This window comes from Stegostoma tigrinum, chromosome 39 (genome assembly GCF_030684315.1).
Source record: "Stegostoma tigrinum isolate sSteTig4 chromosome 39, sSteTig4.hap1, whole genome shotgun sequence".
Classification (NCBI taxonomy): Eukaryota; Metazoa; Chordata; class Chondrichthyes; order Orectolobiformes; family Stegostomatidae; genus Stegostoma; species Stegostoma tigrinum.
In genome coordinates this window covers 11,931,636-11,992,583 of record NC_081392.1, presented here as the reverse complement: position 1 = coordinate 11,992,583, position 60,948 = coordinate 11,931,636, and the positions used below count along the sequence as shown (strand labels likewise).

Genomic DNA, 60,948 nt, shown 5'->3' with positions numbered 1-60,948 from the left:
GAGGAGTGAGCGGTCAAAAACACCCAAAATTCCCCAAACCTTTAGTTGGGAGAAATAAGTAAGAATGAAAATCAAAGGCTGAGATGTGCTACAGGCAAATCTATACCAGGCCAACAGCCGTGGTTAACTGTCACCTTCTTTGTGGCAAATTAGAGCGGGGCATTGAATGGTGCCCTTGCCAGTCATGCTGACACCCTGTGAAAAGAATTCACCTCATGAGCCAAGATAACATCACCCCGATGAAGGGTCTAGGCCCGAAATGTCAGCTTTTGTGCTCCTGAGATGCTGCTTGGCCTGCTGTGTTCATCCAGCCTCACACTTTGTTATAAGATAACGAAATGTGAGGGTGGATGAACACAGCAGGCCCAGCAGCATCTCAGGAGCACAAAAGCTGGCGTTTCGGGCCTAGACCCTTCATCTTGGATTCTCCAGCATCTGCAGTTCCCATTATCACTGATCACCTTATGAGCCATGTTGTCAATATTTAAACTCCAGATAGTTCTTACCAAGCTTAGTTAGCAGGCCAACCCTCCCCTATACCCAATTAACAACTAAGAACTGCAGATGCTGGAAATCAGAGAGATACAATCAGAAATTACTGGAAAAGCTCAGCAGGTCTGGCAACATCAGAGTTGATGTTTCAGGTGCAGACATTTGCCCCAGAATTCCGAGGAAGGGTCACTGGACCCGAAACGTTAACTTTGATTTCTCTTGATGGATACTGTCTGCTGAGCTTTTCCAGCAATTTCTGTTTTTTGTTCCCAATCAACAACTGTAGGATTTCAGAACTCCAGTTCACTTTATAATTCTCAGCACTTGGTTTTGAATCAAATTCTCTGCTCCAGTTCTTTCAAACAATAGCCAGGTGATAATATTTTGACTGTTGCTAATTATACCTCATCTGGACTCAACATATTTGCTTATCCTTTTATCACCCTTATTACAGCTTGCTCTACCATTCCTCATCATTCAAACATCCCTGAATTCTACACCTTCCCTTCCCCTGCACTGACTGGATTCCAGTTAAAGGCTCCAATCTCTGTCAGAAGATCACTAAAACGTATCAACTTCGGCTCTCTTTCTACAGATTCTGATGAGCATCTCCAAAATTGTGTATTTTTCTAACAAGGTGTCAAGAGCTGAGGAAGGAGAAGACAGGGACATGTCACTGGGCTGATAGTCCAGGAGGTCCAAGATACTGCTCTGGGACACATTTTCAAATCACACCATGGAGTTTAAAATCCTATTAGTAAATCTGGAATTGAAACCTCTAGTCATGATGAATGTGAAATCATCACCAATTGTCATATCTTTTGGGCTTCTGCAAAAACACTGCTGATGCGAGAAATCTGAAATAAAAACCGAGATGGCTGGAGAAACTCAGCAAAGCTGGCAGCATTTTTGCAGTCAGAAACAGAGTTAACATTTCAAGTCCAGTCCTACTCATCTTCCAAACCGTTCCGAAGTGCCACCGGACTCAAAACGTTTAACTGTTTTTCTCTCTCCACAGATGCTGCTAGACCTGCTGAGTTTGTCCAGCAATTTCTGGTTCTGTTGTCAAAACCCACCTGGTTTAGGAACATTTTGTTAGGAAAGAAGCCTGTTAACCTTAACCCGGTCTGGCCTGCACATGACTTTACAGCTACTTAAACAAAGCCATTTGCTTCCCCCCGAAATGGCCAAGCAAGACACTCAGTTCAAGGGCAGCTGGAAATGGGCAACAGGTACCGACCTTACCATTGGCACCCACAACCTATGAGAAATAAATGATAAAAACGCACAGTCTTTAAGCACCTTGTGCGTTCAATGACAAGCATTACGTTGTGAAACTTGGAACAATTTTCATTGTAAAGCGATGTCCGGGTGGACAACAGAGTTGCTGGACTTCTGAGAAACTGTTGCTACACAGTGATCCCACGAGCTTAATTGCTCTTAATTATACAGGGTATCAGTGGTAGCTATTTATTGCCTATCTCTCATTGCCCTTGAGGAGGCAGTGGTGAGCATCTTGTTGAATACAACTTAGTGGCTTGTTGGGTTGAGAGCAGCTGACTGCAATGGATCTGGAGTCATATATTGGCCAGACCAGGCAAGGACATCAAACCTCCTTTTCTCAAGGCCATGAGTGGTGTTCTTTATACCACTCCAGTCCTTTTAGGGTCGCCTTACCTACCCATCAATTCCCAGTTTTATCGAATAAGTTAAAACTCCATAGCCTACATGGTGGAATTTAAACACATATCTCGATCACATCCTGTAACAAATCACAGTCCTACTGTACCCCTTAAAATAAGTTCTTCAAAAGCTTCTTGTAGACTGCAGGTAAGGGATACCAGGGAAAGAGTCCTACTCCACACACTGAAGCTTAAGCAGTGGCTTGTGAAACCCACACAATTTTGCATTTCCCTTGCATCACTGTCAGTGATGGTGAGGAACCGTATGGCTGCGATTGAGAGCACACCTCCAGCGTAAAAGACCTATTATTCATTTTTAGTGCCATTATTAGTAGCATTGTGCCCCAGTGTTACAGTAACAATTCTATATCCCAGTGTTATGGTGAGACCTCTGTCCACCAATAACTGTCCCACGTCAAACAATGACAGATCTATAGCTAACTATACTATACCCTAGTGTTATACAGTGACAGACCTGTCCCCACCAGTACTGTACCCCAGTGTTATACAGTGACAGACCTGTCCCCCACCAGTACTGTACCCCAGTGTTACACAGTGACAGACCTGTCCCCATCAGTTCTGTACCCCAGTGTTACACAGTGACAGACCTGTCCCCCCCCAGTACTGTACCCCAGTGTTATACAGTGACAGACCTGACCCTGCCAGTACTGTACCCCAGTGTTATACAGTGACAGACCTGTCCCCGTGAGTACTGTACCCCAGTGTTATGCAGTGACAGACCTGTCCCCCCCGGTACTGTACCCCAGTGTAATACAATGACAGACCTGACCCTGCCAGTACTGTACCCCAGTGTTATACAGTCACAGACCTGTCCCCCCAGTACTGTACCACAGTGTTATACAGTGACAGACATGTCCCCATCAGTACTGTACCCCAGTGTAATACAGTGACAGCCCTGTCCCCGCCAGTACTGTATCCCAGTGTTATACAGTGACAGACATGTCCCCATCAGTACTGTACCCCAGTGTTATACAGTGACAGACCTGACCCTGCCAGTACTGTACCCCAGTGTTATACAGTGACAGACCTGTCTCCACGGATCGTGCCCCCCAGTGTTTTAGTGACAGTCCTGACTCCACCAGTACTGTACCCCAGTGTTATACAGTGACAGACATGTCCCCACCAGTACTGTGCCCCAGTGTTATACAGTGACAGATCTGACCCTGTCAGTACTGTACCCTAGTGTTATACAGTGACAGACCTGTCCCCCCCCAGTACTGTACCCCAGTGTTATACAGTGACAGACCTGTCCCCGCCAGTACTGTACCCCAGTGTTATACAGTGACAGACCTGTCCCCCACCGGTACTGTACCCCAGTGTTATGCAGTGACAGACCTGTCCCCCCCCCCAGTACTGTACCCCAGTGTAATACAGTGACAGACCTGACCCTGCCAGTACTGTACCCCAGTGTTATACAGTGACAGACCTGTCTCCACGGATCGTGCCCCCCAGTGTTTTAGTGACAGTCCTGACTCCACCAGTACTGTACCCCAGTGTTATACAGTGACAGACCTGTCCCCCCAGTACTGTACCCCAGTGTTATACAGTGACAGACCTGACCCTGCTAGTACTGTACCCCAGTGTTATACAGTGACAGACCTGTCCCCATCAGTACTGTACCCCAGTGTTATACAGTGACAGACCTGTCCCCACCTGTACTGTACCCCAGTGTAATACAGTGACAGACCTGTCCCCCACCAGTACTGTACCCCAGTGTTATACAGTGACAGACCTGTCCCCATCAGTACTGTACCCCAGTGTTATACAGTGACAGACCTGTCCCCCCCCCAGTACTGTACCCCAGTGTAATACAGTGACAGACCTGTCCCCACCAGTACTGTACCCCAGTGTTATACAGTGACAGACCTGTCCCCACCAGTACTGTACCCCAGTGTTATACAGTGACAGACCTGTCCCCATCAGTACTGTACCCCAGTGTTATACAGTGACAGACCTGTCCCCCCCAGTACTGTACCCCAGTGTTATACAGTGACAGGCCTGTCCCCGCCCAGTACTGTACCCCAGTGTTATACAGTGACAGGCCTGTCCCCGCCCAGTACTGTACCCCAGTGTTACACAGTGACAGGCCTGTCCCCGCCAAGTACTGTACCCCAGTGTTATGCAGTGACAGGCCTGACCCCACCCAGTACTGTACCCCAGTGTTACACAGTGACAGGCCTGTCCCCGCCAAGTACTGTACCTCAGTGTTATACAGTGACAGACCTGTCCCCACCAGTACTGTACCCCAGTGTTATACAGTGACAGACCTGTCCCCGCCAGTACTGTACCCCAGTGTTGTACAGTGACAGGCCTGTCCCCGCCCAGTACTGTACCTCAGTGTTATACAGTGACAGACCTGTCCCCACCAGGACTGTACCCCAGTGTAATTCAGTGACAGACCTGTCCCCGCCCAGTACTGTACCCCAGTGTTATACAGTGACAGACCTGACCCTGCCAGTACTGTACCCCAGTGTAATACAGTGACAGACCTGTCCCCACCAGTACTGTACCCCAGTGTTATACAGTGACAGACCTGTCCCCGCCCAGTACTGTACCCCAGTGTTATACAGTGACAGACCTGTCCCCCACCGGTACTGTACCCCAGTGTTATACACTGACAGGCCTGTCCCCGCCCAGTACTGTACCCCAGTGTTATACAGTGACAGACCTGTCCCCATCAGTACTGTACCCCAGTGTTACACAGTGACAGGCCTGTCCCCGCCAAGTACTGTACCCCAGTGTTATGCAGTGACAGGCCTGACCCCACCCAGTACTGTACCCCAGTGTTACACAGTGACAGGCCTGTCCCCGCCAAGTACTGTACCTCAGTGTTATACAGTGACAGACCTGTCCCCACCAGTACTGTACCCCAGTGTTATACAGTGACAGACCTGTCCCCACCAGTACTGTGCCCCAGTGTTATACAGTGACAGACCTGTCCCCCACCGGTACTGTGCCCCAGTGTTATACAGTGACAGACCTGTCCCCACCAGTACTGTACCCCAGTGTTATACAGTGACAGACCTGTCCCCACCAGTACTGTACCCCAGTGTTATACAGTGACAGACCTGTCCCCCACCGGTACTGTACCCCAGTGTTATACACTGACAGGCCTGTCCCCGCCCAGTACTGTACCCCAGTGTTATACAGTGACAGACCTGTCCCCCACCGGTACTGTACCCCAGTGTTATACAGTGACAGACCTGTCCCCACCAGTACTGTACCCCAGTGTTATACAGTGACAGACCTGTCCCCCACCGGTACTGTACCCCAGTGTTATACAGTGACAGACCTGTCCCCACCAGTGCTGTATAACACTGTATCCCAGTGTTATTTAGGGACAGACCCGCCCAGACCAATCCTGTACCTGCTGCATCTGTACACATTTTCTCAGGAGGTATGACATTGCAATGCAGCGACATCATTGATACGTAGTGCTGCAGATTTGAAATAAAGATATGTCATTTTGCATATGCGCAATTTAAACATCATGCTTATTCATCTATAAAAAGCAAAAATACTTTTGATGCTATAATCCAAAATAAGAACTGAAAATGCTGAACAGGTGGGGCAACATCTGGTGGAGTGAGAAATTGAATCCCTATTTCATGCCTGTGACCTTGCAACTACTTCATCCGTTCTTACTAAAACAGTTGCAGATCTGAAATGCTATCTGTTTACCACTCTCTACAGATGCTATCAGTCTGTTAAATTCAAGCTGACTTCCTACAATGGCTAGTACAGGCTTAGAACAATGCATAGTAGGTGTGGTCTAACCATGGTTTGGTACAGCTGATGCTTAATGTCTCCCCTCCTTTATTGTAGAAAAAGATCAGCATTCCTTTGGCCTTTATGATTTTTGAACAGTCTAATAATGATTGCTCCGATAATGTAGCCAAAACTGCAAATCAATAGCCTTGACCTGATTTTTTTTGCCTCAAATCATGTAATTTGCAGCTTACATAAATTTCTAATATATATACACACCACTAATCTGCCCATTCCAGAGACAACTTGCACACGTATTCATGTTCTACAACATGAGGTGTATTCCTTTAAGCAAAATAGTTATCTTTCTGCTGTGCCAGTTCAATTTAGAACCCACTTAAAACATTTGACGATTCTCCCCCAGTTTCCTAAAAGCCGGTGGGGAAATTCCCAGGATCGTGGGAACGCTGTAAAACCAAAGGAAACTCCCAGTGAAAAGCAGACTGGCATCTGGAAGAGGCACCGAGGACCAGAGACTGAGTAACCCAAAGAGACACTCCTTGCCTTTCAGATACTTACTGAATCAGGCTCAGTCTCTAGTTAGTGGGTCCTTTCCCCCATCCCTGGACCCCTGCATCTCCCCCCAACCCAATGTGCAGCTTGCAGGTCCAAATTCATGAGTGTCATTTTGCACTCAGAAGTGAGTCCAAGTACATATAAGGAATTATTCCCCTTTATCACAAACTCATCTCAGCTAAAGCCTTTGGCCAAGGCTATGCCCTGAATCCCCTGTTGCCAACTTCCTGGAGATCTTGTCACGTGATCTTGCCCCAAAAATCCTCTTTCTCCCTCTCACTCCCACCACCACCATCTCAGATTTCTTAAATGTCTGGCAAACGAGGAAGTGACAGCCTAGTGGTATTATCGCTAGACTATTAATCCAGAGACCCAGGTAGTGTCCAGGAGACTAGAGTTTAAATCCTGCCAAGGCAGATGGTGGAATTTGAATATAAATCTGGAATTAAGAGTCTAACGATGCCTGTGAATCCATTGTTGAAAAAACCCACCTGGTTCATTAATGTCCTTTAGGGAAGGAAGCTGCCATCCCGACCTGGTCTGACCTACATATGACTCCAGACCCACAGCAATGTGGTTGGACTCTTAAACTGCCCTCTGTGGGCAATTAGGGATGGGCAATAAATGGTGTCCTGGCCAGAGATGCCCTTACCCCATAAAGGAAACAAAAGTAAAGAAAAAAGAAATAGATAAAATGAATCTATTGTTATTTTTAAACATGCCTCACCATGACTTTTCCCACTTGGTTCTGTCTCCAGCAGTGCCTAGAAGATTAAGGTCAATACTCAGGAGATTCGAGGGCAGTTGGCAGCCTGACCTAAACGCCAAAGGAGCTCCTGAGACAAAATAATTCATGACATTTCCTCTAAAAGTGCAAATGCACAAGATTAGGAGAGACCTCTTATCGCCAGTTCACTCTGTTCACGTCACCGTGAATGTCCATATATTAAGATTTAATTTTTACTTTTTGAAACAAAAGAAAACTTTCAGAAACATACCATTACCAGACAGCCACAATCTATTCAACAACTTGTCTTCAAGTTTTACATTGCCCCCCTCCAGCCTGTATCTCTTGGTTAATGTTGTGTGCTGCACACCTTTTGTTGTCACTATAACTGTGATCGAGTTTTCAAGGAGAGGGATTGCTCTGGACTAGACTCCAAATGGACATGATGTTCTAGGATCAGCCTTCATCCCTCTCCAGCCCAGAGCGAAATAAAAAAAAGAGGGAAGAACGGAAACCCAGGAAAAGAAAGAACTTGCATTTATATAGCACTTCTCACATCCTCAGGTTGTCCCATTGAGTGTTGCATGGGCAATGAAGGGCTTTTTGAGTATCATTCCCTGTTGTAAAATCCAGCAGCCAAGTTATGCAAACTCCAACAACTGTCAGGACGGTAAATGACCAAATCACTAGTTTTTGAAGATTTTGTCGCAAGAATAACCCTGTCCTTCTGCACCATGGCCTTTCTTTGAAGTCTTGACTTGGAACCTTTCGTCTAACTTGGTTGGACAGTGGAGTTTAAACACTGACATGTGGGAAAGAAAGTGACACCTCAAGCAGCTTGGCACTCCCCAAAGTCCTGGCACTGGAGTGTTAGCCTGTATGCTGGGCCCAAGGGCGGGGGGGTCTTGAACCTACACCCTCCCAACTCATGACGTTCAGCTGTACAATTGGTAAAGACGTTGGCGCACACAAACCCACCCACACGACAGAGAGAGACTTTAGAAGATGCTGATACTAAGATGTTGTATAAACGCAAGTATGTTTCTCATTCACTCGCCCCCGCCCCTCCCCTCCACATGCAAAACAAAAAAGACCCCTGCCAGAGGAAGATGGGGCATGTACCCTTCACCCCACACCCATGCCCGACTTGCCCTACTAACTAGAAGGGGGGCACAGGCATGTAACATGCAGATAATGCTAACCCACAGCACAGCTGCAGCATTGCAAACAAGAGAGGAACAGCTGGAAGGGGTGTAAAATTTAGACCAGAAATGGCACTCCTGCCAAAGGCAGTGTCAATATTCAGTGGGCCCACATGCCACTCTTAATACACTGTTGGTTTCTCGATTTTTTTTGCTTTGGAGACGAAGGTCAAAACCAGTCCAAAGATGTCAACAAGGAGGAGGCTTTTCTCAGAATCACTAGCAGCTGATTGGTGAAACTTTGGAACCCATAAATCACCAGCCTCAGGCTTGTATAATTTCTAGACCCTGAGGATGGGTAGGCAGCATTGACAGGTGGTCAAGGAGAAAATAATGCCTCGTGTGGTCATCGGCTTCTCAAAAGCAAAAGAAAACCTCATTTCACCCCAATCACACTCTTCACAATTTCCTCATAGTTTGACGGGGGAGGGAGAGGGGTTACAGGTTGTAGAGTTTCTTAATTTTCTGAACAGATGTGGAGGAGGTTCCAAGGTATTTGTCCAGGTGGATGCTCCGATCCACGGAGCTAGGCCTCACATCACCGATTCCTTCTCCAAAGAGCTGCTCTCCTTTCTCAAGGGCTCCCTTGCGTCTTTCTTCATGAGGGGCAATCCTTCTTCTTCGGATTTTTCCTGGATCGCCTCTTCTATTTTTACCTCAGTGAGCTCCTCCACTTGCTGGCCAGATTTCTGCCTGTCAGAGAAAGACTGGAGGAGCCCAGCTCCAAAAGCATCACCTTCCACATTGAGGACGGTGCAGGTGCGATCTCTAGAACAAAATAGAAACGTAATCATTAGATCTTCCACAGACTCCTCTCTCTCACTCATTGGCCTCGGCTTCACTCCCACCCCACCCCCTCTCACTGGCATTGAGGTGTAGAAACATAGGAACAGTAGCAGGAGTAGGCCATTCAGCCCTTCGAGCCTGCTTTGCCATTCAATATAATCATGGCTGACCCTGGTGTCTTAACACCATATTCCCATACCCCTCGATGCCTTTAAAACCGCGCTCTCAAATAATTTCAGTCACCTGGCCTCTGCAGCCGTTTGAGGTTGAGAATTTGAAAGGTTCACCATCCTTTGAATAAAGAAAAATTTCCAAATCTCAGACCAAGATGATCTATCCTACAACCCAAGTGTAACCCCTTGGTTCCAGACCTAGGGGAAAACATCCTCCCTCCACTTAGTCTGTCTAGCTCTGTTGCAAGTTTACATATTTCGATCAGATCCCTCTCTCATCCTTCTAAACTTTCTGAACACAGGGCCGGTCAAACCAATCTCTTCTTAAAGACAGTCCTGGCATCCCAGTATCAACTTAGAGAACCTCTTCTGCACTCCATCTAATGACACGAATACCTTTTCTTTGCTGGGGAGACCAAATCCACACACATTGCTCTAGCTATGGTCTTACCAGGGCCCTGTGTGACTGCAGTAAACCATCCCTACTTCCAAACTCAAATCCTCTTGCAATGAAAGTCAACATTGGTCTTCCCAACTGCTTGCTGCCCGTCTACTTCTATTATGTCAAAAGTCACGAGACACCAGGTTATAGTCCAACATGGTAATCTGAAATCACAAAGCTTTCAGCGCTCTAAAGACTTGTGATTACAGATAAACCCATTGGACTATAACCTGGTGTCTTGTGACTTCTGACTTTGTCCATCCCAGTCCAACCTTCACGTCATGTTTTCATTAACTGGGTTATAGAAGGGCATCCACACCCTTTTGCACGTCCACACTTACCAACGTACTACCATTTCAATACTACTCTTCCTTCCTGTTTATCACACCAAGAAGTGTAGAACTTCACATCAAGCCCCAGTTTTCAATGGGGACCAGCAACCCTCAGGAGAAGTAGGTGGGCGTTGGCCAGCTATTTGACTCTAGCGGGCATCATAGCTAAGCCTGAATATTTGCTTAATATGCACTTTGGAGCTTAGAGAGTGCTGGGTTACTGAATAACGTCCAACAGTGGGAAAACAGGTTGATGTCTTCCTCCTACCAATCTTGTTACTGCCTCATCTGTGTGCATACAAGGCCTGAAAGCAGAGATAGAGAGAGAAGCAAGAGTTCTCAGTGCTTCTCTATACCAGGTGACTCTTTCCAGATTGTGAAGCATTAGGGTTTATAATTTGGTATGAAAATAGCATTCAAGCACATAACTAATACACCACTTTCCTAGCCTGACTGGCAGTACAGCTGCAGGAATACCGCGGCTACACGAGCAGGTCAGCAGCTGGGAATCCTGCAGCGAGTAGCTCACCTTGTGATTCCCCAAAGTCTATCTAAAAGCCAGGATTGTGATAGAATCGACTATACTTATCTGGAGGAGTGCAGCTGCAACGCTTGAGAAGCTCGACAACACCTAGTACAAAGCAGACAGCTTGACTGGAACCCATTTCACTACCTTCAACATCCACTCCCTCCACCACCGACAAGATGTACTGCAGACTTTTGTCAAGGCTCCTTAAGACAACACCTTCCAAACCCATGACCTCCATCATCCTGAAGGATAAGGGCAGTAGGTACATGGGAACACCACCCCTTGCGAGTTCCCTTCCAAGCCACTCACCATCCTGACTTGAAACTATATCATTGTTCCTTCAGTGTCGCTGAGTCAAATTCCTGGGACTCCATCCTTAACAACATCTTAGGAGGCCCTACACCACAGAGGCTCAAGGTGGCAGCTCACCACCACCTTGTTAAGGGCAGCAAACACTGAGCGTGCCACCCTGTGCCAGGTTTGAGAACAAAAAGGCTACTTACACCAGCCAATCAACAGCTAGCACTAGTGATATTTCTTTTGTGGGCAGCCCCACAGCTTCCAAGATGATGGCAAGCGTCAGGATACCTCCTGCAGGGATGCCAGCAGCGCCAACACTCGAGGCAGTGGCTGTCACTCTGGAAAAGAAGGACCAGCTCAGTTAGGACGAGGATATGGCGAGACTGGAGAACAAGTGACCTTCAGTCCCAAACCAGATCCCCAATCTGGGTAGCACAGAGGCAGAAATTGTTGATCCACCTTCTTTAATGTATACAAGTGGCCATTTCAAAGTGCAGTTAAGTGCCTGAAGTCATCTTGGAGTCAAATATAGGCCCAGTTTGTACAAGGATAGCAGATTTCCATCTAGGTGTCACTGGTGAGCCAGTTTTGGGGTAGTACAATAACAATTCAGCCAATCTTTTCTGGCAGTTAACTGTCAATCAGGTGCATTCTCCCTGGTCATACCTCTGTCAAAGTTACTTGCCAAACAATCAGTACTCTGTTCTCAATCTGTGTGTATGTGGTTTTCCCCTAGAATTGGTCTTCTTGCAAATTGTCCTGATGAGCATAAAAATGATAAAAACTTGATAAAACGTGCCATTTTTTTTCAGCAGTAACTGAATTTCTTTTGCAATCCCCAACCCTGCCCGAGTTCAGCAGAGATTGAGGCCAACTTTAGAGGACTGGAGGACCTCGGTTACTAGTCTGTGTCGGCTGGTCTTTTGCTGCACCCCAACAATTCTATCAAGAGGGCCGGAGAGAACACGTGCACAATGTACAGGATGGTATGAAGCTGTGGTGTGATGCACATCACAGGTGAACAGCCTGCCAGCCCTCAACTTCTCATTTGATGGCAGAGGGAGTCTGGCATCTCCAGAACAGTGTTTTCAAAAGGCATCATCATCTTCAACCACCAGTGGTTAATGGTCAATGAGCCTGGCCCATTTCTATCCAGTTCCTGTATCTGGGTGGGAGTAGGGCAGCAACAGAAGTTGTATAAAGAGTAGGGAGCTGGTTAGTTCAGTTGGCTGGACATCTTGCTTGCAATGCACAGTGTGATACCAACAATGTTTGTCTAATTCCAGCACCGGCTGAGGTTACTATGAAGGACTCTCGTTCTCAACCTCTCCCCCCGTCTGGGATGTGGTGACCTCAGGTTAAACCACCACCAGTCACCTCGCTCTGTCTAACGCGGGGGCAGCCCTACGGTCTGATAGGACTATTCATCTTTACACAGAGTACTCCTGGGAAAGCCTTGTACAGACAGGACGGGAGACACTCATCCCAGGAGATCTGCTGAAAGTGTTGATAAGTTTACAAAATCTACAAATGAAATAATGACATGAGGCGTGTACATTGACATCAAGGCCTGACTGACCTCTATAAGTGGTTATTGATCACTAAATAAATAATTATTGTTGCCGATTTGATAAATTTGGATTTAGCATTTTGCTATAAGCTTTTTCAGCTTTCTTTCTCAGATCCTTCACTTCAAAAATATATAATTGTCAATCAAGTGCTTTTGGGTATCTAAGGTAGTGAATGGTGCTATAGGAATGCAAGTTTTTCATTCCACTTACTGTCTTCTGGTGTCCCTTAAACAATTGCACGTGCACCTCTTAAGACCATAAGACCATAAGACACAGGAGTGGAAGTAAGGCCATTTGGCCCATCGTGTCCACTCCGCCACTTAAATCATGGCTGATGGGCATTTCAACTCCACTTCCCTGCACTCTCCTCGTTGCCCTTAATTCCTTGAAAGATGAAGAAATTATCAATATCTGCCTTGAAGACATTTAACGTCCCGGCCTCCACCGCGCCCCATGGCAATGAATTCCACAGGCCCACCACTCTCCGGCTGAAGAAATGTCTCCTCATTTCCATTTTAAATTGACCCCCTCTAATTCTAAGGCTGTGCCCACAGGTCCTAGTCACCCACCTAACAGTAACAACCTCCCAGCATCCACCCTTTCTAAGCCATGCACTATCTTGTAAGTTTGCCTCAACAAAAGCTTGCATTTATATAGCACCTTTAATGAGGAGTTAACATACCTCACAGGAACATGAACAGAAGTTCAGTCAGTCAGTGAGGTAGTTTTTAAGAAGGGTTCTCTAAGGGGGGGGATAGGGGAGGTGAAATTCCAGTGTTTTGGACTCAGGCAAATCAAGGCACAGCTGCCAATGGGTAAGCAATTAAAATAGCAGATGCACCAGAGCCTAAAATTGGAGATGGGAAAAGGCACCTGGATGGCTGTGAGCAGTTTTGCTCCCCTTCTCTCAGGAAAGATATACTGACATTGGAAGATGTGCAGAGCAGGTTCACTGGACTGTCTCACGAGGAGAGGGTGAATGGTTTGGGCTTGTACTCATTGACAATGAGAATGAGAGGCGACCTTATGGAGACACACAGGATTCTGAGGGGGACTTGACAAGATAGACATGGAGACGTCGTTTCCCCCTGTGGGAGGGTCCAGGACCAGAGGGCATAATCTCAGAATAAGGGGTTGTGTATTTAAGACAGAAATAAAGAGGAATTTCTTTTCTCAGAGGTTAGTGAGGCTGTAGAATTCTTTACCCAGAAGGTCGTTGAGGCTGGGTTATTAAGTAAGATCAAAGCCGAGATAGATTTTTAATCAGCAAGGGAATCAAGGTTATAGGGCAGAGGCTGGAAAGTGGCGTTGAAGATCCTGAGATCAGCTACAATCTCATTGGATGGTGGAGCATATTCAACGGGCTGAATGGCCTGCTTCTGCTCCTACACGTTATGGACCTTGGTAATGACCTCTGAGAGAGTGCCTTCAATTAAACCCCGCACCATTGCACATTCCTCAAATTCTGCCTTTCCAATATTTTACACAAGTCCCTTTTGAATGAATCGGCCCTTTCAGGCAGTTTGCTGCTTTGTGTTGTAGTTCAGTGACTGAGGCTGGTACTCACAATATGGCGATGACCTGGACAAAGTTGAGCGAGACATTGTTGAGCTGGGCAATGAACACAGCAGCAACACACTGGAAGAGGGCAGCACCGTCCATGTTCACTGTGGCACCGATGGGCAGAATAAAGCGACTGATTTGCTTACTGACACCGTTATTCTCCTCCACACATTTCATCATGAGGGGCAGTGTGGCAGAACTGTGGGGGAGGGTGGGTTAGGGTTAGGGGTAGAGAGAGAGAATGAAAAACAATGAGTGAACAGATCAAAAAGACAACATTGCATGAAAAATGCAGTTAAGAGGGCAAATCCAATCTCAAGCCAACATTATACCTATCATAGTGTCGTAGAGATAGACAGCATGGAAACAGACCTTTTGGTCCAACTTATCCATGATACCATAAGACATAGGAGTGGAAGTAAGGCCATTCGGCCCATCGAGCCCACTCCGCCATTTAATCATGGCTGATGGGCATTTCAACTCCACTTCCCCGCACTCTCCCCGTAGCCCTTGATTCCTTGCGAGATCAAGAATTTATCGATCTCTGCCTTGAAGGCATTTAACGGCCCAGCCTCCACTGCACTCTGCGGCAATGAATTCCACAGGCCCACCACTCTCTGGCTGAAGAAATGTCGTCTCATTTCAGTTTTAAATTTACCCCCTCTAATTTTAAGGCTGTGCCCACGGGTCCTAGTCTCCCTGCCTAACGGAAACAACTTCCCAGCGTCCACCCCTTCTAAGCCATACATTATCTTGTAAGTTTCTATTAGATCTCCCCTCAACCTTCTAAACTCTAATGAATACAATCCCAGGATCCTTAGCCATTCATCATATGTTAAACCTACCATTCCAGGGATCATCCGTGTGAATCTCTGCTGGACACGCTCATTGATAACCAGGTCATTGATAAGCTGGTATCCTAACTTAATCTAGTTCCATTTGTCAGCATTTGGCTCATATCCCTCTAAACCCTTCCTATCCATGCATCCATCCAAATGCCCTTTAAATGTTGTAACTGTACCAGCCTCACCACTTCCTCTGGCAGCTCATTCCATACACGCACCACCCTCTGTGTGAAAAAGTTGCCCCTCAGGTCCCTTTTAAATCTTTCCCCTCTCACTGTTGCCCTATGTCCTCTAGTCACCCTCTGTAAGGTCACCTCTCAGCCTCAGATGCTCCAGGGAAAATAGCCCCAGCCTTTTCAGCCTGTCCCTATAGTTTAAACCCTCCAAACCTGGCACATCCTTGTAAATCATACCGTGGCTATGTTTTTTTTTGAAAAAAAAAACCCTCATTTGTGGGCAATGAACTAATTATCCGAAGGCCAGTTAAGAGTCAACCACATTGCTGTGGGTCTGGAGCCACATGCAGGCCAAACTGGGTAAGGATGGCAGATTCCCTAAAAGGGCATTAGTGAACCAGATTGCTTTTTCCTGACAATTGACAAATAGATTCATGGTCATCATTAGACTTTCATTTCCAGGTTTACTTTATTCTGTCATCTGCCAAGGCAGGATTCAAACCTGAGTCCCCGGGCTAACAGTCCAGTAAAAATATGCTAGGCCATCGCCTCCCCATGTTGGATGATACTTGTAAATCAAAAGCTGGTGTGTTCAAGCCCACTCCAGAGACCTGAGAATAAGATTTAGGGTTACACATCCCCAGAGCAGCCCCTCAAGAAAAGACAAAAGATCCTCCGACAGCATTCAAAAACAGAGCTGGGCCCAATATGTATTCTTCAACAAACACGATTAACAAACACAGATTTTCTAGCTGTTACTGAAATAACTCCCACCAAGGCCAGTATCCCATCACCCTTTATGGGCACATGGAGAGTCCTTGACACTGATCGAGCTCCCTCAGAGCCAGCTCTCAGAGTGAGCAGAACCCCTGACACTCCTGTTTATATCTGTCAGCCAGGGCTCCCCGATTGGACCAGATTAACAGCCCCACCCAGGGAAGTGATATTCTATAAGGCCCACCTGGCTGAGCTCGTTACAATCACTACAATCATCACATTTTGCTTGTGTATCTACTCTACTTCATGCTTCACAACATAGATACATGCTAAATAACAAACAAAAATAAATTGCTGGAAAATCTCTGCAGGTCTGGCAGCACCCGTGGAGAGAAAGCAGAGTTAACGTTTCCGGGTCCGTGACTCTTCTGTGTGCTAAGTAACTACAGCTCGCCAAAAAAACGCACTTTAAGCACAAAAAGGCATCCCTAGACCCTGACAAACACAGGCGAAGTCTCAAGCAATGGCTCCGCACAATTCCCGGGCCTACCTGGATGAAGTTCCAAACGCTGTGGCCAGAGCTGTGAAGATGCCCCATAGGAAGCTGTAAGGATTTTTACGAGTGAAGGCAAAGTAGATGATGGGCAGCACGACCAAGCCATGAATGAAGTGCCCCACTATGCAGCAGCAGATATATTTCCCGAGGCTGGTAAAAAGCATGAGGACATCTTCCATCTCCACGATTTTGCCAGCAACCAGGAACATGATACCAAAAGGAGCGTACCTGGTAGGAGAACAACATTCGCTAATAAAATAGCATCTGAATCACAGAATCCCTACAGTGTGGAAGCAGGCCATTCAGCCCATCGACTCCACATTGACCATCCAAAGTGCACCCCACCCAGACCCACCTTCCTACTCTATCCCTGTAAGTCTGCAGTGCAGGCAATCCACCTAACCTCTACATCTTTAGACTATGGGAGGAAACCGGGAGCAACCCACGCAGACACAGGGAGAATGTGCAAACTCCACACAGACAGTCACCCGAGGATGGAATTGAACCTGGGTCCCTGGTGCTGTGAGGCACCATTGCTCACCACTGAACTACCATGCCACCCATGGGGTGCGGGAGTGCATTCAGATGTGTTTGTACACAAGACTGCCTTCCAACCTGGTCATTGGCAGTGCCATAGTGGTGAGGTCATTGAATCAGTAATCCAAAGACCTAGCCTAATGTTCTAGGGACGTGGTTTCAAATCCCGACACTGAAGATGGTGGAATTTAAATCCAATTAATAACTAAATTCAAGAAAATTCATGAAACTATAGTCGATAGTTGCAAAAGCCCATCTAGTTCACTGACACCCTTGAGGGAAGGGAATCTGCCATCCTTACCCAGCCTGGCCTAGATGAAATCCATTCCACTTTACATTGTAGTCAACTCTTATCTGCCTCTTAATGTGGCTCAGCAAGTCACTTAGATCACAGGGCAATTAGGGATGGGCAACAAATACTAGCTTTATCAGCAACATATACATCTTATGAAAGAGGAGAGACCTAAAAAGTTTCAACATTGTACAAAACTGTTACAGGGCAGGAGGAGGCCATTTGGCCCATTGTGTTTTCACTGGCCCTAATCATTCGCGTAAAGAAACGCAAGCGGATAGATAATATATCCCTTAATTAACTCTTGTTTCAAAGCATTAACCTTAAAACTGACCAAAGAGGTTAGGTTAAAACACAACTAAAATAACAGGCAACTAACAATTGTGGAAATTGGCCTGTCTACCCGTTGCAATGCCTTAACTTATCATTACTTAGTTATTTCTGTCTAAAGATATTGGCCTAAACAGGATAGTCATAGATAAATACAAATTGAGAGCATTTTCTTTGTACAGACAGCAATGGAAATGGGGACCCTACCATCACACAGGGTCAGAAGTCACACGACACCAGATTGTGGACCAACAGGTTTCTTTGAAATCACAAGCTTTCAGAGCACTGTTCCTTTGTCAAGTGAAATGATTTCACCCGATGAAGGAGCAGCGTTCCAAAAGCTTGTGATTTCAAAGAAACCTCTTGGTCCACAATCTGGTGTCGTGTGACTTCTGACTTTATCCAGCCCAGTCCAAAACCGGCTCCTCCACATCATGACATTGCGTGGTTGAGGCAAACAGAATAGATGCATTTCAGTGAGGTATATAGGGTAGAAACAAAAGGAAGGTTGATAGAATGAGATGAACAAAGCGTAGCAGCAGACTCATGTGGAACTGAAATATTGGCACAGGCTTCTGTGATCAGAATGACTTGTTCCAGTGTTGCAAATTTCGTAAAAGATTATTTACAAAACAGTGCAACTCCTTATTTAAATGTTTCAGTGAACAGACATCCTTAACCAGCGCTCTATCTCATTCTTGCTCAGCTTACATGTTCTCTGTTGAATTCTTATTGCGAAGTAAGCAATGTGTTTCTGTTCACAGCTGCGTTGTTTTGAACTTCTCTCAGCCGCATTTTCTTTCCCAGTCATAAAGATAAGGTCTGAGAGCACTTTATTAAAACCATTCTCTGTTTAGGTATAACTTGTTGCTGAAATTAAGCATGCAGGTGCAGCAGGCAGTGAAGAATGCAAATTATACATTAATAGTGAAAGGATTTGAGTACATGAGCTGGGACATCTTGCTACAATTGTATGGAAGCCTTAGTGAGACCACATTTGGAATATTGTGAACAATTTTGGTCTTTGTGTCTGATGGAAGAAGTGCAACAAAGATTTCCCAGATTGATTCCTGGGAATAAAAACCAAAAGAACTGTGGATGCTGTAAATCTGGAACAAAAACAGAAGTCGCTGGAAAAGTTCAGCGAGTCTGGCAGTGAAGAAAAAAAATCAGGGTTAAGGTATCAGATCTGGTGACGCTTCCTCAGAACTGTTCCTGATTCCTGGGAATGGCAGGTCTGACATAAGAGGAAAGACTGGATTGGTTCAGGTCATATTCACAGAAATTTAAAAGAATTGGGTGAGGGAGGAGATCTTACAGAAACCTATAAAATTCTAACAGGATCAGACAAGGGAAATGTAGGGAAGGATCTTCCTGTGACTAGGGGTCCAGAACCAGGCTGTACAGACTAAGGATAGGGGATAGGTTTGAGTTGAGGAGAAATGTCTTCACCCAGAGAGTGGAGAGCCAGTGGAACTCTCTGCCACAAAAAGTTTTCAAGAAGTAAGACATAGTTCTTAGGGCTAAAAAGATCAACAAGTGTGGAGCAAAAATGGGAACAGGGGATTGAGATGAATGATCAACCATGATCATATTGAATTAACCCGGTCTGCCCACTATAGGAAGGATGTTGTGAGACTAGAAAGGGTTCAGAAAGGATTTACAAGGATGTTGCCAGGTTTGGAGGGTTTGAGCTACAGGGAGAGGCTGAATAGGCTGGGGCTATTTTCCCTGGAGCGTCAGAGGCTGAGGGGTGACCTTATAGAGATTTATAAACTCATGAGGAACATGGATAGGGGAGATAGCCAAGGTCTTTGCCCCAGGGTAGGGGAGTCCAAAAGTAAATGGTGTAGGTTTAAGTTGACAATGGGCAAGGTCTTTTTTCCAGGGGAGAGGGGAGTCCAAAACTAGAAGGGCATAGCTTTAGGGTGAGAGGGGAAAGATGCAGAAGGGACTTAAGGGGTGATTTTTTTCACACAGAGGGTGGTGCGTGTATGGAATGAGCTGCCAGAGGAAGTGGTGGAGGCTGGTACAGTTACAGCATTTAAAAGGCATCTGGGTGGGTACATGAATAGGACGGGTTGAGAGGAATATGGGACAAATGAGACTACATTAATTTAGGATATCCGGTCGGCATGGACGAGTTGGACCGAAGGGTCTGTTTCCATGCTGTACAGCTCTGTGGCTCTATGAATGGTAGAGCACGATGACAGGGCCGATTTGCCTAATCCAGCTCCTAGCTTTGATGTTTCCAATAGTTGAGCAATTCTTACATTCAGATTGTTCTGCCTTCAAACAGAGTTTTTTCACAGTGAAAGGGCAAGGAACAGCGTAGGCTTTCACTCCATGCTGGCAACCCAGAGTTTGCTATTACTGCTACGGCAGGCTGCCAGGCAACTTGCAAAAACCTAAAAATCTGACAGACACCAGAAAATATTGACGTTAAAACTGGTTGACTGTCGTTCTTCAGAAGAATTTAGAACAACAAGGTTTAGAACCCGTCGTTGGGGTTTGACAGGGTAGATGCAGAAAGGTTACTCCCCCTTGTAGGACCAGATGGCTTCAGCTCAGAGTCGGGGGGTCACTCAATTAACACAGGGATAAGGAGGAACGCTGTCTGCCAGAGAGCTGGGAATCTGTGGAATTCTCTACCGCACAGGCTGGATCTTTAAGGCTGTGATTGGGTGAGGGTTTAAGGCTGAGATACACACATTTTTAATCAGTAAGGGGAATCAAGGGATATGGGGAAAACAGGCAGGAAAGCCGTGGTTGACGATTATCAGATCAGCTATGATCTCATCGACTAGCAGAGCAGACGTGATGGGCTGAATGGCTTACTTCCACTCCCTGATCTTTTGGCTACTCTTCTCCAGTCTACATTTGACTCCAGTCCATATGAAGTGATGGATTTGACAACTGTTTTAACAAGGCAGTAACTGCTCTGAGAATATACACAATTATATTCCTGGACAAAGCCATAAATATCAGAAACACCTACTGGTTATATTTTAAACTAAAACTTGGCCCATGATATCAGGGAAAAGACAGCAATTTTTATTTTGCCAAGAAACGAAAACAAGAAACAGCTGATTTACCAAAAAATATTATACAAAGTCCTTGCCTTCTGGTCAAACTTTCATCAAACCTTGATACTACTTAACTTGGATGGCACACAAGTATTTGAAAGTCCAAGGTCTGTCAAAGATGAGAAATGTGAATGTGATGGAAGACTGAGCATCATGTTGTAGGGGTGGACTGCTCACATAGAAATCGGATTGGTTGGCACTGAGCTGGGAGTGCAACCCCATTTCTTAAGAAGATCGTAAGTGTTGCTAATTTATAATATTTCAGTGAATATTTCCATTCTACCTGAACAGCACACAGTATGAGACCTAATCAAAAATGAAAGACCTGCAGTTATGTAAGTATTTCATGTCCATAAGGTGTCCAAAATTGTTTTTACAACTAATGAGGTACTCTTGAAGAGTAGACACTGTTATAAAATATTAAACATGATGGTCATAAAGTGTCGCAAACACGCTGAGAAATTAACTAGGAAATCAGTTAATTGAAGAAAGAATATTGACCAGAACTGCTGCTCTGTTATAGTACCATTTACATCCACCCAAGGGGGCAGAAATTGGCTGCAGAAATTCTGTTTGTATTTGAATTGTAACTTTTTCACTCAAAGACTAGAGTGTTGCAGAATTACTCACACACACACACACACACACACACACACACACACACACACACACACACGTGTTATGGGTGAAGGGGTGAAAAAAACCAGGGGCAGCATTTCAATTGCCCCAGTCCACACAGGGTTCACCAAGAAGATCCTTTCGCTTGCTGGGATTTCCTGCTCTTATAACTCTCTTTTCCAGGGTCTTTACACTTCTTCCCAGGAGACACAGGGTGATTGGAACATTAAGTGCACAGTCTCAAAGATACTGGTGCAAAGGCCTCGGCTCACAGGTGAGGGAAAATAAACTGGCTTTCTTTAGGCTTTCAATGAAAAGGACGACACCCCAGCAAAACTGGAATCAATGGGAGCCAGTGGACAAAATGTCTGCTGCTGGTTGGAGTCGTACCTGACACATCGGAAGATGGTTGTGGCTATTGGATGTTAGTCATCTCAGCTCCAGGACATCTTTTTCTCAGGGGAGTGTCCTAGCCCCAACCATCTTCAGCTGATTCATCAATGGCTAGGTGGATTGACCGTGTTTAATTGTCCATAGTGTCCAGGGATGTGTAAGTTAGGTGGAATAACCATGAGAAATGCAAGGTTACAGCAGGCTGGTGGGTTTGGGTGGAACACTATTCGGATGGTTGGTGTGACTCGGTGGGCCGAATGGCCTGCTTCCACACTGTAGGGATTCTATGGTCTATGACCTCCCCTCCATCATCAGGTCAGAAGTGGGGATGTTCACCAATTACTGAACAAGGTTCAGCACCATTCGTGACTCCTAAGATACTGAAGCAGTCCATGTTCACATGCAACAAGATCTGGACAATATCCAGACTTGGGCCAACAAGTGGCAAATAACATTCGTGCCACACAAATGCCAGGCTATGACCTGCTCTTCTAGCTACTGAGCTAACGTGGCCAGTCCAGGTGAGTTTTCACCAATAAGAGACAATCTAACCACTGCCACTTGACATTCAATAGTGTTATCATTACTGAAGCCCCCACTATCAACATCCTGGGGGTTATCATTGGCCAGAAACTCACCTGGACTGGCCACATTAGCTCAATAGCTAGAAGAGCAGGTCAGACGCTAGGAATATTGTGGCAAGTAATCCACCTTTTGGCTCCTCAAGCCTGTCCACAAGGCACAGGTCAGGAGTGCGATGGAATACTCCCCACTTGCCCTGGATGGAGGCAGCTCCAACAACACTCAAGGAGTTCAACACCATCCAGGGCAAAGCAGCCCCATTTGGTTGGCACCACATCCACAAACATCTCACTCCATCCACCACTGACGGTCTGTAGCAGCAGTGTGCACCATCTCCAAGATGCACTGTAGAAATTGTCCCCACAAAGTTACAACTGGCCATGATAACAGCGCCATTTGAGGGAGTTGCAGTACAAATGTTAGTCTCAAAGCGCTGCAGCATGTGGGTACGTGATGAAACTGAGACCGGTGACCCACTTACCACATGATCCACGAGACCAGGACCATAGTGGCCTCATTAAAGGAGTTGAAGAAATGGATAAGGTTCTCCCCCTCTGGTCCCAGTTTCCGCAGAGCAATCCCAAAGACGATGGCGAAGACAACCAGCCCCAGGATGTTCATAGCATCTGCACTGCTTCCTTTGGGAATCTGGAGGGGAACAGAAACAGTGAAAACAGGGAAAAGGAAGATTTGACCTTATATTGTAGGACTTGCTAAAGCACTTTACAACCAATTGAAGTATTTTTATGTCATTGTCAACAGGTAATTCACACATAGCAAGATCCCACAAACAGCAATGTGCTGAAACAAAACAGAAACTGCTGGAGGATCTCAGCAGATCTTGCAGCATCTGTCAACAGATAAACAGAGTTATTGTTTTGAGTCAAATGATCCTTCCTCAGAATGTTCTGACTCAAAATGTTAACTTTTGTTTACTCTCCACAAATGCTGCAAGACCTGCTGAACTTGTCCAGGAATTCTGTTTCTGTTTCAGATTTCCAGGATTCACAGTTCCTTGTTTTATTTTAGCCAAGTGCCAAAGGCCAGTTTCTTTCTGTCTTAATTTGTCCTCTCTTTTCCACTTACTTTTAACAGTTTCGTCACGTTGTCTGTGACATTTCCAAACTCATCAGTGCCATTCTCAGAGATTGTGATGTAAGTTGTAGCATACTGTGGAGAAAATACCATTCATACATGAGTCACTCATACACAAATAAAGCTACACAAACTAAATAACAGTCTCCTTCAGAAGGACAAACTCCTATTCAGAAAGAAAAGACTCTACCCAATGATGCTGTGGATTGATTCAGTTCAGACAGTTGAGAACTGCCTTTGTAATCACCCCCAAATGCATCCAATGTCCAACTCATTCACTCACTACTTATCCAATCAAAACCCAACTCTCCTTTTCCCCAAATTCCAACTAGATCCACCTCTCTCTCTATGCCCAAAATTCCACCCAAATCCATCTCTCTCTTTCTCTATGCCTGAAATTCCATGCAAATCCATCCCTCTCTATGTTTCAAATTCCACCCAAATCCATCTCTCTCTCTCTCTGCCCCACATTCCACCCAAATCCATCTCTCTCTATGCCCCAAGTTCCACCCAAATCCCTCTCTCGCTCTTGCTCAAACCTCCACCCAAATCCATCTTTACCTCTCCTTCTGTCTCTGTTCCCCATTCTCTACCCCTTCCTTCAATCTCCACCCAAATCCAACTTTCTCCCTCTCTGCCTGAGCCTCTCACTGGGTCCATCTCTCTCTCTCTGTCTTGCGCTACAATCTCCACAGGAGCCCATCTCCCAAAGGACAACTACCCTTCGTGCACTCCAGCTGTCTCTCAATGCCGTACTCACATATGTAGAATTTGACAGGTTGGACATGGAGCAATGGATAGACCATGGTGGCGGGGGTGGGCGGGGGGGCGTTGTGTGGTGAATGTGGAATGTGGGCACTGCCTCAGAAAAAGGTGCCAATCACTTTTGCGTGAGAAGAGGAGGAGACAAAACCTCTAGACTCAAAGGTATGTGATTTTTCGTGGTTCTGTTTCCGAGAGGGTGTGGATGCTCCATTGTTGATTATATTTAGAGCTGGGGCAGGCTGATATTGGTGTGGCACAGTGTCTCAGGGGTTAGCACTGCTGTCTCACAGCACCGGGGACTCAGGTTAGATTCCAACCTCAGGTGACTGTGTGGAGTTTGCACACTTTCCCCATGTCTGTGCGGGTTTCCACCGGGTGCTCCGGTTTCCTCCCACAGTCTAAAGATGTGCGGGCTAGGTGGATTGGCCGTGCTAAATTTCCCTAGCGTTCAGGGGTGTATAGATTAGGTGAGTTATAGGGGGATAGATCTGGGTGCGACGCTCTGAGGGTCAGTGTGGACTTGTTGTATCGTGACGATCAGTGAAAATGCTCCTTCCTCTTCAGTGGTTATTTCAAAATTACATTTATCCATTACCATACTAAAAGACATTTCAAATAAACTACCACCAATTAATCAGTACAACCTCACGATTTCCCCACAAGGAGTAGAAAATTAACTTACCGATTCAAAAGCTGCTGAGACAAGGTTCGAGGGGAAGATGTTTCTGTCAAAAAGGGAAAGAAAATGGAGAATTAATAAAGACTTGCTTCAGGAGTTCTGCAGCTTTTCCAACCTCCTCTGGTCTGGATCACACCAGCCCTGACAGCACTAGTCAGCCCAGAGTTAGAAAAATAATTGACGCTGACACACCCAGTGCAGGGCAGAGACAGTGCTACATTGTCAGGGATACCATTGTGTGGGAGGAAATGCTAAACTGAGACGCCATATTGTATCCCATTCCTGACTGGAGCCTGAGGGTAACGTGGCAGCCATCGTTATTCAGCCTCTCATTTATTTCTCAAAATGGAACATTTCAAGAATACAGCTTCTAACTCAACCATAACTGAGCTTCAAGACGGATCTATTTATGGAGATTTTCTCACAACCCATTAAGACACTCCTTCTCGAGCAGGTGGTACTTGGACCCATGCCTCCTCCCTCAGAAGTGAGGAGACTACCAATGCACCAGTCAAGAGTTTCAATTAGCCCTTTTGAGAACCAAGTTTAAATGCAACCAATCATAAAGATAGCTCCCCTAAAAAGGGCACCACTGCACAAACAAAAGGTTCAAATGAAGCATAAATAAAAATGTTTAACGTGAAATGGCGCTAAGGCAAGATAACGTAGTCCAGTCTCTCTCTTCCCTTCCACCCAAACACAACCCCCACCCCCCAGGACAAAGACCCCTCAAACCTACCAGTGGGCACCATATGTTTCCAGCCCAACAACACCGAGCTGGGAATGTAACCATGGTTACACAACCTTGGTGTAGGGGCAGGTTGTTGGTTATAACAACCTCCTCCGCAACCCACCAACTGGACCTATTGACAGAAGAGTCTCCCAATCTGCTCAGATGAAGCCTCAACTAACGTCCCTCGCTGCATTTTATTAGGCCCAACGAATGTACTAAGAACATCTGAGATGACATGCTAGTCGCTTACAAGATTCAGTGGGAGCTCAAAACCAATTTAAAAGCAAAATAAAAGCAATTGTGATTGTTCCTCTGACCTAGCCAAACATTAATAAGAATGTAAGAAATAAGAGCAGCAGCAGGCCATCTGTTGCCTTCGAGCCTGCTCTGCCATTCAGTAACCTATGTTGGATCTCTTTGTGGACTCAGCTCCAACTACCCGCCTGCTGACCATTACCCTTAGTTCCTTTACTGTTCAAAAATTTATCTTAAAAACATTCAGCAGGGTAGCCTCAACTGCTTCCCTGGGCAGGGAATTCCACAGGTTCACAACCCTTTGGGTGAAGAAGTTCCTCCTCAGCTCGGTCCTAAACCTGCTCCCCATTATTTTGAGGCTATGCTCCCTATTTCTAGTTTCACCTGCCAATGGGAACATGCTCCCTGCTTCTATTATACCTATTCCCTTCATAATTTTATGTTTCTATAAGACCTACCCCCTCATTCTTCTAAATTCCAATGACTACAGTCACAGTCTACTCAATCTCTCCTCATAACAAACCCTCTCAACTCTGGAATCAACTTAGTGAACCTCCTGTGCACCCCCTCCAGTCCCAGTACATCCTTTCGCTAGTAAGGAGACCAGCAATCTCTTTCAAACACAGGTCATTATCACATTTTTGGGATCATGCTGTGTACAAGTGGTCTGCCTTAATTTCCATGTTACAAAGGTGGCAGCACTTCAAAAAGAGTTTCATTGCCATGTAAATGAAAGATTTCCCATGCAAATTCTATTTGAAAAGGCTTAAAATTTAAGCACAGCCTGGTAGATTGCCAGAGATAGTAGGAACTGCTGATGCTGGAGAACCTGAGATACCAAGGTGTGGAGCTGGATGAACACAGCAGGCCAAGCAGCATCAGAGGAGCAGGAAAGCTAACGTTTCAGGTCTGGACCCTTCTTCAGAAAATAAAAACAGGTTTCCAGAAACAGATAGAATGGACAAGCAGCTAAAAAGCAAGCTATGAAATATTGCCAAATATACAAATGGAAATCTTTGCACGTGAGCCTGCCTACCATTTGGAATCTTTTGATGGAAAGTCAGGAAGCCAACCCCTTCAAAGTTGCTTTATTTCCTAAGCCTTGGAAGGATGAAACATTTACAAACATCTATGGGAAAGTAATTACGCTCTAACTGAAGCTGCTTGTCTGTTTGCCCTAGAGGGGAGTCAAAAACGCTCCTTTGATCATTTTCCCACAACTCTCTCATATTGCTGCAAAGACAGGCCTGTTGCCAAAGCTTTTCATCTTATATCCATCGACATCCACAGGAATTTCAAACTGCTCATTGGGAAGTGGGGTCATAACCTCAGAATTAGGGGTAGCCCCCTTCAGACCGCAATGAGGAATTTCTTCTCTCAGAGGCAGGAACACCTTTCAAATTTTCTGACCCAGAGCTGGCTCAGGAGAGAAATTGGTAAATTTCTGGAGACCAAAGGCTTGGGAGAGATGTCAGAAGTCTCACCAGGTTATGGTGCAACTGAGCTATTTGAAATCACAAGCTTCCCTGGTGACTTCACCTGGTGAAGGAGCAGCTCTCCGAGAGCTTAGATTTCAAATAAACCTGTTGGACTACAATGTGATGTCATGTGACTTCTGACCTCATCCATCCCAGCCCAACACCGGCATCTCCACATTTTGAGAGATGCGGGCTTAATGGAGGGAACAAACATTGATCAGCCACAGGCTAGGAAGGTGCTGCAGATTCAGTGGGCTGGACGGTCTACTCCAGTTCCTATGTTCCCAGTCAAATAGCCAGTAGTTTTCCCCAGATGTGGTCCCTGGAGATCATCACCTAAGCAGAAAGCACATTTTTTAAATCAGGGGAGATGGGTGGAAGTGCACTATCAATAATAACTTGGATTGACATGGCATCTTTAACCATGTGTAAGACATCCTGAGGCACTGGACAGGACTGTGCATAAAGCAGAATTTGACAGTGACCCATATGAGGGTATTGGAGCAGGTACCAAAGATTTGGTCAAAGAAGATTTTAACAGGACGAGCAAAAGATAGAGAGATTTAGGGAGACAATTCAGAGTTGAGAACCCGGCAACAGAACAATTAGAATCGTCAATATGTAAAATAGCAGAGTTAGAGTGAGAGTCTGGGTTGGAGGAGATTACAGAGAGAGGAAGGGATAAGACCAGGGAAGTATCGGGAAATGAGGAGGAGAGTTTTAAATTCATGTTGTTGCTGAACTTACTGTTGCCATAGGTCAGTGAGCACAGCAGTGACTGGAGAACGGAATTTGCTGAGACAGCCAGCAGCATTCTGGATTAGTTTGCAAGGCTGTTGCAAGCTTTCGCTCGTTGTATTTCAGTTCAACATCCAAGTGGGTGACCCAAATGTTGGGAAGAAATTGCTGAGAGGCTGTTACTTGGCTAACAATTGCTTCTTGACCTCTCCAGGTCAGCAGTCAGGGTCACCCAAAATCCCGCATCTCAAAAGCCAGGGAAAAGAGGAGGTGGAACGACAAACAGAGCCAAGTGGCTTCTCAGAAACCAGCCGAGGAGCCAGAAGCAGATCTCAGAAAACAAAGCTCCTGCCTGTGTTGATTGATGGAATAAAAATGTTACATAAATGAAAGGCCAAAGGCAAGAAATCAAGAGGGGAAGGAGAGGCAGAAAGACACAGAGGGGCACAGAGAGACACGGGGGAGGGAGCATGGGGGAGAGAGAGAGAGACAGAAGGGGGCACAGAGAGAGAAAAGGGGAGGAGGCACAGGGAGGGGAGGCACAGGGAGGGGAGGGGGCACAGAGAGAGAGAGAGAGAGAGAGAGAGAGTGACGGTGAGGGGAGCACAGAGAGAGAAAGAGAAAGGGCACAGAGGGAGACAGAGAGAGAGAGGGGGGAGGCACAGAGAGAGGGATGGAGGCACAGAGAGACAGACGGGTGAGGGGGACACAGAGAGAGGGAGAGAGAGAGGTTACAGAGAGGGAGAGAGCAAGAGGGGTGCACAGAGAGAGACAGAGAGAGAGAGAGATGGGCACAGAGAGGGGGGGGGGCACAGAAAGATTGAGGGAGGGCCAGAGAGAGAGAGACGGAGGGGCACAGAGAGAGTGGGAAGGGTCACAGAGAGTGAGGGACGTCACAGAGAGAGAGGGAGGGTGAGCACAGAGAGAGAGAGAGAGAGAGGCACAAAGGGAGAGTGAGGGGGCACAGAGAGAGTGAGAGAGACGGAGGGGCACAGAGAGAGAGAGGGACGGGGGAATAAAAAGAGAGGGGGGTCACAGAGAGAGAGAGATAGAGAGAGAGAGCCACAGAGACGACAGGGGTGCACAGAGAGAGAGAGAAAGAGAGAGGCACGGGGGGGGGGTGCATAGAGAGAGAGAGTGTGAGGCGGGGTGGGGGGGTGCACAGAGAGAGAGAGAGAGAGAGAGAGAGAGAGAGAGAGAGGGCCAAAAGAGAAAAATAGGGAAGGAAGATATGGAGGAAAGAGAGAAAGAAAACAGAAAAAGAGACCGTAAGAAAAAGGCAAAAAAATACAAGAAAGGGAGAGAGCATGCATGTGAAGTCCCAAATAAAACTGATATGCATAAAATGAGAAAAGAGAGAGGCTGGAATTTTATCACAAAAACTGCCAAAATGTGGGGTGCAGACATTTATTTCCTGCTGCGAAATTCCAGGAATGTCTTTCTGAAAACACTGTAACAGTTAGAAATGCAATTGTCCAGCTGGGAGAGCTCGGAATTAAAGGTAACAGACCACCCACTCATAGCATACCTGACTTTACAAATCACAAACATGTGTTCGACAGCCATTGCCCAAATAAAGGCATAACTCGCAGCTCAGATATTTCGTCTCAACAAGGAGAAACTGGTAATGAGAGGCAACCTACACATTTCTTGCACCATCACAGCCTTGCCTCTCGAGGTGCTCCTCGGAACAAGGTGGCAAGCTACATCAGGGCTGCCAGGAAAGCATTAGAACCCTACATACCTTCGCCCATTGCAGATGTAACAAGTGACAGATTGGCATGGGCTGTGTGGTTGGCACAAACACACTGGCCCACTTCTGCATAGCAGTGACTGGGTTTGGGCTACACAGGAGGCCATTCAGCAAGATTGTGGCTGCTCTCTTTTTCTCTCTCTCTCTCTCTCAATGCCATACAACTGCCCATGCTGATTTCCCTAGTAGCCAACAGAAATCAGTCAATCCCAGTTCTGGTAACTTCCACTAGCCCTCAGCATCTACAGAACAAATCTTAATGATTCATGCGTGGGAGTCATAGACTGAAAGGTCCTTTAGCCTATTGGATCAGTATTGATTAAAAATAACAACCTAACTAATGAAAAGAAACACAGATGATTCATACAAAAGTGAATAACTGAGGGAGAATCTCCTGTTTATAGACCCACCAATCCAATAACTCTGCATTTCCCATTTCTAATCCATCTAGCCTGCACATCCCTGGATGCCATGGAACAATTTAGCACAGCCAATCCACCGTAACCTGTACATCTTTGTACAGTGGGAGGAAACCAGAGCACCCGGTGGGAACTCAGACAGACACGGGGAGAATGTGCAAACTCCACACTGTCAGTCGCCCGAGGCTAAAACTGGACCTGGATCCCTGGCACTGTGAGGCAGCAGTGCTAACCACTGAGCCACCGTGCTGCTCCAGGGAAGAAACATCGCAATTTGTGGAACATTAGAGCTTTTCCTGTGAGGAAGCAGAGTTTCTGGAGACCAGGGGAAGCGGAGATCCAGAGAAGGAAGGAATCAATTAGAACAGGAACAGCTGTGAAGGTAGTCCATAACAGAGCCCCTCAAAATAGAGTTTATGGCTAGATCAGCAAAAGAAGAATTATTTTTCTTCATATTCATTCTCAGGATGAGGGTGACACTGACTAGGCCAGCATTTATTGCTCATCCCTAATTGCCCAAAGGCAGTTTGGAGTCAACCCCATTGGCTGTGGGTCTGGAGTCACATGCAGGCCAGACCGGGTAAGGTCAGCTGCTCCTTTACAATTGTAATCCCTTATGAAGTTCATTCATTACAATGAGATTTGATGATCCACCATGTCTTTAGAGTCGTACTGTGTGTGTGGGGATTGGTTGATCACCATCAGTTACCCCTGGTTAAGGGGTCAGTCAGCTCTGTTAGCTGGACAGCCCGACTGCAAAGGAGTAATGCCAACATGATGGGGTTAATGCCCACACTGGCTGAGGTTACCATGAGGGACCTTCCTTCTCAACCTCTCCTTTCTTATGAAATGTGGTGACTTCAGGTTAGGCCACCATCAGTCATCTCTGTCTCAGTAATGAGAGAGTAACCACATAGTCTGGCAGGACAATAGCAACTTAACATTTTGTTTGTATAACTCATGGTTGCCGATCTCAATTCTGGGTGTTAGAAATACGGTGTACAGTGTACTGTAGCTTGTATTTCCGTGCTAATGCTGGATTGTGAATATTTCTGTTCTCTGTTCATAGTTGTGGAATCATCATGCTTTATTTCCCCAGGAAGTCAGTGTCTCATGCTTTGTCTATTTTAAAGATTACTGGTCCCTAATCAGATTGTGAGAAGAATTGAAAGGCTGCTCCAGGATTCTAACAGGGGAAGCACAGGCCAGAGCCAAGGCTGGAAAGGTACAGTATGAACAAATAGAGTGAGAGGAGGCTTATGTAGATTATAAACACAGCACCGAGCAATAAACTGAATGTTTATGCTGTCAATATCACACACAGAATGAAAAAGCTTTTGTTGTCTCAGGTGTCACCTACAGCAATTTCCATGTGTGGTAGCTTTAATCTTTAATTCATGGAGTGTTGGCAACTTGTAATGAAAATATATTGTTCCTCATGCTCCAACTGATGAGCTTCCGTAATGAGAATGATTCAGCTGCTTGCTATCTGTAATTATCTTTACAACCACAGACCTGCTTTATGCTCAACAAGAATATGCATTGATACTCCACCTTCTAGATTCCCTTCCTTGTGCCTTAATAAATGCTTTCCTCTAAATGCCACGCTGCTGGATGTCAACAGTTCACAGAATCTCTCACGTAACCTTCAAATGTTCTGTCAGTTTTCTAATATCTGTGACGTTTGGTTCGTAGTAGTGAGTCTTTGACCAATGGGAACAGTTTCTGCCCAACTACTCTATCTGGTCTCTGCTCCTCCCCACCCCGCTCATAATTTTGGAGGCTTTATTAAATCTCCTTTTGATCAGCTCTTCACAAAGAAGCTACGGCTTCTCCACCACAGCATGGGGCTAAACCCCTCAATGGTCAAACACTTTCATGCACCTCTCCCCTTACGATGGCTTCACATTCCACTAAAGAAATTCCTCCCTCTCGTACATTCCTCAGTCAAACTTGTGAAATCGCAGCTTGATGCCTGGGAATAATATATTCCTTGAATAAACATTTCTCTCTCCATTTCTGATACGTTTTCCTTTCAAACACAAAATGGGTTGTGAGAATGCTAGAGAAACCCAGCAGGTCTGACAGCATCTGTGGAGAGAGAGTTACCAAGTCCCTTATGACTCTTCTTCAGAGCTGGTGTAACTTAGTGTAATAACAATTCCTTTAGTAAATTGTTGATAGCCATCAGATTGATTTCCCAATTTCAAAAAGGCAACCATCCTGTTGTACCTTAAATCTACTCTATTGCATACCATTGACCTATTGAAGGATGCAAAGTCAGGCCTGGCTAAAAACATGTTAGCGGGGACTCAATTGACAGGTTTCCTGGTCTCAAACATCTGTGATTTCTGCCAAAGATCACTTTTGGATGGCAAGGTCCTGTTGAGCAGACAGGCACCTAACCAAGGTCAAAGGCTGGGGTTCTGAAATAAAATTCCATTGTTCCATTTCGAAGCATCACAAGGAGTGGAGCAAAGCAGCTAAGGAGTTGTTTATTGTGTCACAGATTCAGGTCACAATCGCTATAACACATCATGGTTACTCTGAGGCCTTTAGTGTCCCAATCTGAGTGTTGTCACAGTATCGAAAATCAGATGCGGATTATATTACAAAACATTTCTTAGAATTTCTCGCTATTTGTGGAATGAACATTTCATCTGTGTCACAGTGGCAGGTGTGATATTATTCCAGCAACATCAGAATGATTCAGAAATCAGTTTTTTTTTATGTAGAGACATGGACGCACAGGGACAACACAGGGACAGACACCCCCATGGGTGCAGACTAAGACAAATGCAAACACACATTTCATGCTCACAAATGTGGTCATTTGGACCCTTCCCCAGTTGCCACCCTGCGCACATGGTATCAGCTGGCAGTGCTGAGTGGGGACTGCACAGTCAGATGTCTATCAGGTGGCATATTAAGCCAATGTACCAGCTGCCCTCTCACGGAGATGCAAAAATGTCACAGGGCACCCTTTCTGTAGGACGGGTGGTAGCCTAATGATATTATCACTGGACTGCAAATCAAGAGACCCCAAGTAATAGATCTGGCACCTGGGTTTGAATCCTGCCACAACAGATGGTGGAATTTGAATTCAAATAAAACTCTAGAATTAGAAGTCTAACGATGACCACGAATCCATTGTCAAGAAAATCCATCCGGCTCACTTGTTTCCTTTAGGGAAGGAAACTGTCATCCTTACCTGGTCGGCCCTACGTATGACTCCAGACCCACAGCAATGTGGTTGACTCTTAACTGCCCTCTGTGCAATTAAAGCTCTAACCCTCATCCCATGAATGCATTTAAAAAAAGCTATCTGGCTGAAGACTGGGATAACAAGGTGTAGAGCTGGATGAACACAACAGGCCAAGCAGCATCAGAGGAGCAGGAAAGCTGACGTTTCAGGCCTAGACCCTTCATCAGAAATGGGGGAGGGGAAGAGGGTTCTGAAATCAATAGGGAGAGAGGGGGAAGTGGATTGAAGATGGATAGAGGAGAAGATAGGTGGAAGAGGAGACAGACGGGTCAAAGAGGCAGGGATGGAGCCAGTAAAGGTGAGCGTAGGTGGGGAGGTAGGGAGGAGATAGGTCAATCCAGAGAGCACAGACAGGTCAAGGGGGCAGAATGAGGCTAGTGCTTAGGAGGTGGGGGTGGGGCTTGTGGTGGGAGGAGGGAAGAGGTGGGAGGAAGGGACAAGCCGGGCTGGTGTTGGGATGTGGTCGGAGGGAGGGGAGATTTTGAAGCTTGTGAAGTCCACATACTATTGATACCTATGCTCGGTTTGCGACAAACAACTGCACATCCCAGCCCAGAACCCATTTCAACCACCACCCCCATCCCCCAACACCTTGCACGACATGTCCATCCTGGCCTTCCTGGACTGATCTATCCCCACCCTAACTACCCCCGTACACTCACCTTTACTGGCTCCATCCCCGCCTCTTTGACCTGTTTATCTCCTCTCCACCGATCTGCTCCTTTATCCATCTTCCATCTGCCTCCCTCTCTCTCTATTTATTTCAGAATCCCTTCCCCTCCCCCATTTCTGAAGAAGGGCCCAGGCCGGAAACGTCAGCTTTCCTGCTCCTCTGATGATGCTTGGCCTGCTGTGTTCATCCAGCTCCGCACCTTGTTATCTCAGAGAACATCCCTTGCCTGAGGGATGTAAGAGAAGATTCCAGTGTGCATTAATGTTGAACACATCATTGTCCTCCCAAAGAAAGGAGGGGAAATATGCAGAATAACCCAGCAAAATTGGTGGAAGAGCCAGAGGGAAGGGAAAGAGAAATTTTTTCAACATAAGGATTTGGTTTGCACGTCCTCAAAGAGTGGAGGAAGTGGGTTCATTTTCCTGGTTGGGCGCAGCTCAATATTTGAGAAGCTCAACACCATTCAGGGCAAAGCAACATCGATTGGTACAACATCCACCACCTTCAACATTTATTCCCCCCACCACTGACGCTCAGTAGCTTAAGTGTGTACCATCTACAAGATGCAATGCAGCAGCTCACCCAAGGCTCTTTCTTCCAAACCCATGACCTCTACCATTTAGAAGGAGACAGGCAGTACATCCCATAGGAACACCATCACCTGCAAGTTCCCCTCCAAGCCACTCACAATTGTAAACAATTGTTTATGAGGTTCATGGACTGGGCCAGTGTGTATTGGCCTCGAGATGGTGGTGACCTGCCTCCTGGAACTGATACAATCCTTGGAGTATAGGTGTGACACTTGCGCTACAATCCATTGCACCAACTAATGGTTAAGCTGTGAGGAATATGAAGTGATTCTTCCCCTCCGGGATGGAGAGTCTGCAAGGGGTTAAAGTTGGCACCATTTGCTCCCAACTTCACCATTGTGGATTCAGCGGGCTGAACATCCTCCTTCTGCAATCAACTTTCGAGAGTCAAACTGGCCCAAAAACAGCTGCCAGAACCTCAAGAACGCAACAGCTTTTGGAACTTGTCTATTGCACCTGCAGGCTATCAGTTAAGGAAATGTTAGTTTAGTTCCAAATATTAACTTGGTCAAACAGCCAATTCAGAAAGTAGGTGGTGTACATAGGGGTTAATACAGGAACGTGAAACCAAAATGTGGGAACCACTTCAACCTTAGCAGTACAGAGCTGTGTGAGAGCAGAACAGCAGCTTCTGATGGTTGAAATCAAGGTGCCCTAGAAGGGGTAGCTGATTTAAGTGCTCCGAGACAAAAATCGGTTAATAAAGTTAATAAAGTTTTTATTTCTCTGTAAACTGCTGCTTAAAGTACTGAAATGTATTAACGCTCCTTTTTATGACAGATAAAAAGAGCTGTTGGCCAAATTTTAATATATAATCTTTATCAGTTTTCACTGGTTAATTGTTCTTAATCCACATCAACAGAATCAGATCCTGCTGAAGGTGTCAGAAATTCATCTTTATGGCAAATGTCCACACCCTCAAGACAACACAAAAGTCTTCACAGAACTAGGAGCAGGAGTAGGCTATTCAGCCCCCTGAGCCTGCTCTGCCATTCAATGCAACCATATTGCAATCACACGCTTTTGGAGTGCTGCTCCTTTAGCTTCACCTGGTGTTGTGTGACTTCTGACTTTATCCACCCGAGTCCAACACTGGCACCTCTACATCTGGGGCGGCACAGTGGCTCAGTGGTTAGCACTGCAGCCTCACAGCGCCAGGGACCCGGGTTCGATTCCAGCCTCGGGCGACTGTCCATGCAACGTTTGGTCGTTCTCCCCGTGTCTGCGTGGGTTTCCTCCGGGTGCTCCGGTTTACTCCCACGGTCCAAAGATGTGCAGGCTAGGTGGATTGGCCGTGTTAAATTGCCCGTAGTGTTCAGGGGTGTGTGAGTTATAGGGGGATGGGTCTGGGTGGGATGCTCCGAGGAGTGGTGTGGACTTGCTGGGTCGAGGGGCCTGTTTCCACACTGCAGGGAATCTAATCTAATCTAATCATCAATATGATCGTGGTTTATCTCATTGCAGCTTCAACTCCACTTTCCTGCTCACCTCCCATAATCCTTTAACTGATTACGAATCGATAATCTGTCCATCTCCTCCTTAATTTTATTCAGTGTCTACCACACTCTGCAATAGTGAATCCCAAAGATGTAATTTCTCCTCATCTCTGTTCGAAATCTGCTATCCCTTAGCCTAAAATTTGACCCCTTGTTCTCAATGGCCCTAAAGGGGAAATGTCCATTCTATCTTCATGGAGTGCAGTCATGATTGGCACCTAGCCTGGTGAGCCATAGCAGACCTTTCAGCCCATTGAAAGGTAGAGTTGGTTCAAACAGATCACAACTGATATCAAAGGGAAATCTTCTGAAGAAGAGTCTCGACCCGAAACGTCAGCCTTCCTGCTCCTCTGATGCTGCTTGGCCTGCTGTGTTCATCCAGCTCTACGCCTTGTTATCTCAGATTCTCCAGCATCGGCAGTTCCTACTGTCTCTGTGACAACTGATAGTAATCCTTTTTATGCATCTTTGCTTGACATTTAATCTAACCAAAAGGGGAGCGGCACAACAGGCCAGAAACAAACGGTCATCCAAAACTTCTAATATTACAGCATAATATTTAAGGGCTACCATTAAGTTGGCTATGGTGTCCTTAGGAATTTAAGTTTAATCTACTGGCTACTGCTACAAGCAAAGCCCCAGGAAGAAATTTGAGGAGGTACAGAAGTGTATGCTGTTTTTTGACTAAAAACTTCCAATTTACCTATGCTAAAAAATACAGAGCTTGAATCACTTCATCAAACAACCTTTTCTCAATCAGGAAATGCAGAGCTGCAAGGCTTTCCAACTGGTAACTGTAACAACAAATAGATTGGGTGGTTAATTGTTGGGACAGAGTGGTTGGCCAGACAATGAAACCTACACCAACAAGCACAATCAAAGTTGGCAACTTACATGTGAACAAACAGAGCTCATGACCTTGGTTAACAAGGTGTGGAGCTGGATGAACACAGCAGGCCAGGCAGCATCTTTGGAGCAGGAAGGCTGACGTTTCGGGCCTAGACCCTTCTTCAGAAATGGGGGAGGAGAAGGGGGATTTAGAATAAATAGGGAGAGAGGGGGAGGCGGATCGTTGATGGATAGAGGAGAAGATTACAAGAGAGTTGCAGTGGGAGAGAGATCCCCTAAGGTTTGTCCAGAGGAGGGTAACTCCTTCAGGTTAGGCATCCCTGGAAGAGGCTTCACAGTGAGGTTAACATTGTATCAGAGATAATAGGAATTGCAGATGCTGGAAAATCTGAGCATCTGCATTCCAGCATCTGCAGTTCCTATTATCTCTGATACAATTTTAACCTCACTGCGAAGCCTCTTCTAACCTGAAGAAGTTACCCTCCTCCCTCTGGACAAACCTCAGGGGATGTCTCTCCCACCGCAACTCTCTTGTAATCTTCTCCTCTATCCATCTTCGATCCACCTCCCCCTCTCTCCCTATTTATTTCAGAACCCTCTTCCCCTCCCCCATTTCCGATAAAGGGTCTAGGCCCGAAACGTCAGCTTTCCAGCTCCTAAGATGCTGCTTGGCCTGCTGTGTTCATCCAGCTCCACACCTTGTTATCTCGGATTCTCCAGGATCAGCAGTTCCAATTATCTCATGATCTTGGTGTAATGTACAACAGAGTGGGGTTTGCAGGGCTGTGAACCAGCTCAGCACAATGGGCTGAATGGGCTACCTTCATTCGGTATCATTTTAATATCTCATCCTACAGTTGACCCTGGGGGATTTGGAAGATTTTCCATAGATTAAGTAAGACATTCTTTGCATTTAGAGTAAAGCATTTATTGAGATTTCATTTCACCAATATAAAGAGAAATTTCTTGATTGTCTGTGTTGAGTTAAGAGATGCATACTTGTTTTGTGGTGGTTCTGCAAGTAAATGTTAGACTGCCTAAAGATCAGTTCCAGTACCATCCTTCACCAACTGATGAAGGGGTCGTATGGCAGCTCAGTGGTTAGCACTGCTGCCTCACAGGGCCAGGAACCTGGGTTCAATTCCACCCTCAGGTGACTGTCTGTGTGGAGTTTGCCCATTCTCCCTATTTCTGTGTGGGTTTCTTCTGGGTGCTCCCAGAGTCCAAAGATGTGCAGGTTAGGATGGATTGGCCGTAGTGCCCAGGGATATGCAGGCTAGGTAGGTTAGGCTGCCAGCAAACAGGTTACACTACTAACTGAGTCATCTCAACAAATAAGTTATCTCTCAGAGGATGACACATCTGTGCAATTCTTTACTACACAGGGCTGTGGAGGCTAGGTTATGAATATATTCAAAGCTGAGATAGATAGTGTTTTACTTAGGAAGGGACTCAAGAGTTATGGGGAAGTATTATGATCTACCAAGAGCTGGAAAGTGGGATTTTTTTTTATTCATTCACAGGATGAGGGTGTCACTGGCTAGGGCAGCATTTATTACCCAACCCTAATTGCCCAGAGGGCAGCTAAGAGTCGAACACATTATGGTGGGTCTGGAGTGACATGTAGGCCAGATCAGGTAAGGATGGCAGATTCCTTCCCTAAAGGGTATTAGTGAACCAGATGGGGTTTTCTGACAATTAACAGTGGATTCATGGTCATCTTTAGATTCTTAATTCCGGATTTGTGTTTTGGAATCAAATTCCACCATCTGAGAGGAATTCAAATCCAGATCCCAGGGACATTACCCAGGTCTCTGGTATTACCACTAGGCCATCGCCTCCCATCCAGATTAAGGCGATTAAGTTTGTTTTTTTGGCCAGTGTGGCCTCTTACACAGGGCTTAGTGTTCTCCATGCTTTTTAACATTTCAACCGGGTCCTCTTGCAAATGCTTACACTGTTCAAGAAGGATCAGGGGACAGGATACACGAGCCAGAACAGCCTACAACTGTTCCCTCTGTAGCCCGGGGACACCAGTTTCCAAGCAGTTGTGAGCGAGTTTGGACACCAACAACAGGCTGTTGTGAGGCTGTCTTTCCCAGTGCTGATCATTTAAAAGAAAGATATGACAATGACAGGAGCTCCTGACTTCAGTCATATTCACAGGCAGCACCCCCTCTCCACACCACCAGCTCAAACTGGACTGACATTGACTAAACCAAAGCAGTTATCAGGGAGACAAACTGAAGAACTGTAGATGCTGGAAAACAGAAACTGCTGGAGAAACTCAGCAGGTCTAACAACATCTGTGGCAAGAAAGCAGAGGTGACCTTTCGACTCCAGTGACCCTTTTCCAGAACTCTTTCAATTGTGCTACTGATGTTTCCCAGCCGTCTCTGGTTTTGTTTAAGCTAACAGAAAGGTTGTTCCTTCACAATCAACTCTCATGCTTTAAAAAAAATTGGCTGGCATTTACAGGAGTGCTACTCCTCGCCACTAGGTGTGTGAAAACACGCTTGGAATACCATGTTCCGTTCTGGTCACCTCATTATAGGAAAGATGTGGAAGATTTAGAGAGGGTGCAGGGGAGATTTACCAGGATACTGCCTGGACTGGAGGGCAGGTCTTATGGGGAAAGGTTGAGGGAGTTAGGGCTTTTTTCACTGGAGCAAAGAAAGATGGGAGGTGACTTGATAGAGGTTTACAAGATCATGAGAGGCATCAATAGAGTGAATAGTCAGACACTTTTGTCGAGGGCGGAAATGACTACTATGAAGGGGCATAATTTTAAGGCTATTGGAGGAAGGTATAGGGGAGATCTCAGAGGTAGGTTCTTCACACAGAGAGTGGTGGGCATGTGGAATGTGCTGCCAGCAGTGATATTGGAGCAAGACACTTTAGTGATTTTTAAGTGACTCTTGGATAGGCACAGGAATAATAGCGAAATGTAGGGTATGCAGGGTAGATTGATCTTAGTAGGATAATAATTCAGCACAACATTGTGGGCCGAAGGGCCTGTACTGTGCTGTACTGTTCTAAGGTCTACTGCACACATCAACGAAGCACTCCTTGAAGTGGAGAGAACTGAGCAGCTAGTTTGTACACAGCAAGATCCCACAAGCAGCAATGAGCAGATTTTCTTTGTGGTGTGCGCTGTCAATTGAGGGATAAATATTGCTTAAGGACTCCCAGATTAACTCTCCTTCCAACTCAGAGCCATGTCATCTTTTCACATCCACTCAAAAAAGTAGTTGAGGCCTCAGTTTAGTGTCTATATCTAAGCAGTGAACCCCACACCAGTACAGTGACCCCTCAACGCTGCGTTAGAATGTCAGCCTGCATTTTTGTCAGCCTGAACTAAGCAGCAAGAAATGAAAACCAGAACCTGGTGACTTAAGAGGCAAGTAATCCAAATGGTCACACAATTTGCCCTTAAGTTGATTTCACCAAGCCCACATTACTTTATGAAGAAATAACAAAGACAAAAAAAACACTTTGTTGAAAAATACATCTTCCGATTAACCAAAAGAAAAATAGCACCGAGTAAAGAGTTGTATTGGTCTGGAACATACAGCCAGAATGCTGGCGAAACCAGAATCTGCAGTTACATGGAAAAGCAGATCAGGTACTGAGAGTACAAGGGGTCATTGTTTCAAAGGAGAGATCACCATCTGAGGCAGAGACAAAGAAAAATATTCTCTCTGAGGGTCAAGAGTCTTTGGAACACTCTTCCTCCTCCAGTGTTGGAAGCAGACTTTGAATAGTTCTTTTAAGGGCTGAGGTGGTTATATTCTTGATAAACAAGGGGGTGAAAAGTGTAATCAAAATTGTAGAATCCCTACAGTGTGGAAGTAGGCTCATTCAGCCCATTGAATTCACTCTAACCCTCTGATATGTTATCTGGGCTAGGCAAAAACCTGACTTGGAACTTTGTCACTGATCCTGGGCTTGAATTGTGGAACTGCCTTTGAACACAGTGGGTGGTTTGAGAAGATTGCTCACCACAACTTCTCCAGAGGCAAATGGAGATGGGCATTAAATACCCCAGGCGACGTCCACATTCCCTGAACACAAATAAAGTGCGGAGTTGCATTTACAACCAGATTATCTCATTGAATGGCTATGCCTGCTCCTAAATCACATAAATTTAGGCAAAAGTAGGCCATTCAGTCCTTCAATCCTGTTACTTCATTCAACATGATCACTGGATGTCCTCTCTCTCTCAAAGCCACTTTCCCACTGATTCTCCAGTTTGCTTCGATGACTTTAAAATCTAAAAAAAATCTGATTATTGAATCAACACAGCGGCCAAGCAGCATTAGAGGAGCAGGAAAGCTGATGTTTCAGGCCTAGACCCTTCTTCGGAAATGGGAGAGGGGAAGGGGGTGCAGATTCTCCAGCATCTGCAGTACCTACTATCTCTGATTACTGAATATATTTAGCGATTATAGGGAGAGGCTGAATAGGCTGGGGCTATTTTCCTTGGAGTGTAGGATGCTGAGGGGTGACTTTATGGAAGTTTATAAAATCATGGGGGGCATGGATAGGGTGATTAGCCAAGGTCTTTTCCCCAGCGTAGGGGAGTCCAAAACGAGAGGGGCACAGGTTTATGGTGAGAGGGGAAAGATTTGAAAGGGGCCTGAGGGGCAACTTTTTCACACAGAGGGTGGTGTGTGTATGGAATGAGCTGCTGGAGGAGGTGGTGGAGGCTGGTACAGTTACAACATTTAAAAGGCATTTGGATGGGTACAGGGATAGGAATGATCTAGAGGGATATGGACCAGAGCTGGTAAATAGGACTAGATTTGTATGGGATATCTGGCTGACATGGACAAGTTGGACCAAAGGGTCTTTTTTCCATTTCCATGCTTTACAACTCTACGGCTCAACCTCCACAGCCTTCTGTGGTAAAGAATTCCACAGGTTCACTATTGTTTGAATGAAGTAATTTTTCCACACCACACTCCTAAATGATCTACCCCATAGTCTGAGACTGTAACCCTTAGTTCCAGATACCCACCTACCAGGGGAAACTCCCTTCCTGCATCTAGTTTGTCTGGCCCAGTGAGAAATGTATACAATTCTCTCAGATTCTTCCTCATCCTTCTGAAGGAAATAAGGAAGGTCAAAAGAAAACAAGCAAAGTCATTACAGACCCAGAGGCTAGAGAGAGGGGTGGGTACAATTACAACATTTGAAAGGCATCTGGATGGGTTTATGAATAGGAAGGGCTTTAGAGGAATGTGGGCCAAATGCTGGCAAATGGGACTAGGTCAGATAGGTGCAAACCGTCGGAAGGGTCGGTTTCCGTGCTGTGCGACTCCCTGATGGTGGTTTCACATGAGGGTCAGGCTGGGGAGGACAGAATTTCATAGTAACCTCAGCCCACCTAGCTAACCCATTGGGATATCTAGCACCTTTTACAATGCCCCCACAGCATTTGTAACAATTCTGAAGTTGTTGTTGCAATCAGGAAATAAAAACGAGTTAGGGGATGTTAGAAGGCGTCTGAGGGTTGGGGTGAGTTGTGGTGGGGGGGGGGGGGGGGTGCGTGAGACTGATCAGCAAGCATTTTCAACGAATTGGCCCTTACACGATGCCATTAACTGGGCCACCTCACTCTCCTTAACAACCACATAGCCAACGCTCGTCTCTGCAACCACGTGGCAGATTGCATCAGACAGCGATTACGGAAAGAAGTCACCCACAGTGACTCCTATACAGGCTGAGCAGCTTTGAAAACGGGACTACCAAAACTGTGAAAAACATTGGTGAGAAATTCCAAAACAGTGACAAATTAAATCAAACGAATTCAACTCTTCAGCAAATCAATTGTCCCTCCCCCACAGCTCGACAGAATTGCAAAAAAATTTAAAAGCTTTGCTGAAAGTAATGGTTACATGGTTGACCTGAAATTGAATGGGTGCGTTCAATTTCACCTCAACTATGTAACCATTTTAATCCGAGCTGGGTCCGGATTTTGTTTAAAAAGGAGTGTGTGTGTGTGTGTGTGATAGAGAGAGTGTGTGTGTGTGTGTGTGTGTGTGTGTGTGTGTGTGAGAGAGAGAGAGAGAGAGGAGGGTGTTACATATACCTTATAAGATCCAGAAAGGAGTCTGTGATCTCTTTAGGCTCCGGCAGGGCATCTTCCAAACCCAGCAGATCGGGGCTGGCGTCAGCGCCGACCCCGGGCTTGACGATAAAAGCCATGGTCACTCCGATCGCCGAGGCGATAAGGGTGGTCAGGAAGAAGAAAAGCATCGCCCAGCCTCCTAACTTGCCCAGGGCTCGGGGGTCGAGGCTGGCAGCTCCGGACACTAAGCTGCACACCACCAGCGGGATGATGATCATCTTCAGCAGCCGCAGCAACAGCTCCCCTGGGAAGGAGAAGTAGATGATCTGGACCCTGCTGAGGTGGAGGTTCCTCACCGACAGGCCGATCGCCACCCCGGTGATCACCCCGATCACGGTCAGGATCACCAGCAGGTTGGAGCTGATGCAACTCTTGATTTTTCTCATCTGGCCGGCGGCCTCAGGCTTTCGGAACGACTCACAGTCGCCGCTGCTCGCTACATTGTTGCCATCGTCTGATAGCTTGTTGCCGTTCGCAGCTTTCTCGTCCAGGTAGATATCCCCGTTTAAAATCCCCTTCGAACGATCGTCACTCAATGAAGCCATAATTCCCTCCTAATCCGCGTTTTCTCTCCTATCACGGGTAGTTGATACAAATAATAAATATACCTCTTGAAACCTTCGGCTTGCCTTGCGCACTCGTTTCTCTTGTGAAATCCACGCGAGGTAGAAATCGAGCGGGGGGAATGTGTTTGAAACTGACTCGTTCCGCTTGACCCACGAGGTGTACATTTCAAGGGCGGGGGCGAGCCCGTTGAATCATGATGAGAACGGAAGTGTAACAGCCAATCCCTCGCTGTACACACAACGGTCCCCCTGCTGGGCAGGAGCAAGCAAAGAGGGAGGAGGGAAGGACAGTTTTTTTTTCAAATTCATTTGTAGAATGTGGCCCTCTGCTGATTAGACCAGCATTTTGTTGCCCATCTGTAATTGTCTCTTGAAACGGTGAAGGCGAATCTGAGGAAGGATCACCGGACCCGAAACGTTAACTCTGTTTTCTCCTTCACAGATGGTGCTAGAATTGCCGAGCATTTCCAGCAACTTTGTTTTAGTTCCTGATTTACAGCATCCGCAATTCTTTTGTTTTTTTTATATATAGCGAATTGTCTTCTTGAATTGCTACAGACCATCTAATGTTGAGACACCCAAAATATTATTAGGGGAGGGAGTTCCAGGTGTTGATCCAGTCACACTGAAGGGTCGGTAATATATTTTCGAAGTCAGGATAATGATAAGTTTACAAAAGTGAGGCCGTAGTATCTTTTTCCTAGGGTTTAACGTAAAAGTGGGGAAGTTTTAAAGGAGATCATTGAATCATCGATAACAAGGTATAGAGCTGGATGAACACAGCAGGCCGAGCAGGAAAGCTGATGTTTCGGGTCGAGACCCTTCCTCACAAATGAATCACAGAATACCTGTAGGGCGAAAATAGGCCATTCGGCCCAACAGGTCCGCACTGCCTCCCCATGTCTAACCCAAACATCCCTGGACACCATGGGGTAATTTAGCATGACCAATCCACCGTAGCCTGCACATCCTTGGACTGTGGGAGGAAACCGGAGCACCCAGAGGGAACCCATGCAGACACAGAGAGAATGTGCTAACTCCACACAGACAGTCACCTGAGGGTGGGATTGAATCTGGGTCCCTGGGGCTGTCAGGCAGCAGTGCTAAGCCCTGAGCCGAAAAGTAAGTTTTTTTTAGCAAAAGCATGGTAAGTGCCTGGAATGCAGAGGAAGTGGTAAAAGCAGATGCAATAGCAACATTTAAGCAGCACTTTGACAGATATTTGAATAGGCAGGGATTAGAGGGGTCTTTTTTAGTTTAGAAAGACTTTACGTGTCAGTACAGGCTTAGTGGGCCAAAGGGCCTGTTTGTGCTGAACTGGTTTTTTGTTCTTTGAGAGTGGTTTTGGACAGGGCCTTGCAGAGGGCAGTGTTCCCATGCACCTGCTGCCCTCTTCTTTCTAGGCTGCCCAGGCTGTGAATTTAGAAGTTGGTGTCAGTTAGGTAAGTTGCTGCAGTGCATCTTGCAGCTGGCACACTCTGCTTCCACTCTAATAGGGGAAAAGCAAGGTGAAGGTAATGGATGTGGTGCCAGTGAAGCAGCGGCTGTTTCGTCCTGGATGGTGTCGAGCTTCTTGAGTGCTGTTGGAGCTGCACCCATCCAGGCAAATGGGAAGTATTCCATCGCACTCCTGACCTGTGCCCTGTCGATGGTTGACTTTGGGGAGTCAGGCGGTGAGATACATGTTGCATGAATCCTACCATTTGACTTGCTCCTGTAGCCACACTAGTTGTGTGGGTAATCCAGTTCAGTTCTGGTCAATGATAATCCCCAGTATGTTGATAGTGAGGGATTCAATGACACTAATGCTGCTAACTATCAATGGCTGATACTTAGGTTCTTATTTGTTGGTGATGGTAACTGCCTGTCATTTGTGTGGTGTGAATGTAACTTTCCACTTGTCAGCCCAAGCCTGGATATTGTCCAGAGCTTGTTGCATTTGAACACAGAATGCTTCATTATCTGAGGAGTTGTGAATGGTGCTGAACATTTTGCAATCATCAGTGAACATCCCCACGTCTGACCTGACAATGGAGGGAAAGACATTGATGAAGTAGATGAAGATGGACGGGCCTTGGACACCATCTTGAGGAAACCCTGCAGAGATGTCCTGGAACTGAGCTGACTGACCTCCAACACCCACAACCATCTTGTTATGTGCCAGGTCTGACTCTAACCAGCAGAGAGTTTGCCTCCTGATTCTCAATGACTTTAGTTTCTTGGCGCCGCACTCAGTCTACTATGGTGTTGATGTTGGGGATGGCCATGCTCACTTTTAGTGTTCAGCTCTTTTATCCGTCCTCAGGCTGCAATGAGGTCAGGAGTTTCACAAATTATTGATACTGACTCAAAATATTAACTCTGTCCCACTCTCCACAAATGCTGTCAGACCTGCTGTGTTTTTCCAGCACTTTTTTGTTTCTGTTTTTAAATTTCCAGCATCCATAATATTTTGTTTTTATTACAAGAGTTGAGTGGCATCATAGAATGCAAACTGAGCGTCAGTGAACTGGCTACAATTGAGCAATAACAGTTTGATAACACTGTCAATAACACCTTTCACCCCCTTGGTGAGATTTGGCTGGGATGGATACATCCTGACATTGTGCACAGGACACAGTAAATTGTCCACCTGTTGGTTGAATGCCACTGTTATGACTGTTCTGGCTAGGGGCATGGCAAGCTCATGGATCTGTGGTTTCAGACCAGATTTAAAAGCTCAAAACTGGGTATCCATGAGCTGCCAGCTGTCAGAAGCAGCAGACTTGTATTCAAATGAAACATACAGGGGAGCATGCCAAAGCCTCTGAAAAATAGTATCTACTCAAAACATCAACAGGGTGGATGTAGGTACCATTACAATGTTTAAAAGGCATTTGGATAAGGACATGAGCAGGAAAGGTTCGAAGGGATCTGGACCAAGAGCAGACAGGTGGGACTTATTTTGTTTGGGATTATGGTCAGTATGGACTGGTTGGACCAAAGGGCCTGCTTCTGTGCTGTATGACTCTGACTCTGAGACACCTTGCTTGACAAACAGCAGAAGTAGCATGTGATATAGAACTAAGTGATCCCACAGCCAGATCAGTGCTCTGCAGTCCTGCCGCATTCAGTTGCAATGTTTACTGGATGTTTAAACACTGAACAGGAGCAGGAAACTGCCGAAATGTCCTCATCTTCAATGATGGGCGAGCCCTGCAATTTGGTGCAAAAGGCAAGCTGAAGCATTAGCATCTATCAGCAGGTGGCAGTGCCAAGTAGATGAATCATTTGGACCTCCTCCAAGGAGCCCTGGCGATGGGAACCAGAAGGACATTACACTGGTTGGAGTCATCCTTAGCACAGAGGAAGATGGTTGTGTTGCACACAGAATGTCCAGCCACAAATACTGAGTGTCATGCCTGTGAGAGAGGAGGCCATTCCAGAGTCAGTGCACTACAGCAAGAAGTTCCATCTCCAAGGCACAGGCCTCACTGTGGCTGCTAAGATCCATTAGCATGCAATAAGTAAATCTTCCAGATTTTTGAAGAGTCCTTAAGAGGACAGGTAGCCCTGGAGCACAGGAAGTTGCAAGGCGACCTTTATAGAAGTATATAAAATCGTGAGGGGTATGGGTAGAGCTGATAGTAGATGTCTTTTCTCTAGGGTGGGGGATTTCAAGACTGGGAGGCACATTTGTAAGGGGACAGGAGAAAGATTTTAAGAATATGACGAACAAATGTATTACACAGAGGGTGGTACACTTCCTGAAGAAGTGGTGGATGCAGGTGCAGTTACAATGTTTAAAAGACACTTAGGTAAGGACATGAGTAGGAAAGGTTTGGAGGGATATGGGCCATGAGCAGGCAGGTGGGACTAGGTTAGTTTGGGATTGTTTGGCATGGACTAGTCGAATCAAAGGTCTGTTTCTGTGCTGTATGACTCTATATCAGCAACAAGCCATGATTTAAACAAAATGGGGGTTGTCATTCTCCACTCTGTCAGTTTCATCTCCACAGGAATTCCTTGGTTGGGGGATGTCCTATGCCCAACTGCCTTCAGCTGCTTCATCAATGTCTCTCTTCTTTCACCATCAAGTCAGAAGTGTGGATATTTGCTGATAATTGCACTCCGTGCCCTAGACAAGATGAACGGCATCGATTTTTCAAGCCTCCTTTAACTGCGCCTTCCATATCCACAACCTCTACTAGCTGAAGAGCAGCAAATACTTGGGAACACCATCCTCCGTAAATTCCCCTCTAATCCACTCACCATCTGGACTTAGAAATATATTATCATTCCTTCAGAGTCACTAGGTTAAACAAAGTTTCAGAATGGCGGAACAGACTGAAGGGGCTGAATGGTCTTCTCTTGCACACTTGTTCCTATGACCCTGAATAAGAAATAAGTAACGTCAGAAAAGGATAGCATTCCGGGAACTTTATAATGTTTTTGACATGTTTACTGTGCAGTCCGTTCTTTGTGTCAGTAGGGGGAGGAGACTGAGAGATCCTGTTCAATTTGCTGATATCCGTGTTTACCACAGGAATGCTGACACCTGTTAGTTGCCTCACACCTTGACATACTCAAGATTTGGGTCACGGTTTTCGTGAACTGATGCAACAGATCTGAGTCCAAAACATTAAAAATTTAACATAAATGGAATTTAGCTGAAACAGTAGGCCAATGTTGGTTTAGCAGATCATTTCTTCATTCAGGCACATGGAGCAACAATATCTTTTGATGTTTATAAAAATGCATATGGATATTTTAACCCCCTACATTGTGGAAAAAGGCCATCTGGCCCACTGAGTTTGCACCACTGTTTCCACTGCTATCCCCCCTCCTGTTTGACTGAGTGCTTCATGCGGTTGAGAGGAAGAAATTGGTCCAGGCCATTCACTCCTAGTGGCCAACCTAGAAAAGACACCACATAAAGTAAATGAGAGATTTCATGTATCCACTCTGAAACAAATTGAAAAACAAATTGCTTAGACTTGCATGAACTCCCAACTACCTTCCTTTCTGCATTGACCATCAATTCTTGAAGAAAATAAACCAACTTATCCCAGCTCCCCACACAGCCCCATGTTTTTGAATCCTACTTGTCTGGTACCCACCAATATTTATCCTGCGTACAACATCACTAGAACAGATGGTCTCATTGCTACTTGTGGGATCTCAGTGCACAAAATTGGAGACTTTCTTTCCTCCAACAGCGATTGGTCTTTTAAAGTCTTGAGTAGCTGTAAAAGACTTTGAGATGTCACACGGTTGTGAAAGTCAATATAAAAATGCAGGTCTTCCCTTTCCCCTACCTGGAATCTGAATCAGGTTTGATAACCCCATGCACTACTGAGAGAGTGTTGTCAGAGGCACCGCCTCCCAGGTGAGATGTCAAACCAACTTTCTCCCTTTTCAGTTGAATCATAGAATCCCTACAGCATGGAAGCAGGCCATTCAGCCCATCCCAATCCAGACCCAGTGTAACCCTGCATTTCCCTTGGCTAATCTATCTCACCTGCATATCTTTGGACTGGAGGAGGAAACCGGAGCACCCAGAGGCATTGTGCAAACTCCACACAGACAGTCACCCATGGCTGGAATCGCCTATGGGTCCCTGGCGCTATGAGAAAGCAGTACTAACCACTGAGCTACCGTGTAACCCGAAAGGGGGTGTAAATGGTTGCACTGTGCTATGTCTGGCCCGTATTTACCCTTCAATCAACATCACTTAAAAAAAAAGGAAAAACTATTTCCTCTCTTCACACATGCCATCTGACCTTCCACCATTTTCTGATAGTTTTTCAGATTTCCAGCAGCCACAGCAATAGGCCATTTAGCCCATTGAACTTGTTCCATCATTTAATATATAACCAATGACTGACCTTTTTGTGTTTATTCATTCATTGGATGTTAATGTCACTGGCTAGGGCAGCTTTTATTGTGCATCTCTAATTGCCCAGAGGGCAGTTGAGAGTCAACAGTGTTGCTGTGGGTCTGGAGCCATGTGTGGGCCCAGACCAGGTAAGGATGGCAGTTTCCCCCAGTAAAGGATCAAACTCTCCCATGCCTTTTACCCACACTGTCTCCATAAGAATGCTGCCAGGAATCAGTAATTTATCAACCTCTCTCCCGAACACATTCAAAGACTGAACTTCCACAGATCTCTGTGGTAGATAATTCCTAAGGATCACAACCTCTACTCATTTCTGTCTGAGATGGCATACTTATTATTTTTAAATTGTGCCGCGGGATCTGGACTTCCTAACCAGGGGAAAGCCATCCCTGCATCTATCTTGTCTACTCCTTTACATGTTTTGTAAATTTCAATGAGATTTTAGAGATTGGAATGAGGTCAGCCAGATGGACTTCATTGAAAGGTGACACAGTGGCTCAGTAGTTAACACTGCTGCTTCCCAATGTGTTTAACTCCAACCTCAGGCAACTGTCAGTGTGGCTTTCCTCCGGGTGCTCTGGTTTCCCCCCACAGTCAAAAGATGTGTAGATTAGGTGGATTGGCCATGCTAAATTCCCAACAGTGCCCAGGGTAGATGGACAAGCCATGGGATATGTAGGGTTAGGGGGGTGGGTCTGGTTCGGATGCATTTTGAGGGTTAGTGTGGATTTGATGGGCCAAATGGCCTGCTTACACACTGTAGGATTTCATGAATATGAGTTCCCTCAGCGAGACTGTTATTCTGGTCCCATCAGAGAGTTCTGCCTGACAGATTTAAACAGGAGTGTCAGAAGTCCTGCTCACTCTCAGAACCAGCTCTGTACTAGCTACATCAGTGTTATGTACTATGCACCTGTAAATAACTTGGTGACAATAAATTGACCTGGTGACAGGATAGCAGCCTCTGCAGAGTCATTTCAGAGACCACTTCTCTTTCTTCAAAACTGTAGAGAATACAGACTCAGTTTGCACAATATCATTTTGTAGAGCAGTCTGTCACTTGGAGACAAATCTATCAAACCTTTGTCGCACTGCATCTATGGAAGTAACATCATTCCTGAAGTAGAAGCCAGACTCCACGCAGCACTCTAAGTAGAGTTTAACCAAGCTCCTGCACAATTCAAGATTATACATATTTTGCCCGCAATCTCTTATCTCACTGTCTAAATGGATATTTGCAAATGGTGAACACAGAATTCATTCAGACAGGCCTTGAACAGTGTTGTTTCCAGATCACTGAGTAATAAAGCAGAGATAACAATGCTTTGTTAATTATACTCGGGAAATGGAAACAGACTCTATACTCAGTAAGATAGGTTGCGTAGCAAGCGACAAGCAGGCTGGCCATTGATCGCGGAAAATCTTTGCAAGTGGAGAATAATAAAAAGCAGCCTCTCAAATCATAAGTGGTGGGAACATTTAATCAATCTGAGCAGACACAGGAGATCAGTGGTTAGCACTGCTGACTTGTAGTGCCAGGGACTAGGGTTCAATTCCAGACTCTGGCAACTGTCTGTGCAGAGTCATTGTGTACCTATTGTAAATCTAGTCCCATTTGGTTCATTTCCCTTTAAACCCTTCCTATTCACATACCTATCCAGATGCCTTTTAAATGCTGTAATTGTACCAGCCTCCACCACCTCCTCTGACAGCTCGTTCCATACACGCACCACCCTCTGTGTGAAAAAGTTGCCCCTCAGGTCCCTTTCAAATCTTTCTCCTCCCACCTTAAACCTATGCCCCTCTAGTTTTGGAATCCCCCACCCTGTGGAAAAGACCTTGGCTATTCACCCTATCCATGCCCCTCATGATTTTACAAACCTCTATAAAGTATCATTTTTTCTGAAGAAGGGCCTAGGCCCGAAACATCAGCTTTCCTGCTCCTCTGATGCTGCTTGGCCTGCTATCTTCATCCACACCTGGTTTCTCAGATTCTCCAGCATCTGCAGTTCCTACTATCTCTCCATACCAGGATTTCATCAGTAACAGGAAAAATGGCTATTTATTGTAATTTGCAGAATTTCAACAAGAACAAATTGATAAAGTACACAACTTAAACCTTTAAGTATCTCCCAGAAGAGGAACAGACAAAACACAAATATTATGAACGGAGGAAAAGAAAGTCTGATGAAACGTCTTGTTTTTTTTCGCTAAGTCTGAGCTGCACTGAGGTTGTTGAAGGAATTTTCACTGTGAAGACTGATGAGTTTTCCCACCGTATCTTACCAGATTCGCCTAATTAACTCGCTAATCACCACTACGTCTCATTCCAGTACCACCTTACTGTGTATCACTCCCAGAACAACTCACCACTCTGTGGATATATCAAAGTTCACTGGCATCCCGTGTGGCTGTGCCATCTTTAAAAGCCTGTTGTGTGCCCAGACAAGCCCCACTGGTACAGAGTTGCCCTGCATTATTCCTGGCAGTTGCCCCGCATGTTGGAAAGAGGGACATTGCATTTTGGGAGTAGGGAACCTAGAGGCCCTGCTGGATGAGGAGAAATGTCAACATTGGCATCTGACCATGCCAGCCTGGTCTGAGGTTACTGCTTAATTCAGTGCAGTAGCACCTTCAGGAGGAATGCCCAGCACTGTACAAAGAAGATCAATGACCTGCTCCAATCTGCCAGGGTACCAGCTGCCCACTACGCTGCTACAGGGAGACAATGGCCTAGTGGTATTTTGGTGCACTGTTAATCCAGAGACCCAGGTAATGTTCTGACAACCCAGGATTGGCAGGAAAAATTCATCTTGGTCACATCCGAAACCCATGCAGACAGTTGCCTGAGGTTGGAATTGAACCCAGATTCCTGTCACTGGGAGCAGCAGTGCTAACCACTGAGCCAACTTTCTATGAGGTCCATCTGGCTGACCTCTTTCCAATCTCCAAAATCTCATTGAAACTTGCAAGACATGTAAAAATAGATGCAGGTATAGCTTTCCCCTGGTTAGGAAGTCCAGATCCCAGGGCACAATTTAAAAATAAGGAGTATGCCATCTCAGACAGAAATGAGCAGAGGTTGTGATCCTTAGGAATTATCTACCACAGAGATCTGTGGAAGTTCAGTCTTTGAATATGTTCGGGAGAGAGATTGGTAAGTTTCTGATTCCTGGCAGCATTCTTATGGAGACAGTGTGGGTAAAAGGCATAGGAGAGTTTGATCCTTTACTGGGGGAAACTGCCATCCTTACCTGGTCTGGCCTACGTGTGACTCCAGACCCACAGCAATGTGGTTGACTCTTACACTGCCCTCTGGGTAATTAGGGATGGGCAGTAAATGCTGCCGAGCCAGCAGCACCCACATTCTGTGAATGAATTTTGTAAAAGACTCCACCTCTCGACCTAACACCAAAGCTCTTACTCTCCCACTCTCACTACCACCTGGTACACCTTCCTTCACTTGCTGTTACCCACCCCAAGGCCCAACAATACACAGCCTGCGTGCCCATTGTACTGCCTACTCACTCGCACAGGGCAACATGCTATCTGCACTGACAGCAATAACTGTGCCAGTCACTTTAATCTTCCCGTAGTATCTGCCTCTGCCTCAGTCCATGAGGGACAACAGCACACCCAGAGGGCAGAAAGAGTCAAGGGATCTGGCGTGCAGCCCACTATTCAACTGCTAACCCCTTATATAAGGACAGGACCTTAGCAGAGTCTGGGCTGATAGGAGACTGTGCTAGGAATCCCTGAGTGAAAGCTACCATGCCTTTCACTTGAAGTTGGTAATAAACTTGAATTGGGCTATTCGACCATGGTGTGCATCCCGCTTTTTAGGTTAGGGAGAATGCAGTCAAACTGTAGTTCTTTTTTAATTGCAAAAATATTCTTTATTCGTAGAAGAAATCTTTATGTACATACACAGTGACTAAAGCAGTTCTGTTCTGTACAGTCTTTGCTTATTGAGAATAAACAGACATTGGGATTTTAAGTTCTCTGCAGTTACAACAAACCCAAAGGCATTTCTTAATTATGCAGAGTACTATTTACATGTATTTGAGGCACCGGGAAGATCCGATAGCTGAATAGATCTCTGTTATATGTTGGCAGAAAGATCTTAGACAGTGGCCTTTCCCCATTGCATCTTGGTGGCTGCTGCCCCAAGCTTTAATGTGTCCCTTCGCAAGTAGTCCTGGAGAAAGACACCATTATCCTGAGCATTATCAAGAAACACAGCAAAAGGATCACTGATTGGGATTTACATTCTTTCTGACTCATCCAGAGCCACACCCCAGACTGTGCTGAAGTGCAGCTCTGGCTTTGAAGAGAAGGAAGAGATTATGTAGAGCGGTGTTGCCTGTTTGGATTCAGGACTATCCCTAAGGATGTATGCAAACCCTTGTCCAGATCCTCCTGAACAGCTTCCAATGTTTATTCAGTTTGGAAAGAACTCACTAATGCAAAACATTCCACAGATTCTTTCAACAGTTTCTTTGTTTTGATGTCTGTGCTGCTTACAACTTTCGTGTCACCAGTCAACCATTGTGTGAGATTTCTAACTGGTAACTAACGAGGCACGGGAATTCTACTGATCCGGAGCATTAACGCAATCTCTGCCCAGAATATTCTAAAACTCTTTGCAGCCAGTAAACTGCTTCCGAAATGCTATTACTGCATTTGGCAAGCGGGATAATCAGCTTGTGAAGTCACACTGACAACAAACGCATGTCCAAGTTCTGAGGAGAAGTCAATGACCTGAAACATTAACTCTGTTTTCTCTCCAGAGATGCTGCCTGACCTTCGGAGTTTGTCCAGCTTCTTTTTCTTCTTCATTTCACTATATTTCACCTTGGTCTTTCCCTATTTATCTGCTATTTTGCTCATGATATTTTGACAACAAACTAGTTGCTCACCCCGGGCTATATTTTTTTGGCGGTGCCAAGGTGCTTCGCCTGTCGCACAGGGAATGTTGGCTCCTGATTCCATTTCACATCGAAACTTGGTGGGTTCAGCCAAGTCAGGGCAGTTGAAACGCAATAGCTTAGTCCTTTCAAAGAGCCAGCAGAGGCATGCTGGGCCAAATGGTCTCACCCTGTACTCTATCATGTCTACAGGCAGCCTTAGCATTGCCTCAGTCATAGAGTGAAGATGCAGGAAGGTGGAAAAATATCAGTTCGAGTCTCACTTCTAAAGTTTGATCTGTGACCTGTTAACCATAGAGTTGCACAGCACAGAAACAGACCTTTCAGTCCAACTCATCCATGCCAGGCAAATATCTTAAATTAATCTAGTCCCGTTTTCCAGCATTTGTCCCATATCCCTCTAACCCCTTCCTATTCATGTCCCCATCCAGATGCCTTTTAAATGCTGTAATTGTATCAGCCTCCACCACTTCCTCTGGCAGCTCATTCCATACATGCATCACCCTCTGTGTGAAAATGTTGCCCCTCAGGTCCCTTTTAAATCTTTCCCCTCTCACCTTAAACCTATGCCCCTCTAGTTTTGGACTCCCTCACCCTGTGGAAAAGACCTTGGCTATTCACCCTATCGATGCCCCTAATGATTTTATAAACCTCTATAAGGTCACCCCTCAGCCCCCGATGCTCCAGGGAAAATAGCCCCAGGCTATTCAGCCTCCCTCTGTAGCTCAAACCCTCCAGCCCTGGCAACATGCTTGTAAATCTTTTCTGAACCCTTTCAAGTTTCACAGTATCCTACCTATAGCAGGGAGACCAGGACTGATCGCAGTATTCCTAAAGTGGCCCTAACCAATGTCCTGTCCAGCCACAACATGACCCTCCCAACTCCTACACTCAATGCACTGACCAGTAAAGGCAAGCGTAGCAAACACCTTCTTCACTGCCCTGTCTACATGTTTAATTGTGCAGTAAAAGATATAAAAATAAACCCTATCTGAAACTGGTGAGTTTGAATGAGGAGGTATATATTTCTAATGTTTAACTCTTAAGTCAGTTTAAGATTAATTGGTTTCTGCACTATCATTCTGGATTAAAGCACCTCACATAAATAGATGGTGCCTGTGAATATTGAACTTGGGTGTGAAGCATCCCAGCAGAGAAATAGCTTGTGGCCACTTACTGCTGTTCAGTCTCTTTTGTGGCTCTCGTATAGGCGCTACTGGGCTGTGATATCTATCATTAGATTCTGGGCTTAGTGAAAGATTATTCACAACAAGGAGAGGGATGTTCAAACAGCCAGGGAGAGACAAAAGAGCCCAGTATCAGAGCGCCATGTGCACATTCATCACTTTGTTCAGTTAGGGACTATCATCCCTAGCTCCAAGCTTTGTCACTTCCTTAGCTCCTGGAATGGGAGCGACCGTACTTGGAGCTGCTGAATCCCCTCTGAGTCACAAAGTTCCCAGTTCAAATCCCACTCCAGGATTTGAACATATAAATCAAGGCCAATATTCCAGTGCAGTAGGAAGCATTGGAAAAATCTCATGGCTATGAAAAGTGCAAATTTTCTTGCAATAATCCCACTCCAAAGCACATCATCTGCATTGACATTCCAGTGTGCTACACAGGAATCAGAGAATCCCTACAATGTGGAAGCAGGGCATTTGGCCCATTGAGTCCACACCAATCCTCCATAGAGTTTCCCATCCAGGCCCAAACCCCTGCTACCCTATCCCCCGTAACCCTGCATTTCCAATGGCTAACCCAGCTATCCTACACATCCCTGTACACCGTGGATAACTTAGCACGGTCAGTCCGGCTACCTTAGTGCTGCAGTGTCAGACATGTTCTTGAAGTGTTAAGCTGAGTCTCGTTCTGCCCATTCAGGTGGTAGGTAAAGATCCCATGGCATTACTCGAGAGAAGATCATGTGTGTTTTTCTCAGGAGTTTATCAAATATTTAACCCTCAAAGAACATCGCAAAATAAACCAGGTTATCTTGTCTGATGGAGCTTGCTGTCTGCAAATTGGTTCTTGCAATATCCACATTTCAAAAGCACTCAGTCAGTTGTGAAATATTTCGGATAATAAAAGCCACTATATAAATGCAAATCTTTTTATTTTTTTTGATTTCCTCAATTTCTTCACTGGGACCAAGTCTTGTTGCAGGGACAGGTATAGGTTTGGAACGTTACAATGTGGCAGCCCTCATTTACTGCGATTCACTCCCTCCTCCCAGGCACAGCCTAGAAGCCCATTAGCACAAGGCCAGCCCTGTTTGTAGCTCATTTCCTCTAAAGAACAGGACGCTTCTGTACGGCAGCCTGGTTCAGCAATGATTTCAGTACTCAGACGTTGCCTTCTAAACATAAAGCCTTGCCTAATGTTCCTCTCCCCTGCCTAAATTTTGTCCTCTGGATTCCTGACATTTTTGGCTCCCAAGGCCTCATTCAGAACTCAGCTTTGCGAAAGTGACAGACGGTGTAAGCAACGTCAACAACAACACTCCGCACTTGCCTAGCACCTTTGACATAACAAAATGTCCCAAGAAGCTTCTAGGAGCAATTGTCAGACAAATTTCTCTTTGATTTGTTCAGCCCATCGAGTCAGTTCCACCATTCAACGATAATCCTCAACTCCACTTTCCTGCCTTTCCCCATAATCCTTGATTTCCATGCTGATCAAAAAATCGACCTGAATCTTGATAATACCCAACAACCCAGTCTCGACAGCCCTCTGGTAATGAACTCCCCTCTGAGAGAAGAAATTTCACTTCAGCTGTTTTTAACAGTGAGATTATGCCGTATGTTCCTAGATTTCTCCCACAAGGCGCGGTGTCTCAGTGATAGCACTGCTGCTTCACAGCGCCAGGGACACGGGTTTGATGCCACCCTTAGGTGCCTATCTGTGTGGAGTTTGCACATTCTCCCAGTGTCTGCGTGGGTTTCCTCCAGGTGCTCCGGTTTCCTCCCACAGTCCAATAATGTGCAGGCTAGGTGGCTTGGCCGTGCTAAATTGCCCGTAGTGCCCAGGGATGTTTAGGTTAGGGCTAGATACAGGAAATTAGGGGAGTCTGGGTGGGATGCTCTTCAGAGGGGTTGGGCTGAATAACCAGTTTCCACACTGTAGGGATCACATGAAATGGGAATTAATGACTCCTTATCTACTCTGTCAAGTCCCTAAAAGTTTTGTATGCTTCAATAAGATCACCTCTCATTCTTTAAAACTCCAGCCAGTTCAGGCCCAATCTGCTCAACCTCTCCTCATAGAACATTTCCACCATACATGGGATCAGCCTAGAGAACCTTCTCTGGACTACTTCCAATTTCAGGATATCTTTTCTTAGAGCAGTGGCCCAGAGCTCGCAATACTTGACCAAAAGATATCCACTTTGGTTAGGAATGGTGCCCCATATGAGCTCCAAGATGGAAGGTGGGTGTAAGTGGTCATCAAATGTATCATCACTATCACCAGAGAATCATTCAGACATCATCAGAACTGCCGATGCTGGAGTCAGAGATAACACAGTGTAGAGCTGGATGAACACAGCAGGCCAGGCAGCACCAGAGGAGCAGGAAGGCTGATGTGTCAGGCCTAGACCCTTCTTCTGAAAATCATTCACTGCATTGGGGAGGCGATGGCCTAGTGGCATTATTGCTCGATTGTTAGTCCAGAGACCAGATAATCTCAGACATGACTGCCAGACTACTCAGACCCCCTTGGCATCAGGGTAGCCCACAAACCCACCAACACACTAAAACAGCAGCTAATGAACTTAAAAGACCCGACACAGACAACAAGCAAAACGAACATCATTCACAAAACACCTTGCAAGAACTGTGACAAACACTACATTGGACAAACTGGCAGAAAGCTAGCCACCAGGATACATGAACATCAACTAGCCACAAAACGACATGACCCACTATCACTCGTATCCTTACATACAGATGAGGAAGGACACCGCTTTGATTGGGACAACACATTCATCCTAGGACAAGCCAAACAGAGACACACACAAGAATTCCTAGAAGCATGGTATTCCAACCGGAACTCCATCAACAAACACATTGATTTGGAGCCAATCTACCACCCTCAGAGAAAAAAGAACAGGAAATAACAACACCAAGCACAGGAAATGACATCACCAACCCAAGGAAACCTAAACACATAAATAGAAAGCGGGACATAACACCAGCGCTTCACCAGAGGCTCACTGATGATGTTACCTAGAATGGTGACGAAACGTCTGAAAATGAACCTTCCGGCTCAGCGAGCAAACTTACATCCAGAACCTCAACCTGAGCTACGAATCTTCTCAAAACTCGCTAGACCAGATAATGTCTGGGGACCAGGATTCAAATCCAAACCATGACAGATGGTGGAATTTGATTTCAATAATTTTTTAAAAATCTTGTATTAAGAATCTAACACCAACCATGAATCCGTTGTCAATTGTTGGGGAAAAACTAATCTGATTCACTAATGTCCTTTAGGGAAGGAAACTGCTATCCTTACCTGGTCTGGCCTACAAGTGACTCCAGACCCAAAGCAATGTGGCTGACCCCTACCCGCCTTCTGGGATCGGCATTTAATATCAGCCTAGCCAAAAACACCCACATTAGGTGAATGAATAAAGAGAAAAAAACTCTGTGAAAGTGGATTGAAGTCTATTTATGTTTCTATGATTTCATCTGAAATATTACATGTCCAGATGATCCCTGATCCAGGTGAATGTTCCAGTACCAGACAGAGGGAGCATTTCACCATTTCCAGTTAAACCTTAGTTCCTTCTGACCTCTCTGGTGAATTCTGGGGATCCCATAGCAGTGTCCGAGGAAGAGCAGGTTCTCCCTGGCCAATCCTCCCAATAGCAGAAAGAAATCTTTCAAATAAAAGCTGGAGGAACAGCAGATGCTGTAAATCAGGAACAAAAACAAAGTTGCTGGAAAGGCTCACAGGCCTGGCAGCATCTGTGAAGGAAAAAAACAGTTAACATTTCGGGTCCAGTGACCCTTCCGCAGAACCTCTGTTCCTTTGTTCAGAAGAAGGGTCACCGGACCCGAGACATTAACGCTGATTTCTCTCCACAGATGCTGCCAGAGCTGCTGAGCTTCTCCAGGAATTTTTGTTTCTGATATACAGCATCCTCAGTTCTTTCAGTTTTCTGAAATTTGCTTGTTTTCTTCATATGCTATTGTACAGAGCCGAACTGCTTCCGTGACTATCTGTATAGATATAAAGATACTTTTGAACAAAGAAAAGGTGACAGGAACGCTGGCTGGAATAGCATTTATCACCCATCCCTAGTGATGATCAGATGCTTTCTCAAGCTGCAACAATCCACATGGTGTCAGAATAACCCCACCCTGTGCGGGGAGGACTGACCCACCAACTCCAATGTCCTCGACCAGGCCAACAACCCCAGCATCAAGGCACTGACCCCCTCCCCCTTGACCGGCTGCGATGGCCTGTCTACATAGTCTGTGTGTTCAACGTGACAGCCAGCTGCCCCACCCCCAGCTCAGAAAAGGCAGGCCAGCCCCGGGGGGGAGGAGACAGAGCAAGCGTTTCAGTGATTCCCCCTCAAGGCCTCACTGGGGAAGTATGACATTCCCACAGATGCCTGGGAATCACCGCCTCCAGGACTGTCCAAAGTGGACGAGGAGGAGCATCCGGGAAGGCATCGAGCTCCTGGAGACTCACCGTCGGGAAAAAAGCGGAAGGTGGGAGGAAAGCAGGGAAAGGGGCGGTGCTGCCACGCCAACGCCCCACCCACCCCCTTCCCGTGCCCACCTTCTGCCCCCAGGTGTAACAGAGCCTGCGGTAGCCCCAACAGTCTGTACGGCCACCCTGAGAGGGGTAGGGAGTCATCTTCATCTGCGAGGGACTGTCGATGATGATGGTGGTGGGACGAATGGCCTGAATCTTTGCTGTATGACTCTACAGTCTTACCAGACCATAGGGTTGCTCTCTCATTAGAGAGCGATGACCAACGGTGTATTAACCTGAGGGTCACCGCACCACAGACAAGGGGAGAGGTTTGGAAGGAGAATCTTTCATAGCAATCTGTGGTGAGCTAGAAGTCATGGGTTTTGAAGGTGCTGTCAAAGGAGCCTTAGAGAGTTAACGCAGGGAACCATAGCGCTGTTACTGAGCAGTGGTGTTGGACGCACTGAATATTTAACCTTAAAACAATGGATTCAGTTATGCTTTTCTCCAAAAGTGGAAGCATTCTCTCTCTTACAACAATGCTAAATATTCATGCAATCTTAATACAACTGATGTTCTGTTAAGCATTTAGTCTGGAAGGAGCAAAGGGGATTTAAGAATGACATAAAGCAGAGTCTGGAGCCAATGTAAATGCACTGCCTCACAGACTGTCTGAAGAAGTATTAGGACGTAAACTGAGAGTACAGCTA

The 60,948-nt window shown here is 45.9% G+C and overlaps 1 protein-coding gene across 1 annotated transcript; it reads right to left on the bottom strand.

Moving 5' to 3' along the window:
* Positions 1 to 7,415: 7,415 nt before the first annotated feature.
* slc1a5 (solute carrier family 1 member 5) lies at positions 7,416 to 43,922 on the bottom strand. Its single transcript, XM_048522616.2, has 8 exons — positions 43,119 to 43,922; positions 24,779 to 24,821; positions 23,323 to 23,406; positions 22,718 to 22,884; positions 16,393 to 16,626; positions 14,109 to 14,303; positions 11,174 to 11,308; positions 7,416 to 9,176 (listed from the first exon to the last, which is right to left on the bottom strand). The coding sequence occupies exons 1-8, from the start codon at positions 43,700 to 43,702 to the stop codon at positions 8,942 to 8,944; spliced, it is 1,677 nt and encodes a 558-aa protein (XP_048378573.1). The 5' UTR covers positions 43,703 to 43,922; the 3' UTR covers positions 7,416 to 8,941.
* Between the last annotated feature and the right edge of the window lie 17,026 nt (positions 43,923 to 60,948).

Bases quoted from the DNA above. Each gene is read 5' to 3' on its own strand.
- slc1a5 (XM_048522616.2), bottom strand. From the start codon at position 43,702: ATGGCTTCATTGAGTGACGATCGTTCGAAGGGGATTTTAAACGGGGAT. The intron at 14,304-16,392 runs GTAGGCCCGGGA...CCTCCCCCACAG, and splicing joins GCGTTTGGAACTTCATCCAG to TTCTGCCACACTGCCCCTCA. The intron at 11,309-14,108 runs GTGAGTACCAGC...CTTCTTTTCCAG, and splicing joins GTCCAGGTCATCGCCATATT to AGTGACAGCCACTGCCTCGA.